This window comes from Artibeus jamaicensis, unplaced genomic scaffold (assembly GCF_021234435.1).
Source record: "Artibeus jamaicensis isolate MK-2021 breed Jamaican fruit bat unplaced genomic scaffold, CSHL_Jam_final contig_332, whole genome shotgun sequence".
NCBI lineage: Eukaryota > Metazoa > Chordata > Mammalia > Chiroptera > Phyllostomidae > Artibeus > Artibeus jamaicensis.
Window position 1 is genome coordinate 17,963,024 of NW_026521788.1, and position 72,089 is coordinate 18,035,112.

The 72,089-nt window shown below is 35.5% G+C and overlaps 1 pseudogene; it reads left to right on the forward strand.

Annotated features, from left to right (window-relative positions):
* Nucleotides 1–21,092: 21,092 nt before the first annotated feature.
* On the forward strand, nt 21,093–21,335 carry LOC119059139 (uncharacterized; annotated as a pseudogene).
* Nucleotides 21,336–72,089: the final 50,754 nt, after the last annotated feature.

The following is a 72,089-nucleotide window of genomic DNA, read 5'->3' on the forward strand; positions in this document are numbered from 1 at the left end:
ACCCCTGACATCACATGAATTTTAGAGGTTGAGTTTGAAATATTTTGCCATAAAATCTTGTTTTCCTCATTTGCAGGTCTGAGAAGAAAATATTAGATGACTTTCTGTGACACTTGCCATTAATTAAATGGGTTAAGCTTAAAAAATCTACTGCTTGGGCACCTGTTCATTTTTTTCCAAGTTAATTTTTTTTCTAAAATCAGTTTATCACCAGCTAAAAGATTGTTCCCTATAAAAAATTCTCACAACAAATACCAAAAATCCCCCTCAGATGTAGCTAAGAAAGTGAGATTGTTATACTCTCTTCCATTAAAGTTTCCCAATTTTATTAACATAAAAGTGACTTAAGCAAGTCAAATATAAATTCCTATTTCTTTTAAATCAGAATATTTCTACGGCACCCTGGTGTGGCAAGTCTGGTTTACACTTCTACCACAGAAGCAGCAGCATCTAAATTTAGGAACTGAGTTTTTTTCTCATAGTGCTTCATTGGGTAAAAATTATTTGTAGTAACAAGTTAGGCAGTGACCTAAATTTCCATCAGTAGAGAATTTGTTAAATAAATTATTGGGCAGCTAATAGCAATGAAATAATTTATAGCCAACAAGAAAATAGGTTATTCTATGTAAAATATGAAATAAATCTTCAAGATATATTAAGTAACAAAAGCAATGTAAAGTGTGCAAAAATTCTTGCTATTACTGAAATGTTCTTGCATAGTTCTTAATGTCCTTGTATTTAAGTACTGTTTCCTTCTAGTTTTTATTAATGAAGCCTTATTAAACAACTGAGACTTGATGGATTCTAATGAAGGCAGGGATGCTATTACTGTCCATATTAATGTTTTGTACCTGATTTGAACTAAACAGCAATGTACATTTCCTAAATTAATGATTTCAATCTAGTAAGAAATGATTGTTCTGAGGTCAGTCAATAAAGTAGTCACCGATTCATTAAAATGATGCTCGTCCTCAGGACGGATGAGTTTGGTGGAGGCAGAAGAGAACTGAGTGAAAGTGAATGGCCTGCTGCCCAGCAGCAGGGCTCTGTTAAGTTGTTCATGCTTCATAACATAAAAAAACAAACTTAAAGGTAACTGGGGAAATTTTATAAGATTTATCTTGGGACCCCTGACCAAACTGAAGTTACTCCATACTGAGTTGATGAGCTTTTTTTTTAATTCACCTTAAGCTCATGATCATTTTAGTTTAGCTTGCAGATTCAGTTCTTCACCAAGTCTTTAATTTATCCCTCAGAAAAAAATGGCAGTTGATTACTCTGATTGAGATTTCGGACTGCCTGCACTGAAGAAGTCCATTCATCTGGTGGCAAAACCTGTTTTACAATTAGCTGCATGTTCACTAGAACTTCTGACACGCTCAGGTAACCACTAATTGTTTGCTCCCTGACTGGTTCCCTTCAGGCCCTGAGAATACCAGTTCTCCACCTATTAGTCGCCTATGTACCCTGACAGTTCCACCACTGGCAAAGGATGCATGGAAATGTAAGCATGACTATCTACATTTAAAAATATCTATAAAGCTATATTAAGTCCTTCTGCAAAAGCAGTGGCAGACATCCAAATCATAAAGAATAAAATCAATTACGGAAAAATCAAGTATTCTTTCTCTGCTGCTGTGTGACATCAACAATTCCAGAGCAGATGGTCTAGCACCTGGCAACCAGCAGAACATCAAGATGCCAGGAAAAGTGTAAACTTTCCAGCTTGACTCATTTTAATGACTGTCCAGAGTTCTTTTAAAGAGATCTCTCCGAAGTGAGGATAACACCTGCACTGTGTGACAAAATAGTTAACTGACTTCAAACTTTTGTAATGAACACTAAATCGAGAAGCATGGGGAAAAGCTCATGATAAGAACAAAATCAAGACTATTTTACTTTTTACATTAGCTTATTGAATTATTTTGCTGTTCTAAACTGCATCTGAAAGCTTTTTGAAATAATTTACCTCTTGAGTGGATGTGGAAGTACTGGTTTTCAACACAGAGGTAGGGGAGCTACTCTAATTGTTGCAAATACATCCTGGAGTTTAAATGTTTAATAAAATCAGTATCTATCATCCTCAGGCATCTATAGAACAAAGGAACCAGGGGTACGGATAGGTTCTAACAGCATGTAACTCTAAGTGCGTTATGGAGCTACAAAATGTCAGTTCCATGGCATCTCTGGCAGTGGATTTACTTAATGCTTATTATTGGTTTAGGCAAAGTTTAAAATAAATCCTTTGTCTCGAGCCCATAATCATTAATGATCTGGGAGGGATTGGTCCAAGTGTATATTGAGAAGCACATAGCACAACCCACTGGAATTAAACAATTTTCTAGTTCCAGCAATAAAATGAGTGATTTGTCTATGAATAAATGAGTTAGCAGCATTGACTTATTTATCAATCAAAAGCTTGGCATGTTCCCTAAATTTTTAAAAACCCTTTTGTGAATATAGATTTTAAAGCAAAACTAAAAATATTTGGAAATCATGTTAAAATACCTTAGACTATATTTCAGATTCCTATTTTGTACAGTACTGGTAAGGGAGAAAATTGGATGACAATTTGACTGTATGTATCAAAAAGCTTTAAATTATGCATCAATTTCACCAAAAAAATTCTACTTTGAAAAATAAATACTAAGAACATAAATAGAAAAAGATATGGATAAAAACACACCAATTAGGGTAGTGTTTACAACAAAAAAATGGGAAATGATACAGATGCACACACCAGTGAATTGGTTAAAGAAATTGTTATCATCCTATATCAATGATAATACTAATAATCACAATTGCCATTATTGAGTGTCTACTGCATGTACCAGCCATGGTTCTAAGCATGTTACATGAATTCACTCCTTTAATTCTCATAGCTTTACATTAAATCTACCATTTTATCCTCAGAATTATCCTCAGAATTATTATTCTTTTTTTACAAATGAGGAAAATTAAAGTTGCAGAGGTTAATAAACTTGCCTAATGACATACCAATAACAGGAGGTGACAATAGGTTATGAGCCCAGGCTGCTGCTGTTAGCCATTCCCCTCATAACCATTAAAAATACTGAGTCTCTCTAAATTATTGGCATGAAACAATAGTTGGAAATTTTTTCAGTCTAAAACAAAAGCAGTTTTGAGAATTTTTTTGAGTAGTTTTATATACAGCACAGGTAATTATTTATAATTTCTCTAATTATTATATAAAAGTTTAATTTCAAATAAGCATGCTTGTTCTGAACCCAATAGTAGTTGCTATATAATAATCTATTATCAATAATTTTATATACTTATACTCCACCTACACACACACATTCATAAGCAGAAGAATGTGACATAATGTCATAGATATTTTGAGTGATGGTTATAAATACTAGTGAAGATTCCATGTTTTTGATAATGATTTGCAGTCTTGTTTTACTAGAAGATAAAACAACGCACATTGCCCAGCTGAAAATGATCACTTTCCATCTTCCATATTCTCAGTAGCTATTTGGATAATGTACATTCACCATAGAAGCAGGTGCACTGAGATATTAGAAAATTACAGTACACATTTGAGGTTAACTATGGAGACTCTTTCAAGTTGAAACCTATCTTATTTAATCCCTGACAATCCTGAGAATTTTATGAGCAGAATGTTGATTTATAAGTACACAGAAAATAGATCAATCTGTCAGAGATAGGTTCTATCTAAATTAGAGTTTACAAGTTTATAGAAAAAAATCAGAAATTCAATTAATTACCCAATTTAACTAAGAAAAAATTTAAAGATAAATGGTATGTATGTGTAAATGTATATGGTAATATATGTGCAAATATAGTAATAAATTGGTGTGTATATATTCATTATTTATATTTATTCATAAACTATATATAAAATCACTTTTCCATATATTTGCCTACCATTTACATATATCTTCTTTTGCTACAAAATGGCTACATGTGACATTAAGTTATAATTAGTTGGCTTCTTAGTGAATTTTAGAGTAAAAAGTTCAGTTTTTTGTGTAGAAAGAGGTTCTGGGCTAGACTACGAAGAAATTAGAGTTAGCATGCACTTTTGAACACATGCTTTTAAATATTTTGCTCTTCCTATAGTGATAAAATATAAGTAAAACAAGCAAGAAAGAAGAAATATTATAACACTCCTTATAAACATCATGGTAATTTTATAAACTATCTTCAATGATTTTCTCATGAAAAATAAATCAGAGAGCAATCAAGGGCAAAGACAAGGATCGCCATGCCCAGAAGTCTGGATGTACTTGATCTGTCTCTCTTAAGCAAGTACTCAGGAAAGCAGGAGTTGCAGAGAATAGCACAGCAAAGAGCTCATTGCTATATTGAGACTGAATAAAGGAAGCTCAGAATCATTTGAAACCATTTGCCTGCCACCAATGATAGTAGCCTCCATTGCATTCAAGCAAAATATTCATTTTATTTTCTAAGATTAGAACATCCTGGATCTCATTTCATTAAATCCAAGCAGTGAGCACCTCTGTCGGGCTGTGTCTGTCAGCTGTTGGGTGCTGCCCACAGTAGAAGTCAATATTAAAGCCCCGGTTTCTCACAGCCTACGATTCTGTTTTTCTATTGTTACATAGCCAACTGCACCGAAACTTGGTGCTATAAAACAATAGCTATTTTATTATGCTCATAAATCCTGAGAGGTCAGGAATTTGGACACATCCCAGCAGGGATGACTTGTGTCCCTGGTTGTATTTTCCAAAAATAACTTGCCTATATCTCCCATTACGCACATTCTTCTCTTCCGCAAGTTGACCTTGCTATGTTCCCATCAACATGTGGTGTCTAATTCTCCTCACACGCATCTGGGCTGGCCTGAGGGACTCTAAGGGCATCCTGTGTTGCTGTGTACCTTTTGAAGCTAGATCAATAAAGGCCATTTCTGTCTGGTTTTCACAGAGCATTTGTTGTCTAAACATCGTCTCTTGGAAGTCTCCCTCTCAGGACCTGTTTGTTATGCTGTGAGAAGCCCAAACCATGTGGTGAGGCCAAATGTCACATCTCTGTTTGATAGTCACAGTTCAATCCCTTCTTTACCTTCTGTCTTACAGTCTGGTTAAAGACAAATTTAGTTATTGGGGAAAAACTGGGCACTGCACCATTTATTACTATGGAGGAGGTTATATAATATAATTCAGACAAGGGGGAAGTGCTCATTTTATGAAATGAAGTCAGGATTACTGGTTACTAACTATTTTTTTCAGCAGTGAGGTCAACATTGTGTTAAAAGGTGGAATTTTTTACCTAGATCAATAAGGAAGATGGTAGAAAAGAAAATTAATTCTCAGAAAATGAGGTCTGTTTTTAAATTGTAGTTACTATAAGATAAACCCAACCACACACCGAAGAGGAGACGTTGGCTTTCCCACCATGCCTGGTCTTGTCTCTCACTCCTGGCAAAGCTCATCATCCTGCTTCCTGGAGAGCCAGCTCACTGGGTGGAGGCACCAGCCTTCATGGCATCAAAGCTGAAGGTAGATGCAGATTCAAGAGGCTAAAACACTTGTAGGAAATTCCAAGGGCCTGGAGGAAACTGATGTGTGATTAAATTCCAACAGGAGGAGTTAGCAGAACCTAGAAAAAGTGGAGGTGGAGAATGGCGGCAGAAAATGGAACAGAGGGGAGGCCATAATAGGAAAGGGGCATGGGAAGTGAGTGAGTGAGCAGGGATGGAGTTTGGAAAGAAAATTGTTCCTAGGAAAGTGGATGATTCAGGGCAAAGGGCTACTTCCCTCAATCCCCACTAGTCCTTACTTCCAAGCATTGGGGATATCAGTTTCACAAACAAACAATAAGTACAACTGCTTTACATCCTTCAGGTTTTTTTAATCAGAGAAAGTTAAGTAAACTTCTAAAGAAGATATGGAACAAACTCCTCCCGATAGACATGGAGACTTCACTAGCATTTCATCACTGACTAGTATAGACTATCTAGCCCCAGATGGCAATCGACCTGTAGAAGGAGCTCGGTGGGTTACAGTTGTGACTGCTCTAGTACCAGCATATAACTGCAGCCAAATATATTACTTATGTTAAAAATTTTCCATGGCATCTTGACAACATCAAGGGCTAAGAATGTCATCATAGCTTTTTATCAACTTTGCAGACAAAAAAGGTATAGGCATTGGAAACTGGGTAGAGGTACACTGATAAAATGTTTCTAATTAAGCCTTTTTTATATCCTATTACTAATTAAATGATGGGAGCTATTCTAAGTTGACTCTGCATCTCTGATTTTATCTACATGTTGATTTAATGGGTTGATCTGATATGCACTTTTATGTTCAAATTCCATATTGTTTTATCAGAGTGAGCACAGTGATTTCAAATTCACATTTCCAAATCAGCTGTTTGTGCAGAGAGGGAAAAATCACGTGATTGTGCGGTGGTAAGGACAAGGAAAGGGTAAACAGATCACATAGGTAAAGGAGGCAGGTCGGATGGTAGACGGGATCAGAGGTTCTATCTAAAACCTCATACAAAAAACAAATAGCCAGGCAAGAAGTTGGGTAGAAGCCTGAGAGCAAGACAAACACCCAAAGACAGAAAGAAATAGTATAACGATCTAATCCAATATAAAGAGACAAGTGGAACAGTCGTAGCAATTCCAAAACATAATAACTTGTTTGTGTGGCCCCTGGGGAACAGACCTGAGTGGGCCTGCGTGGGTACCTGAGGGCACCTGGAATAGCAAGTGAATGCAGCTGCCAAGTATCAGAAGTATCCACTTTTCAGTTCTTTCGTTGCTATTTCCATCTACTCTGTAACAACAACCAAAAAAATTTTAAAAACCCAAGGCTCACAATGGGTATTTAAACACAAATTGTGATAAATAAGATTTGGTCTCTAATGCACACTTAAACCACAAATGAATATAACCGGTAATGTATGTGATTTAGTGAATGGCAAATAGTTTCTGAATCTCAGACCCTGAATTTCTCCAAGGTCTTGGACAAGTGGGACAGCACTAATTTGCAAGTGCCCTGTAATATATCAAAATATAAACCATTATGTTTTAGAAAAAGTATTCAAGGTTTTATTCAGTCATAAATAAGTGTATGGGATTTCACTAAGAAGTACCAAAAACTGTTTTTTTATTTACTTTCTATGCCCTGATAATTTCTGAAAGGTTATATAAGAACTGCATTTTCATGGTTCTCTTAATAACATGAATGAGGGAAAGATGAGCTGAATTTTAAAACTGTAAGAAATAGTAATATGTCTCTTGTGATCCCAGTATCTTCTCTGGCATAATAAAGCCATTATTAATCATATTAAATATTATTTTCTGTAGAATATACATATTCATTATTCTTATTATTTTTATAAATAATCCTCATCTTTGCTCTTTCTCATTTTGCACATTCATTTTATCTGAATTTTAATTACAATGTTCAAAATCCAATATTTAATTCTTATAAGTTCTCTGTCTTGAAGTGATTAGTACATTATGTTTTCTGTAGTGACTGAAAGTGTAAACTCTTCTGTCTGGATTAGACTCTATGTTACATAAATTACCAACTACAAGACCTCAGGCAATTGATTGTCTCTGAGTCATAATTACTTAATCTGTAAAATTAGAATAATAATCACAAAACTCTCAGGATTACTTGTAAATAATAATTAATAATCCATGTAAAACTCTTAGCATAATTCATGGCAAATTTCACTCATTCATTAAATGTATTTTTGATTATTAATAATTGATTTTTGCAAAAGTGGAAAAGATTGTAGTAGAAGAAAGATGGAGGTACAAAGTTGGGAATTGTTAAAACTTGGAAGGAAAGAGCTGAATGTTCGGATAAAAAGAGAATGGTAACATTAACACAGATAGAAGAGAGTGAAGGGAAATATCTGCCATCCTAAATATCTGTCCCATGGGACAGCATGAAGCCCTTCGATAAGTTAAACAAAGATATGACAAGATCAGATTTAATTTGAGATGCCTGAATATTAGCTCTTCACTCTATAGAAAATGACTTAGGGTACAATAATAATATTAGAATCTAAGTAGAAGATGATGAAAAGTATGAGGGAAAACTCCCCCCTCCAAAACCCAGAATTATCTTCTGTTGGGTAGGTCCCTTATAGCCCAGGCTTCCTCCACTAAGTGAGTGTTCTGGGAACCCCTCTGTGTCAGTGTACCAGTTGCTGTTGTTGTGAGAGGGTGTAGTCAGCTTCAGTGTATAATTTTTTGAAGACTGTTTGAACATGTTTACCCATTTCACAATGGGCAGTCTGTAAATGCACCTGTTCACATTGCACTGAGTATTTGGTAGTTTTAACCCAAAATGGCAGGACCCCTGAGCTCCATTTATATTTTTGCTTCGCTGCATGAAAAAAATTCCTCAAGAAGAAACATTTTGCCCATGTGGAAGAGGTACAACAGAGATGGCAGAAGCAATAAAAGGCATCAAGATCAACAAGTTCAAAACAATTTTGAGAAGTGGAAAAGAACTCAATAAATAGGTGGAGAGTTCTCTGAAAATGACTGAAGTTTAAACATTTAAGAATAAACACACAATTTTTATAAATAAATTCCATTTGGGGGGGCTCCCTCTTGTATAACAAAGCAATGGCAATGGGGATAGGCAAGCGAAAAGTTAAGAATAGAAACAGAACTCAAGACTTACAAGATGAGGGTGATGAGGGAACATGCGCAGTTGAGGATCATTTTGAAGCCTCCAGGTTAGGCGATTGGTTAGGTAGGGGTGGCAGCAGAAAGAATGGTGACATGAAATAATAGCAATCGCTGGAGTCAGAAAGACTACAATTTAGAAGACTATGTTTCCTTGGGCAAGTTTTTTAACTTTTCAGAAAGCCCACAGGTGCATTATGGAGTGGGTGGCATCAATGAGAAAAGCTCTGGAGGCGAAACAACACACTGCCACAAGCATGTTATCTGATGAAATTTTTAATCTACCTTCCCATGAACTGAGAGGAGGAATGCATGGTATCACTTACAAAATTAAGAAGGAGAAATAACACTTTTTGGGAAAAAAATGCCAGCAGTTTGATTCCGGGTATTTTAAATTTAAATAACATCTAAAATCTATACAGACAGGATGCTTATATTTGAAAATTTATGAAAATACTAAGAAAGGGATTGACTCTGCAATTATATTCTAAAATTATTTGGGACTCATAGAAGCTAGGAGTAGATAGAATCATGTGTTTGCATTCATTCAAAAACAGTTTGAAAAGCATTGTGATATCAAGGACCTTAGAACTAAATAATTAAACTAATGTATAAATTACCCAAACAAGACAATGTGAAATTTATTTTAAAGAGGTTCCAAGTCTCCCAGGTCTTCCTAAAGAAAGAAAGAAGTGGTGGATAGGCAAACAATTGGGGATGCAAAAAAAGAAGGAGTGGGACTCAGAAGCTCTCAACTGATTATTATCCAGGGAAGATACATTTGGCCCATATATTTTACTTGTGTCTGGTAGTTGTATCTCTATTGCTCAGACACATGTAGCCAACTATCCTTATCTGGTGATATTAAACATTAAAATGAAAAGTAATCCTTTTATTCTGAATGTTGGCTCACTAAGCAGTCTGCCTATGAAATTTTTATCTCCCATCAATTTATCTAAGCAGTGGTTAGATGACTCCAGCACCCCCCCCCTTTGAATTTGTCCCCCCTTTGAATTTGTAATTCTCAGTGTAAATTAACATATTCATTTTCTAGCCTTTGTACTTCAGTTCCTGTGAGAGAAGTTAATGTCTGCCCTTCAGCAAAGATAATTACTCTCTAGAGTCACAACAAATGAGATTCTCAGCCTGAAAACTGCATGGCTTGAGGTTGAACTATGGTGAATTCACCAGGGAATTGCTACCCTGTTGGGTTTTCTTTTCTTTGGTAGTCAGTCAGTCTTACCTAAGTGTCACTAGAAGTTGGTCTATATCATTTCCAATTAATCTCGTGTGGGAATCTTATGATATATTTTTTTAAGATCTTATTTATTTATCTTTAGAGGGGAAAGGAAGGAGATAGAGAGAGAAATATCAATGTATGGTTGCCTCTCATGAGTCCCCTGCTGGGAACTGGCCTGCAACCCAGGCATGTGCCCTGACTGGGAATTGAACTGTGATACTCTGGTTCGCAGGCCCACGCTCAATCCACTGAGCTAAACCAGCCAGGGCTTGTTTAAGGTTGTTAAAAGCTCAATGTTAAAATCATATGCATATGACTGTGTAGCTTAGTTAAAACATTGATGTTTATACATTAATTATATCTGTGGTAGCACTGTTTAGTTCATACTGGAAACTATTATTTATTGTTCTTAATATCACAAGAGAATTAACAAATATTTGACAAACCAAGTGTGAACGCAAACCAGTTGATCAAATACAACCTTAGTAAAGTTGTGCAGTGTAAGGGCAATCATACACATGAATTCAGAAAGACACACTGTGAAGACATCATCTAGCACTTAAGCATATAATAATCATGCCGTACTACTAATAGTTGTACCGTTGCTTACCCTTTTATATCCTTGGGTAAAATTTGGAAATTCAACAGAAAAATGGAAGAGAAGTGCCAAAGCCATTAACAATTTAATGAATACATTTGAAATTCAATATATTCAAAAATAATGTTTCTCCAAAAAAAAACTGGTGGAGGACCACTGAAAGATCTTGGAGTGAGGAGATCTCTATTTAATCTCCCCATATAAGGAGAAGAGCTTGAAGATGCTGCTATTTAATAATCATAAGGGAGCAGAAGTAAATAGAGAGTTTTAAGAAGAAGGGTCTGTTCCAAAGAGGCCAAATAAGATGGGAATTTAAATACAATTTCTGGTAGAGGTGTATTTATTGCCATTTTGTTATTTATATTTTTAATCTCTTTTTCCTTCTTCATAAAAAAGAACCTTTAACATTTCATGTAAGGCTGGCTTGGTAGTGATGGACTCTCAGTTTTTTCTTTTCCAGGAAGCTCTTTATATGTCCTTCAATGTTAAATGATAGCTTTGATAAATACATACCCATCAACAATTGAATCTAAAAACCAAAATAAATGAAGAAGCAGAACAGAAAAAGACTCATTGATATAGAGAACATATTGACAGTTGCCAGGTGAAAGGGGGTTTGGTGGGATGGGGGAGAAAGGTGAAGGGATTAACAAGTACCAATTGGATGTCACAGAACAGTCACAGGGATGAAGGTATAGCACAGGGAACAGACACAGTAATATTCTAGTAACCGTGTTTGGTGTCAGATGGGTATGAGATTTACCAGGATGACCAGTTAGTAAGTTATGTAATGTCTAATCACAGATATAATTTAAGGTTTTTTTAAAGATTTTATTTATTTATCTTTAGGGGGGAAAGGAAGGAGATAGGGAGAGAAATATCAATGTATGGTTGCCTCTCATGAGTCCCCTGCTGGGAACTGGCCTGCAACCCAGGGATGTGCCCTGACTAGGAATCGAACCACAATCTTTTGGTTCCCAGGCCTGTGCTCAGTCCACTGAGCTAAACCAGCCAGGGCTTGTTTCAGGTTGTTAAAAGCTCGATGTTAAAATAATATGCATATGACTGTGTAGCTTAGTTAAAGAGCTAGCAAAATGTTTCTGCTTCTTGATTTATTTTGATTTTTAGATTCAATTGTTGATGGGTATGTATTTATCAAGGCTAAACCTGAAATTAATATAATATTATATCTCAACTGTAATTGAAAATTTAATTTTTTAAAAAAGCAGCACATTTGGAAGGTTGTATGTCATTGCTGGTGTTAACAGTGATGATGTTGCTGTAAACGTATTTCAGAAATCGGGCATCATTAACAAACATTGAAAGAAAGCATGGTCCTTCCCTGCAAGTAATTCAAGCTACCTAGAAAATTCCTCTTCTCTTTATAATGATTAATGAAAGCTGGTGGGTGGTTAGCTGTATCTAAGAAAAGATCATGACTTTAAAAGTAGGAGAAACTTGTGCATTTATTTATAGACAGTACAAATAAAAGTGGATGAAACAACTTAGAGAAAAATAGTAGAATATATTTGAAAGTCCTTACTTTATGTAGGCAAAAATTGTGTCTACTGATACAGGAAGAGGATTAAAATAAAACATTTGGCCAAGTTTCTTATCTTTTGCTAAGAGTAAGTAAGTACAGATTGTCAAAGTTCACTACTCTCCCAACATATTCAGAGCTAGCAAAATGTTTCAGTGTTCACTAAGAAGCAATATTTTTTAAACATTTTTTATTGATTATGCCATTACATTTGTTCAATTCCCCCCTCTTTTCTCCTCCACCCTGCACACCCCTCTCCCACCATTCCCCCCCTTTAGTTCATGAACATGTGTCTCAAGTTCTTTAGATTCTATATTTCCCCTACTATTCTTACCCTCCCCCCTATCTATTTTCTATCTACTGTCTGTGCTACTTATTTTCTGTACCTTCTCCCCTCGTCTCCTTCTCCCACTCCCCTGTTGCTAATCCTCCACATGATCTTCATTTCTATGGTTCACTCCTGATCTAGCTGTCTTCTTAATTTGCTTTTGTTTTAGGTGTGGTTGTTGATAACTGTGAGTTTGCTGTTCTTTCACTGTTCATCTTTTTTTTTATCTTCTTTTTCTTAGATAAGTCCCTTTAACATTTCATATAATAAGGGCTTGGTGATGATGAACTCCTTGAATTTGACCTTATCTGAGAAGCACTTTATCTGTCCTTCCATTCTAAATGAAAGCCTTGCTGGATAGAGCAATCTTGGTTGTAGGTCTTTGGATTTCATGACTTGGAATACCTCTTTCCAGCCCCTTATTGCCTGTAAGGTCTCTTTTGAGAAATCAGCTGACAGTCTGATGGGAACTCCTTTGTAGGTGACAGTCCCCTTAGCTCTTGCTGCTTCTAGTATTCTCTCCTTCATTTTAATCTTGGCTAATGTAATGATGATGTGCCTTGGTGTGTTCCTTCTTGGGTCCAACTTCTTTGGGACTCTCTGAGCTTCCTGGATTTCCTGGAAGTCTATTTCCTTTGCCAGAATGGGGAAGTTCTCTTTTATTATTTGTTCAAATAGGGTTTCCACTCGTGACGGTTGCTCTTCCCCTTCTGATACCCCTATAATTTGAATGTTGGAACGTTTAAAGATGTCCTGGAGGTTCCTAAGCCTCTCCTCATTTTTTTGAATTCTTACTCCTTCATTCTTTTCTGTTTGGTCATTTTTTCCTTCCTTCTGGTCTACTCCCTTGATGTGAGTCCCAATTTCCTTTCCATTACTGTTGGTTTCCTGTGCATTACCATTCATTTCAATTAGTTTAGCTTTCATATGTTTCTCTAATTTGTGACTATAATCAACCAGTTCTGTGAGCATCCTGATCACCAGTGTTTTAAACTGTGCATCTGAAAGTTTGGCTATTTCTTCATCACTTAGATTTATCAGCTCTGGGGCTCTAAGTTGTTCTTGAGCCATTTTTGGTCTGTTCGTGCCCATTAAGTATGAAAAGCGGAGCCTTAGTTGTTTACCAGGACGGGGCAACTTAGGTCACTGGTTTGTGACACTGTATATGGGGGCGGGCTCAGAGAGGGAGCAATATTTTATTATATGAATATACTGAAAGCCAGGTGAAGATTGTTATAAAATGTAAGAAAACTATTAGCAGTTCTGTAAAGAATGAAAATATTATTTTTAAAACCAAAATTGATCTTAAATCAGTGTTTGACTCTTTCACAATGACAAGAAATGTTTCCATGTGGGAAAGCCCATTTGATGGCACTCATATCCTAGAAATTAGTAATAATTTTAAGCTCATTACATTTTGTCTCTCTCACCACATCTCCATAATTTTATTATTATTTGATTGCCTATTCTGAGCCTACCTTAATAAGTAGCATCTGATAACAGCTCAAGTGGGTTAGAGTTTTTATATCTCTGTGTGGTTCTGTGTATGCAGATTTGCTTAGACATATTCAGCTTTTCTCTATAGTCAACACACAAGTAGTTTGTGTTTATCTTTAGAACAGGATAGCTGATAGAGCGAGTGACTATTGAAGACTTGGGGGACACAGTGGCCTACACTGGTGGCTACACATATATTTCAAAGTTTTACTTACTCAGTTCTCATGTAGATTTAGGATAAGACCACCAACATCACCTTTAATTAACCAGGAAATATTTAGATAATAATGATTTAGATAGTGTATTAGTCGTAGTGTCCAGGAACAGAACCAATGAATTATATAAATATAAAAAACATTTTATTATAAGGAATTGCCTCATTTATTGATTATGAGGGCTTGCAAGTCCCAAGATATGGAGGGTAAGTTGGCAAGTTGAATACCCAGGAGAGCCAATGGTAGAGTTCCACTACAAATGTTGGAAAGCTCAAAACCCAGAAAGAACAAATATTTCCATTCAAGACCTAAGACAGGAATATATATTCACACAGACGTGTATGTGTGTATCCATGTTCAAGCAGTCAAGCAGGAGGGATTTCTTCTTGCTCATGAGAGGGTCATCCTTTTTGTTGTAGTGAGGCCTTCAGTTGATTGGAAGAAGCCCAACATATTAGAGAGGCCAATCTGCTTGACTCAGTCTACCAGTTCAAGTGTGAATCTCATTTTTAAACATTCTCACAGACACACCCAGAATAACATTTGACCAAATGTCTGGGGACCCAATGACCCTGTCAAGTTGACACATAATAGACTTTTCATTATTTCCGAAGTAGCATTTATCACTTTAGAAATGAATAATACTGTGAATGATTTTTATCTCTAATTGATATCAGATTCACAAACCATGAGCTGTTTCTGACTTTAAAAAAAAATTTAACTGTTGTTCAAATACAGTTTTCTGTCTTTTACTCCCATTTCAGGTGACCCGCCCAGCCCTCCCCAGCTCCCTCCCATTTCCTCCCCCCCCCGTTTTTGTCCATGTGTCTTTTATACTTGTTCTTGTAAACCCTTTCCCTTCTGACTTTTGATGATTAAATAATGCCCTGCTTAAAACTCATCATAATATCATCATAATTTCAAATTATTGTCATAAAAATAAAAACAGTATTTTTTTAAATCAGCATTACTCATAAAGTATTTCCATGTAGCAAAACAGATAGATTTGTTTTATACTATTTATTCCAGAAGGAAGAATCTACAGATAGAACTCATTAAAGAGTTCATTTTAATTCAGTGTAAGGAACTACCATTTAAAGGCTAGATATGAGTAATAACAACACACTTATCAATAATCGAAGAACCCAGGTCATAGAGCTTAAATGTACTCTGGAGACCACACACGGTGTCCTTTCCTGTAGTAGATTCCAGGGTCAGGTAGGATGCTGTTTTAGAGCACATCACTGCCTAGTCCTCTAACAACTGTAGAAATAAATTTTTCACAGATTTCTAGTATCGGGTTTCAAATTTGCAAAAAAAAACCCCTATATCATAGAGAGGAAATTATTTCAAGTCAAATTTAAGTAAATTATTTAAGATGACAAAACTGGGATGTGCAATGCAAGTACAATAACAACAGCAATGCCAGGTTCCACAAGTGTCCTCGTGAGCCAGTATCTGTCCGAAGCATTTCCTGTCCTCCTCCTCAGCTAAGCTTTGCAGCATTTCTTTCAAGTGTGGATTATTAACCACATTTAAAAATGGGAAAATCAAGGCTTACAGAAATTATCTAAATTGTCTAAAGGCACAGATTGATAAAGATAAAACTTCTTATCAGTGATGCAGTATTATATGAATTTAGAGAACACCTTATTTATTCTAGGAGAAAATTACTTTATAATCAGTGAATTTTAGAGTTATAACATCAGGCTTTATTTTGTAAAAATCCTTACAGAATATCTATCAATACCCTTTAAAGTTTCATTAACTTCTCTGAAATTTTTTCAACAACATTATTTATATATGTATTTGTACTTCTCCGAGGAGAGATTACATATATTTAGTGGATTTGTCCCAAAGGCCTATCTATGACCTATACAAAATTAAAGACTACTGAATTTTGTTATAATATGTTCATTTGACAGAGGAAATAATGAAGATATAAAGTGGTTAAGTGATTTAATAATATTTAAAAACAGAACTGGACCTAGGAGAAATGGCTGATACTAAGATTAGATTAGGAAAAAATACAAGATGAGCCTGTAGTATTTTGTACTACCATATAGTAAGAAGTAAAAAGTAATTTAAAAAAATATGTCTTGTCAAGGGACATAGGAACCAATATGAAAGAATTTCCAATGGCCCAAAGTAAAACAATCTAGAATAAATAACACAGTGTTGATTTGTAGTCCAAAGTATAAAATAAATACTTATGAGTCCATACTGATATAAATAAATAATTAAATCAATTAACCATGAGGGACAACAGACAAATCTTCCATAGAGAAGAATTTTAAATAATACTAGAGAAACGTCTTCTTCCTAAGGTGGAATATGATTCATTTCTTATTGAATATAGGTTAGACTTAATTATTCACTTTGAAAGAACAGAATATAAAAAAGGGAAAATAGCAAATTTAGAATCAAGAAAATTGGCAACAGTACCTTAACCAAATAATCAAGGTTAATATCACCAGTATTATATCATCGTGACATCATGTACACTATAAAACAGTGTGATGACAAAGGTATATCATTTTTGTGGTAATTTCCCCCCACATCTATAACTGAGTATAATAAAAAGATATTACACAAACAAAAATTGAAAAACATTCTACAAAATACCTAGTCATTACACTTCAAACTTACAAGCTTATGAAAATAAGTCTGAGAAACTGTAATAGGTCCAAGGAGACTGGGAGGTACATGTAATGTGGTATCCTATATTTGACAATGGAAGAGAAAACACACATTAGTGGAAAAAAGTAGAGAAATCTGTATAAAGCCATTAATATAATTAATAATAATGTACCACTTAATTTCTTAATTTTGACAATTATGCTGTAATTATGTAAGAGAATCATATGTGGGGATATTGAACAAAGGCTATATGAGAACTCTCTTCACTACCTTTGTCACTTTTCTCTTAATCTGACAATTTTCCAAAGAGAAAACAAGAAATAAGCAGACAGAAGTTGAACCTATATCTATTCTCTTCTACTCCTATATTCTGCCTGCCAAACCAAATTAAAAAGAATAATTATATTTAAAGTGCACGAAGATTTTCAGCTTGCCTCTGATTTCATAAAGCAATCTAAGAAGTGGTGTTTTTATTGGCAGACATAGTCAGGGGTATAATAAAATATACAACCTAAATCCCTTGACATTTTAAAGCAATATTTAAAGTATTTTACAAACACTACTGAATAAGAGTAAAAGAATACTCACAGACAATCTCTTTGATAAATTCTATTTCAGTGCCTCTTTTTCCCCCTTATATCACAAAGCTTATTTATGTCATGAAAAAATACATTGATTATATCACCTAAATAATAATTCCATGTTAAAAATAAATGAAGTTTAATTCTTAAGAATTTCATTTAGTAGATGTTGGAATGGAAATACCCAGAGAGTATGATCTGGTGGTAATTAAGGGCACAAACAGGAGAATTATCTGACTTTCTGTTAGAGCCCAAAGCCAGTCATGGCTATTCTGATTAAGTGGGCAATAATATATTTTGGAGGCACAGAGACTCAGTAAAATGAGATATGGTTCCATTAAACAATGAAAGATAAATAAATTGAATGGTATACATTATAGGAAAACTGCTGAGATAGTATAAAAGAATCCAAAACGTAATTAATACTAGGTATTCATTGATCCAAACTCTATGAACATTACTTGACACTATGAAGTTATATATCATATTAGTTTTAGTTATTTAAAACTTTTCAGATAACAGCTGAAACCATTTCAGACACAGCATTCTAGGGCTTACTCCTTGCAGCAGTAAATCAGCGTTTCTACCCAACATTTTTTATGCAATGAAAGAACAGGGAAAGCCTATTATCTTTATGGGTAAAAGTATTTTTCTCTGTCCCTGAATTTAGGATAAGCATTAAGAAGCTAAGCTATATAAACCTTTAAGGTTTATATATTAGCTTTTGCTATAAGATTTACAGCTGCTTTTTCAACCTGCATTCAGCCATAGTCTCAGGCCACTTCTCAAATGGAGAAAGAAGCCATTACATAAAGATGTTAATTAGAAATGTACAGAAACCATGTAATTTTTCAAAGTAATTAAAGTAGGTATAATAATTGCCTTTGCATATTACTAAAAATTAAAATATTGAACAGTTTTCATGAAAGGAAAAACATTACTTTTTATATTAGAGCTTTTATATTAGAGCATTTACAAAATGGATGGATCTAGACTAGAGTGTATTGTGCTAAGTAAAATAAGTCAAGCAGAGACTTAACTTTGATTTCCAATATTGGTTTGGAATACTTGATATTTGGCATTTTTATTGTTTCTTTTTCTATTTCATTCTTTCGTTCTGTCCCTGCCATCTTATATAACTAGTTCAATCTTACCTTTTCCCTAACATTCTAAACTTCATAATTTGTATTTTACCATAAACATTTATGGCTCTTACTTTTGTTTGTATAGCTGGTTTAGATATCTAACAATTAATGGACATCCTAAATTATGAAAAGTTATCTTTGTGACCTGTCTTCAGATCTCTAGGCAAAATAGTACATCAGTGATTTAGGACAGATATTTGTTTCGATTTCTCAGATAAACTTCATTTTCATGTCTTTAACTATTTAACACATATTGTGAACTACCAAGAATGATCATCTTTAATGACCAAAAGAATTTCTAATGTAACATAATTATAAGTTTAAGAACCATTCTGGACAGTATCAACAGCATTTGAAATGAGCTATTTTCCATTGTTTGCACTCTTAAAATTGCAGTTTTTTAAAAAATTTATTTTTTTAAGTATAGTTGGTATAAAATCTTGTATATACTGGTTATATTGGTTTCAGGTATACAATATAGCGACTCAACATTTTTACACCTTACAATACAATTATTCTACTAATCTAGTAGAAATCATCTGTCATTGTGTAAACTTATCACAAATTATTGAGCATATTGCCCTTCCCCTTTTCACCTACCCTCCACCTTCTCCCTTCTGCTAACCATCCCTTTGGTCTCTCTTTTTATGAGCCTATTTATTTGTTTTGTTTTGCTTTGTTTTCTTTTGTTTTTAGATTCCACATATGACCTAACTATTGTACTTCTGGGTATTTATCCAAAGAAAACAAGAGCACTAAATTGAAAAAAATATATGAACCTCTATGTTCATTGCAGCATTATTTACAATAGTTAAGATATAGAAGCAATTTAGTTGTCCACCAATAGAGAAATGTATGAAGTAGGGGAAGAGAGAGAAAGAGAGAGATAGAGAAAGAGAGAGACTAGAATATTACGCAGAAACAAAAAAGAATAAAATCTTGCCATTTCCAACATGGATCTAGAGTAGAGTGTATTATGCTAAGTGAAATAGGTCAAGCAGAGAAAGTCAAATACCCTATGGAATTGCAATTCTGAATCAGAAGTTTTTTAGAGAAAAGTTATCTATAATTTAACTTTGATTTTTTTAGTCATGAGAAAAGTTTATGTAGTGCAAGTCATCTATAGTCCACATTACTATATACAAAATTATCCATAGTTCAAGTTACTATAATAGCTAACTGAATTAGGGCATGGGAATTAGCTTCATAATCACCAAAGACGAAGCTTAAAATCTTTGTTTCTAGTATGTCATTTGAGAATATAAATATCTATAAAGGACTAACAAGTCAATATTTTATGAGCCTATGTGTTCCATTTCTTGTTTGTTTTTTTAAATAAATATTCAGGATTAAGAATTCCTGTTTCTCCCTGATATCCATTTAAGTAGTTATCATTTCCGAGTGTTTTAAATGTCAACAATGACTTTAAAAGATAATTGATGTTCTCAACGAGGATGCCATATAAGACCACTTATATTTCTTCTGTATGTAAAATAGATAAAATATTTCCGTCCATGTTTATTGATGACTTTTTCTGAGTGAATTTTACATGTAAAGCAGCAATTCTGTGCTCCATTTGTGAATATAATGAAGAAAGCCCAAACCATGTGCTTGCAAACTTCACAATATAATGAAGAGAATTCATGAAATAGGCAAAAATATAAGTATAAGTGGTGAAAACTAAGCAATATATTTTTCAAAACTACATACAGACTTAAAGAAAGTGGAAATTGCATGTGGTTGTGTTGGGAAATAGAATAGAAAGGGATTAAATGAAAATTAAATAATTTAATGTTGGATCTTGTAAGGTGAATATGGGTTTCACAAATAATGGTTAGAATAAGAATATTTTAGGAAAACAGAAAAACAAGGGTAAAAAATGTGAAAGCAGTATTTAAGTTGTGTCAGATGGGGAATTTAAGACAGGTTAAGAAGTTATTATAGTCGTATATGTTGGAAATAAGTCTTGAAAAAGATAAATGAAAATACAAGTGGATAGGAGAATACATATATTACAAAAAGAAAATATTTCTAACTTCAAGGGAAAATATAGGAGAAAAATACATTTTGTTCAAAATTTGTTAGCAGAATAGAACTGCAAATCACATTATTTACAATATATACTATGACTTCTGAATTCATAACCTTAATCTAGACATCATTCTTGGTCTTGGAAATGATTAGTCATGTTTAACTGAATATTTCACAGATACTTAAAACTAAATATGATCAAGTGTAACTCCATTACCCTCTTTCTATACTCTCTCCTATTTCTGTTTGCAGTTCCCCCCGCCCTGAGGGTAGGGGGTGGCTAAAAGCTCTACCATCTATCCAGTTTTTAAAGTTAAAACTCTGGACATCACCTTTTATTCATGCACATATTTCCACCATTGACAGCCAGTAATCCTCCAATTTTTAGAGAGATTTAGAACAGCCTGCTAAATCTTTCCCAGCCCTGTGCCTACTAGTCCTTTTGTTCTACACTGACTTAGTTTGGGTCTCATCAGGCCACGTCTGTACAATAGCAGCAGCCTTCTGACAGGTCTCCCTCCAGCTTCACATTTCTTCAGTGAATTTTCTCCACTGCCTCCTAAAATTTGAAAATACGTATTGTGTCAAGAATCTTGCTTATTAAAGACTATACTTTCAGGAATCATTTCTATGGCTCATTACTAGAGACCTGAATGAGCCATTTCTAGGGCTCTTTACTCGTTTCTCTGAACCTGTAGAGCACCGGAAACCAGGAGGAGGAGGTGCAGTGTTCTCTCCTGAGCACGAAGCCGCTTTCGGTGTTGCTTTTGCAACTGCCAATAGCCATTGATGATCGTTCTTCTCTTCTTTTGGAAGATAAGAGGGAGAAAATGCATTCCGAGTGGTAAAAAAAAAAAAAGAAAAATTGTGCTTATTAATGATCCACTGAATAGATACTCGTTGCCTTCAAGGTTAAAAATAAACTTTGAGCCCTGGCTGGTGTAGCTCAGTGGATTGAATGCGAACCAAAAGATTGTGGTTGGATTCCCAGTCAGGGTGTTACCAAACAAGAGGTCCGAGGGAGGGACAATACAATATTCGGCCCACCTAGGGATGCCCAAAACTGCTACACAACAGGGGCCCCTCCCAAGGACAAAATACTAATATCTACTGGGCTCTTCTGTCCGCCGCCAATTGGAAAGACATCTCTCAATGCCAGAGATTTGTGAAAAGGAAACAAAATGTTTATTTAATGCTATTCAGGCCTAATGCCTCCACTAAAATATCAAAGTCCTTTAGGGTATACACCTACACCCACACAGCTCCCTTCTCCCACTGTCCCAACTCTGGGTACCGTAAATCAGGAAAAGAGCACACATCCCTTTTTCAGGCCACTGGCACCATCAGCTGTGTCAGGCAGGATCTCTAGTTAATCCAAAGTACTGTGGCACCTTCTCATGGTCCACTGACAAGAGTTCTTTGTACCCAGTTCCAGTCAAAGTCTCTCTTGCTTTCCAGGCCAGAGGGCCAAAGGGGGCACCCCAAAGAAGCGTGGGCCTCTTCTACCAAAGCTGCAGGGGTTCACACTCCACCAAGAGCATGTGGCTTTCTTCTTCACCTGGCTGCAGGGATCTCCATTCTGGCAAAGCTGTGTGGTTTTTCCCTTCCACCTGGGCAGTTATCCCCTCATGTCCTGGAGCCCATCTTTTCCAAGCTCTCACACAGGCGCTCTCCCTCAGGAGGGCAGCCCCTCCTTACATCCTGGGTACCAGCCACTCCCTTCTCCCTGGCTCAAAACTTGGCCATAGCTATTTAACATATCTATGAAACCAGTTAAAGGTTATAGATATGTTAAATAATCATTCCAGAGGTTAGCTGCAAAACTATTACTATGCAAAACAGCTCTCAATGGCCCTGCTCTATTGGTCCCCTGGGGAGGGGTGAGGGCATCCCACGTGTCTCTCCAATATTCCTATACACTTTGAATTCTGGACACCATTCCAAATTCTTTTTTGGGGGCCCCCCCTTGGCTGCACCCTGTATCAAGTGCACATGCCTGAGTTGCAGGCCAGTTCCTAGATGGGTCCAGTTCCCAGCAGGGGACACACAAGAAGCAAGCATACATTGATATTTCTCTCCCTCTCTCCTTCCCTTACCTTCTAAAGATAAATAAATAAATATATAAAAAAAGAAACTTTGAGCTTGTCACTTAAAATTCTTCTTGACCTGACCTTGTTTCTTACTACTTGCCTCTGTACTCACTGTACTTTTTCCATCCAAAACAAACCGTGGGTCACAAAACACCAAACAGTTGGTAAAACTGAACCAGGAGACAGCAGATCAGCAGTGGCCAAGGACCAGGCTGATAGGAGGAGTTTGGTAAGAAAAGTACAGGAGGAAAATTTTGAGGTGACAGCTATGTTCATTCATAATTTGGTCAGTGGTTACATGACTATACATTTGTAAAACTCACCAAATTTTATACCTAATTTTGCTAATTTTTATTGTATTTATTTATATTTCTTGAAAACTGAAAATAAAATGTCAATGGAATATATAACTAGAACTTGAAAATGAGTATAAAAACTAATGTTTATTAAAATAATGTTTTGTTATATGTAAATTATCAGGCATATCTCTATCAGAAGACATAAATGACCCTACAAATATTCAAAATTAACTCTGGGTCAGTATCCCCTATGAAATCTACTGGAATAAATCATTTAGTACCTTGCAGTGTAGATGGATTTGAGGAAAATAAGCCTCTTTTGAATGTCAGTAAGAAGGCAGACAGAGAAGTGATAATGGTCTAAACTATATGAAAAGGTTTGGAGATGGAGAAAAGAGCTTATTCAGAACATAAAGCTTGTAACCATACCATCTTTGTTAGCAAGTGAACATCACAAAATCATTTCTTTATAAAGCAGTGATAATATATTTTCTAAGTGCATTTAGCATTATAATATTGTCACTAAGCATACATGAAAAATGCAGGCAGATATATTAATGCAGAGCAGGTTCTATAATTGCTTCTGATCTCACTAATGATATGTTATTTAATTCATTATTTTCATAAAGTCCTATCAAATGTATATATGTGTATGTATATACATATGTATATATGTTAACTAAATGCATGTTTATATATAACAAAATTATTATACAAACTATTACATAAATAATTTATTGCATAAATAATTGTTATATATGTATATGAATCACCAAAAATCAACAGTCATGTACACCAACACAGATAACTTGCATATTTTTATTAAAAGTATTTACTTTTTAGATGAAAAAATGTCTGTTTTTATTGTCAGCTTCATATATTTGCAGCATATATTGTGGCAGAAAAGAGTCTCTTATCTCAATAAATTATTATTTACTAACAAATCTGTGTTAGTAGAATACATTTACCAAAATATAGAAAAGTTTTGGAAACTTTAAATGACAATAGGAATTAAAACCAGATATTTACATTTTATGTTACTTAAAAATTGCGGTTGTTTACTAAAATGTAAAGTTTGTATAAAAGTGTAGCAAATGGTGTTTGGAAACTATTTGCAAATAACATCATTAATTCCAATAAATGTCTAATCTCTGAATTTACTCTAGATATATAACAAATAGATTGGAGAAACTATTGAAGTGTTAAAGAGCAACCCAGAGGTCCAAATGGCATCACTTGTGCTAGATCCTAGATTTAATACCTAACATAATTGCTGTTTCTTCCTCTTCCAGAAATATAATCTATATCAACCACTTTGAATTTTTCTGGTCAACAGCAATGAGTTAATCCTTCACACCTGCCCTCTCCATCCCCCATAAGAAGAGGAGGTAATCTGCATGACACAAAACCTTGCCATTTCCCTTCCCCTTGAAAGGAGATACCCTGGTCTAAAACTAATCTTTTTTTTTTCACTTTTGTTAGTAGCTCTCTTTCTCACCCTTCTTCCTATAAAAACCTTCCATTTTGTACAACCCTTCAGAGTTTCCTTCTAGTTACTGGATGAGATACTGCCAGACTCATGAATCGCTTAGTAATGCCAATTGGCTCTTCAAATTTACTCGGTTGAATTTTGTTTTTAATAAGAGGTTGTATTTGAGTTGACATTCCCATTTGGTTGTTTGCAAAGATAGCTCCAACAATGCATGTGATCCTGCAAGTGCTTCAGCAATGTGTACAATGTTACTCTAATTCTTATCCCATTGGTGAGTGGAGTCTATTTCCCTAACTTTGAATGTGGGCTGTCTGTTAGCTTGCTTTAGAAAGCACAATGCAAAATAAAAACAAAGACACTGAAATAGAGAATAGGGGGACAGTGACCAGAGGGGGGAGGGGAGGGAGTTTCAGAGGAAGAAGGAGGATTTAGAGGAACTAGTATAAAGGACACATGGACAGCAACTAAGGGGGGTGAAAATGGGAGGGAGGTGGGGAGCACTGGGGGTGGGCGGGCTAGGATGGGAGTAAAAAACAGAAAACTGTACTTGAACAATAATTAAATAAATTTTAAAAAATTTTAAAAAAAGGAAGCACAATGCAGGGAAAGTTGAGCTGTGGAGCTTAGAGGCTATAATTGAAGAGGTCTTGATACACGGTGGAGCCGGGGGGGGGGGGGGAGTGCAAATAAAGATCTGGAATGGTGTCCAGAATTCAAAGTGTATAGGAATATTGGAGAGACATATGAGATGTCCTCACCCCCACCCAAGGGACCAATAGAGCAGGGCCATTGAGAGCTGTTTTGCATAGCAATAGTTTTGCAGCTAACCTCTGGAATGATTATTTAACATATCTATAACCTTTAACTGGTTTCATAGATATGTTAAATAGCTATGGCCAAGTTTTGAGCCAGGGAGAAGGGAGTGGCTGGTACCCAGGATGTAAGGAGGGGCTGCCCTCCTGAGGGAGAGCGCCTGTGTGAGAGCTTGGAAAAGATGGGCTCCAGGACATGAGGGGATAACTGCCCAGGTGGAAGGGAAGAACCACGCAGCTTTGCCAGAATGGAGATCCCTGCAGGCAGGTGAAGAAGAAAGCCACATGCTCTTGGTGGAGTGTGAACCCCTGCAGCTTTGGTAGAAGAGGCCCACGCTTCTTTGGGGTGCCCCCTTCTGGCCTGGAAAGCAAGAGAGACTTTGACTGGAACTGGGTACAAAGAACTCTTGCCAGTGGACCATGAGAAGGTGCCACAGTACTTTGGATTAAATAGAGATCCTGCCTGCACGGTGACACAGCTGATGGTGCCAGCGGCCTGAAAAAGGGATGTGTGCTCTTTTCCTGATTTACGGTACCCAGAGTTGGGACAGTGGGAGAAGGGAGCTGTGTGGGTGTAGGTGTATACCCTAAAGGACTTTGATATTTTAGTGGAGGCATTAGGCCTGAATAGCATTAAATAAACATTTTGTTTCCTTTTCACAAATCTCTGGCATTGAGAGATGTCTTTCCAATTGGCAGCGGACAGAAGAGCCCAGTAGATATTAGTATTTTGTCCTTGGGAGGGGCCCCTGTTGTGTAGCAGTTTTGGGCATCCCTAGGTGGGCCAAATATTGTATTGTCCCTCCCTCGGACCTCTTGTTCGGTAACAGTCTTGCAGCTTCTATTGTGTCTCTCTTGGAATCATGAGCCCACCATGCTATAAAGAAGCTGTGTCTAAACTCTCAAAGAATGAAGGATCATATGGAGAAAAATCAATACCACATGAAGGACTCTAGGAGAATTCGTCAGGGAAACCTGCCAGAGCATCTTCGGAATTATGAAAATATATATATTTTTTGCTCTAAGATTTTAGATGGCTTATTATATCAAAATAGATGATGAGAACACTCTAAATCAAAAGTAGGATACTGCTGTTACAGAAAACGACTCAGCCACTTTCGGGTGTATGGAGCAGAAGTTTATTTTCATGCACGGGTGACTCCCAGAGGAGTCAATCTCCAAATTCTGGGCCCCAATCAGTGGGGAGTAATGGCTTATATAGGGTGAGGGGGGCAGTCTGTCACTCGGACCCTTACTTCTGGTGAGAAAGCAGGAAGCAGCTTACAGAAGCAAGAAAGCGGAACTGCTGGTAGGAGTTAATATGAATTTCTTTGTTCTTACTCCTCAGTTACTTAGTTACTTGCTCTCCCTGATCCTGTTGACTCACTGGCTAGCTGCCCTCCTAGGCAGGCTATTAACCATTACATTTCATTACATTTATCTTATTGATTCACCAGCTAGCTCCCCTCCTGGGCAGGGTGCTACACTGCCATTACAGAAACCTAAAACATATGGCATTGACTTTGGCATTAGGCAGGATGGAGGAGGCAGGGTGGCAAAAAGGTTGTCTGGAGGCAGAAAGGGCAACAGGAAAGTTGCTGTTGGAGGTAATAGAAAAGGAGACCCATGCCATGCAGAGGCAGAAAAGTGGTAAAAATATCATCAGTTAACTGTTCACTGAGATTACAAAATGCATATTATAAACTTCTGTATTTGATTGAAGGGAATTTCAGGCAGATCGTTAATGTGTTGACTGTTCTGGGTTTTGTTTTTTCTTAAAACTGCATATTACAAGGTATACTAAACAAAGAAAATGTTTAGTTTACAGTTGGAATTTTAAAAGAAATATGAAAGTTTTGAATCCAAGACAAAATTGTGAGAAATAAGAAATCACTTTACCTCATTTGTTTTGGGGTATTGAACAGAGAAAGAAAATTTCCACAGCATTAACAATAGAAGACAATTGATTTGTCAAATAAAATAATTTAACTTAAGATTTTTAAAAAGTTGAGTGAAATGTTGCTGTGTTATTTGCATTAACTAGAACCATATGAAGTTGCATAAAATCAATCATTTTTCCCCCACAAAAAAGGGCAATTTTACGTGGTACAACCTCAAAGTTTTCCTTACTTTCCTTACTTTCTTCATCAATTTAGTTCACCTTAGCGTGATTCTCTTCTTTCTTTTCATTCACTTAACAAATATTTGGTCAGGACCTTTGATGAAAAGTACTGCGATAATAGAAAAATGCATTAGGTTCAATGTTCCCCTTAAGATATTTATAGTACAGTAAAACATAAAATTTTATGGAAGTATCTATTAAATCTGTAACATTTCATAATATACAAAGAAATTCTTAATTTTTTCAGTGTAATTTTTATGCTGTTACTCTGAGGTAAATGGAAAAAACAAAGCACAAAATGCTTCACAGAACTTTTGATCTTATGTATATTTTTCTAATATAACTTAGAAAAGCATAATTTACTGAGTTCTGTTTCCCCATCTGAAATGTACATTCCCTCCACATGAAAATTGGAATATTTGCTTTTTAAGCTTTCTAAGGATTAAAGAAAATACTGTAATTAAAAACTTAATTTCGAACATAGCTAATGTTAAGTCCTCAAATGTCAGACCAAAATGTCAGCCGTTATTATCATTAGTATTAGTACATTAGTATTGTTTTACTTTTATCACCATTTCACTGACAAGGAAAGCGGAGCCCAGTGAATTTAATTGAAAGTCAGTCATATGGTGGTGAATTCAGGTTTAAAAATCAAATCTTTTCACTACCAGCCCAGTCTTTCCATCTGTCATGAGAAACATCCTGGTCTCTTGACAACTTTAGTTAGATATTACCTTTAGGTACATCATTTCTACAAGATAGTCTTTAAATTTGCCTTGTGTGTCAGGTTCTCTAATATTTGCCTCTTTAATTTTAAAGTACATTTAACTTGAGAAAAACCTGAATACTTTGCCTCTTACGGACTTTTAAACAAAAATTACATTATTAATAGAAAAATTATTTGTTCAGGTTTTATGGGTTATTTTGGATGCTTTTTGAGAAGGAGAGATGAATAGTGACTTTAGACATAGCAGTTTTTTCCATATTCATGTTAAGCGAGACTAGTGGTGGTACAGTGTCTGCTTCTGTCAGGCACAAGATGCTCCTGAAGTCGGATCTGACAGAAGGACATCACATTGACATGACTGTGTGCTTGAACTTAGCGAAGTCGAAAACATAATTTGGTCTCATCACAGAGTACAGCTCTGATTTGATTGAATACCCTAGAAAATATTTTAAAATAAATGCTTCATATAAATTTCCTGAGATAAATCTGGTATTTTAGCCCGTTGAAACTAAAGGCACCACGGACAGCATTTATGGCCTTCTTTCCTAGTTTTATTATAAAGCCCTAAATCCAACTAGAAGTATGTGGTAATAATATGTTAAAATTCTATATATTGTGTTGGTTTGGTGTGATTCTGTTACCAAAGGATAAAAACAGGGAAAGGGATAACTGGTTCTTTTACAGTATTTTCCTCGCAGCTGTTTGCTGTCTTTGCAATTTCATCTCTATCCAATTCATTCCAATACTTTAATCTTCCTGTATATTCAAGTTGATTACTTTTAAATTTTCCTCTACCTTAAAATCGAGGAGATTCACCAGCATTATTACATTTACCAGCCCTGTATTTCAAACCATTTTAGTGGTTTCCTAATCTCAACTGATTTAAATGTAATCTTCTGTTACCAACTTTCAAAACCACCATGTGTATTCTACTCTTACCTAATCAGTTTTATTTTTAACTCCTCCAAAATGTACCATATGCTTGCTTTCACCAGTGTCTATGACATAAATGGTTTACCATTTTCATTGTAGGCCTATATAGAGATGCCTTCACTTACATTACTTTGCCCTTAAATCCCTTCTACCAGTAGGCCTATTCTGAACAGTGCCCTCAAGATCCATGTTATGTATGCATTTGATAATTGAAAAAAATTCTTGGTAGTTGATTGACTGAATTAGCAATTAATGATCTGTATGAGAATGAAATCCTAATAAGAATATTGAATTAAGCATGGTACCAGGAGTTTTACATTTAACTTTGGGCTTCTTAATTTGAAATGACTTAATTTGTGGATGACTAATGTTTCCACTCCTAAAATATTACAAATGATATTTAATTGGCTTAAGCCTAAGAATATCCAATTAAATATGTTATTGGGAATATTTATTTGCCCACTTGTATGTGGGTATCCTCAGGATCCCAGCAAGCTTGGGTAGAAACAACGCAAAAAAATGAGTCTTATTATCTCACATCATCATTGTTACTGTGTTATTACATCTATTTCCTTCTTTATCACTTTCCCTCAGACATTTATGCCTCAGTCTTTTCATTCCTTTAAAAACACTGCACTTGCCTTAATCTCTTTCATGTAACTTTTTTTCTGATCTCAGTTATTAATACTTTTATATTAGACATGTTTACTTTGACTTCATATCTTCAACTACCCTAACATCTATTCAAATCAGAGAACATGATACTTGGACTTATATCAAAGAAATAATTATATCTTTTACCTTTGATTTTTATTTAAAATAAAAAAAACTTATTTTAATTTTATTCTTATTTTATTAAATATCTTTCTCTACATTTGTTTTTTCTTTCTGCATATAAATATATTCAAATTTTTTACATCCATAAAATATGCCATTTTAAAATTAAATTCCTTGTAATCTATCATATATTTCTCAAAAACCTTGTGAGTGCCAAGTCTACACTGTAAGTACTTCCTAGTCATTGTTAGTTTTAGCATGAATTTTGACCTCATCAGCCTACTAAAAATATTCTTGTTAAATTTCTGCTGTAGTTATTCAATGAGCATTTTTTTTTATTTCTATGTTCTTTATTTAGTGGGTGGAAAAAATTGAATTCTTCTTTTGCTATGCATCATATAAGAGTTAACATCCTGAAAGACTCTATATTTGAAATTCTTATCATCCTATATTCTTCCTGGGAATTGATTGATGTCTAAGGAACAACCATACTCTATATTTATAATAGCCAAATAAATTTCATCTCACTTGCAATTGATTTGGTAGATTTTATTTCACTTACCTTAAAAATCAATATATGATCCAAATCTTTAATAGCTGTTCAAGTTCTAATAGTCTGTCAAGTTCTAAGTATCTAGTATCTACTTTAGTGGTTTATATGTTTGACTATATCTTGTTTGAAACTTTTTAATAGTCTTTTCATCATCTTTACTTGTCTAGTTCCGTCTCCCTTTATCTGCCCTTCTTTGCCACTAGTGAAATGCTTCCCACCCCCAAATATGCTCTCTCTTCAAAGTTCTTCACTTTTTCCCCTTTGCCTTTAGGTGAAAATCTAAATTATTATGTTTGCATTGAAAGCCCTTCAAATTCTCAACCTGGTGACTCACCAGCTTGATCTTTCTGGTTTGGCTTCCCACCTTAACCTTTATGCTTGGCAGATCCCAACTATACTTTGTTGTTTTATGCTTCTGTGCTTTTGCTGAAATGCTATTCTTCTTGGCACAGCTGTGCCTGACACTCCATAACCATTCCTTCCCCTACATTCTCCTATTCTTTGTTTTTAGCCCTTAGTGCTAAAAAATATAATGTTTTAAGATTATATTATATTTTTTGTTCATGTGCTTTATTTTATATAAAATATATTTTTGAGTTTAAGTCATATCTGTTTTAATTCATCATTATGGAATAATGCTATTAATGATATTGCATACAGTGACAGATTTAATTTAAAAATACTGAAAATATAATCATTATGAAAAAGAGTGATCTCTATATTCTTTAATTCTAAAAATGAATCCCCACAAAATGCTCAAAATATTTGAGAAATAAGCATGTTGGAAATGAGCCTGAGTTCAGAAACAAGAAACCTGAGTTAGTCGAGTCTTACCCTACTAATTTACCATCCAGTTTCTAAAAAATTAGTTATTCCCTCTCAACCTTGGTTTCCTCCTCTGAAAGATGATGGATTTGTACTAAATGTTTAAGAATTATTAGTATTTTTATTTAAAATGAGAGCACATCTATATGTAGTTATAACTTTAACCCAAAATGTTCATTTATAAAGAACCTTAAAGAACCATTTATAAAGAACATATCCTCAATAGTTCTCAATTTTTATATTTTTATAATAATTTTTTCATTCAGGGAGAATTATGCATTTTTAAATACAAAATAATGACATAACTGGCTGTACATCTGATTCTACCCACAATGATTTTTTTATAAAAATAAAGGCATGAGATGACAGACACTGTGTGGTACATGTTCTGTTTTAGAATAAAGAAAACATTCAGGATTAACTTTATTCTCTATGGCTGTGCAAAGGTCAAAAATATTCACAATTATCTTTAATATTTTAACCTGATAACATCCTTTTTCATATGCCATACAATTGCCTATCCATGAAGTTACATGATCCATCCAAGTTAGCCTGGTAAAAGGACACAGATTCTATTCATCATCTGGGTTCCATTTGATTGCCTTTTTGAACCTTGTATGTTCTTCACATTTCAACAAATGTGAGTCATGAGTCTAATGACAAAGTAAAAATGATGAAAGGATAACAAGGGGCTTACAGGCTAAGTGTATTAGATTTAGGTAATAATTATTTTGTCACTCATATTTTTGTTATATTTTTCTACTCAATCTAATATCAGACTGAAATGCCTGAATTTTTAAAAATAACTATAACACCTGCTGAAATCATATAAATATATTTTGCTCAAAATACTTAAAACTATATTCATCAGGTATAACAGTCTTCCACCTGGCTTTGCTCTCTGTCACTGAACATTACTAGTGTGCCTACTTTAATGAATAATTAAGGTAATATTTTTCTCAACTAAAAATAGCAAATAACATGATAGCGTAAATAGAAAAAAATTGTCCAAGAATAAAAGAGACAGAAATTTTAACTATCAAGAATAGAAATTTATTAAGGATTCTTCTCTAAGTGTAGACCAAACTAAACCCAGATGTTAGAAGAAATAAGCCTGAGAAACAGGGGGCTTGGTCAGTCATGTCTTTTACTGCTAACTCACTGTGCAAGTTCTAGAAAATCACTTACACTTTCTGAACATTGGCTTCCTCCTCCAAGAAGTTATAGTTCAAGATTGTAGTCAATAGTCAGAAAAATTGGAAAAGAAAATAAATGTATAGGGTGGGCCAAAAGTTGGTTTACAGTGTGAGTACACAAAACAGTTTGTTCTTGTATTATTATTTATTAATTATTGTGTTATTTTCTATATAAACAACTGTAAACCTACTTTTGCCTCACCCAATACAAGAAAACACTAAGCTTACATGTATTTATATTATTTATATAACAATTTTACCTTTCAGCAATTAGGAGAAATATGTCCATGGGGTAGGAACAGGGAAAAGTAGCCATGATCTCCTCATACTCAAATAGGAGCCTTTCATATTTAGTCTTTTCAGATAATTTCAGGGTGCATTCATGGCAGAAATGATATATAAGAAATTTTTAACAATGGAGAAGGTGATAATAATATCCCAGATACATGGAACACACTATGGGGAGTGCCCAATGAAGAATAAGAATTTATAGAACCACTTGTTGACCAAATGAGTGAACATATAAATTTTATGATTATGATGTTGTTTTTTAAAGTTTAAAATAATTTCTCTCATGAAACTAATATTCTTAAAACTAGGCATAGTTATAAAGGGAGTAAAACAATCCTTCTAGGAAGAGGTCTGAGGCACACAAGGGTCACAGCAAAAGTCAGAATCGAAGTGGGATCCAGAAGGGGAAGAGAGAGTCCGTTCTTGTGTTTATACTCAGGTTTCCACAGGGAAAGATCATCACACGTGTATGTCCTGTGCCTAGCTAGCATGTCTGCTGTTTGCTACTGATGTAAACATTGTTGCTCTAGAACACAATCTTGCTTAAACATCCCCAATATTGCATAGATTATAAGGATTTATTGTAAAATGGGGTGTTTTTTTCTCTTGAACTTTCACCAAAGGTTGTAGATAAACAGAACAAAGCAATTACAAATATCCCGCCCATGACTTTGGGAAAATGTAAAAAATTAAGTTGATCGAAATGATAGTGCAAGTTATTCAGAATGAACTTCTTTATTATTAAGAAAATCCAAGGTGGTTAACAGTAAAATCATACCAATTTTTATGGGAAAACAGATAACAAACACCTTTAATTGCAGCAGTGTGCCAAAGAGCACTTCCAATTCTGATCAAGGCCCTCATCCATTCCATCCTTAACACTTTTTAAAAAAACATTTTATTTAGTTATTTTTTAGAGAGGGCAAGGGAGGAGAAAGAGAGGGAGAGAAGCATCAATGCATGGTTGCCTCTTGTGCACCCGCTACTGGAGACCTAGCCCCAAACCCAAGTATATGTCCTAGACGGACTCAAACCCACGACCTTTTGATTTCCAGGCTGGACTCAGCCACTGAGAGCCACACCAGCCATGAACATCTTTAATCCTTTTTTGCTTTAATGTCCTCATTTGTAATATTAGAGAATTAAGTAAGAAACTAAGCATCTTTCCTTCTCTAAATTGTATATAAGATTTTTATAAATCTCTAAATTTGCACTTCTTTTGTCAGTTAAAAAATGAAACACTAGCATCCTCAGGAAAAATAAAAGACATTTAAAAATAATTACTTCTGGATTTAACCTGATCTTCTTAATCATTCCATTCCTCACCCAATTTTAACCAGTTTTCTTTCTTTTTTTCTAAGGGATATATATTCCTCTTGCAGTAAAGTTTTCTTAAAGGCAGGTGCAAATTAATCCACTACTTAAGCAAATTTCAGAATTTCTCATTGTGGATTTCAAATCACTGTTAATTTGCATGGGGAGTAATCTGCATTTCGTTTTGCTATTGGCAATATAGAAGGTGCATACTCTATATTGTGAACTTGAATAAAATCTCCCGGAGCCAAATTGAATCTTCAAATTATACGTTGTCTTTCTTATCTTCCCTTTAGAGAGAAAGCATGGCTAGGAAAAGTGCTTTGCCTAAAGTCACAGAGTTTGTTAGTAATCACTTCTAGATTAGGACTCAGGTCTTAATCTGATCTCACTATTTAATGTGCTTGTAATTACTCAATTTTAGTCTACTCAATTTTACTTTGCCAGCTGTAAGCATACAGTAAGAATACATACACATAAAATTCATGGCAAAAATAAAACCAATAAATTTTGAACATCTGTTCTCAAGCTAGTGTGGAAAAGAAATTGCTACTTAGAAGTGTTGTGTTGCTACTTAATGTATGTTTCACTTTGCCTCTTAGTGAAAATATTCTTACCCTTTTACTGCTAGTTCCTGGACTTAATATTACTAATTCCCCAGCTATAAACTGGCTTTTGCTATTGGACTGAAATAATAGATTATAGAATTTGGTTTAGAGTGTATCAAATGTTCTGGGTAGCCAATTTAGATTCTTTAAAAATATTATTTATTTATTTATTTTTGGAGATGGAGGAAAAGGGAGAAAAAGAGAAGGAGAGAAATGTCAATGTGTGGTTGCCTTTTGCAAACCCCCAAATGGGAACTTGGCCTACAACCCAGGCATGTGCCCTGACTGGGAATGAAACCATCACCCTTTGGTTCTCAGGCTGGCACTCAATCCACTGAGCCACACCAGCCAGGGCCAATCTGAATTCTTATCATTCACTTGATGTATCTATTCCTAGTCTGCTGCAACTTTATATCCCCCAGATGCTTGAGCATAGAAGATGGACACTGTCCCAATGGGAGATGCCTGAGAAGCTGTGCCCTTTTCCCACTTACTGACCTTTAGCTAATTATATAAGTACTTACTTGCCTTGTCTCTGGGTAAGACAACATTTGTTTTGCATCTCCAGATTCTCACTTGGGATCAAACTTTGGCTAATATTTTTTCGCACCATACTTTATTTACTTTTTCTTCAAAATTAGCATGTTTTACTCATTCTCGTTTTTAAGAGAACTGTCCTATAAATGATCTACTCAGAAATTCTCATCTCAGACTCTAGTTTTAAGTAGCCTGAGTCTTAGATGGTGATATGTGACATCAGTCCGGTGCTGGAGGAACATAAACTCTTCCATGCATTCAAAATGACTAGAAACAACAAGAACTAAATTGAATAGACTGAATCAATTCATTCACTCTGTCCTGGCAGAAGAAGGTATATGTCTACTTTTAGATGTAAATTTTACATGGTTATTTTCAATTTTCTCCTTTATATGACAACTGGTATTTAATATAAAAATATAAGAAATCCAAAAGGCAAGACATTTTAAAATAACATTTAAAAATACCCAATGAGACTGAGAGATAACATAAGCATTGGAGTTATCAGACAGGAACTGTGCAATAACAATTACCAATACGTTAAGTGATTGACAGAAATAGTTGGGCAGTTGTGCAGGAAAGGATGAGGCATGTTTGAGAACAATGGAAATTATTAATTAGGGTCACATAAAATTCTAGGAAAAACACTCTTAGAGATAAAAATACATCATCAACATGCACAGCAGATGAAAACTGAACTTGAAGATGGTTAAAGAGAAATTGCCTGCTACCTGGCTGGTGTAGCTCAGTGGGTTGAGCACGGGCCTGCGAACCAGACAATCGCGGTTCGATTCCCAGTCAGAGCACATGCCTGGGTTGCAGACAAGTTCCCTGCAGGCTAATTCCCAGCAGGGGACACATGAAAGGCAACCATACATTGATGTTTCTCTCCCTCTCTCCTTCCCCTCCCCTCTAAAGATAAATAAATAAAATTAAAAAAAAAAAGAAATTGCCTACACATAAACACAAAGAGAAAAAGAGTAAAAGAAAAAATGAAAGACTAGAACATCCAAGAGTTATGGGACACTATTGAACAGCATGAAATTTGTGCAATTTGAGTTCTAGAATGACAAAAATAAAGAAGGAAAGAAGGAAGGAAGGAAGGAAGGAAGGAAGGAAGGAAGGAAGGAAGGAAGGAAGGAAGGAAGGAAGGAAGGAAGGAAGGAAAAGCAGAAGGGAAAGGACACAGAAGATCTAATAAGAACTCTAGGTAAAATTAAAAAACAGCAATAACAAAAAATCCCAGCAAACTCTTTTTATTGAGTGTTGGTTTTGAAATGTCCCATTTTTAGCATTTTTTCTGTCTTTCTAGAAACGTAACTCTGCACTGTGTCTCTGGTGGTCCTAAGTGGGAGAAATTTTCCAACCCTTCCCAAATGGTAGCAGATCTTCTAAGTCCAAGAGGTTTTTTACCTTGTTGCTTAATATAGACAAATGGGTTCCCTTCTACCTCTTTCCTAGTAGTGATAGCTGTTTGCTTGGCCCCTGAGAGCCAGAGTGTGTCCCATCCTCCCAGCAGTTAAAGCTTTCTTTCATATGAAAAGAGTGTTTCCAGACATGGGTAGTATTTTTTTCTGGTTTCTAGGAATAATCAATAACCTCTCACATTCTGTGCCACCAAACTACTCGTCTCAGTCTGTTTTTCTTGCAGCCTCTACTGTGAGCACCTAGTGGGACCCCGAGATAAAGAATTTGCAAATGACAGGACTGCCCTTATGTCTGAGGTTCATGGTTTCTTTCCAAACTGATGTGCTGGTTCAGTATCAGCCTTTAATAATTTATTGACATTATAGTAGAATTCTTCTCTGCTTATGTGGCCAGATTGCTTTCATGGTCTGCCAAATGTGAAACAGTTTTTTGGTTTCGTTTGCTGTTGGAGAAACTTGTCACTGTTGAGAATTCAGTTAGCCTAATCGACTTCAATCTTTGGCTCTCTGATGGAATTAAGAAAATTCATGGTTTTTGGATATATTCCCAGCATTACTTGCAGAATACATGTGATATTTTCTTACTGCTTTCTACATCTTAAATGAAAGTAAAATTGACAACACTCACTTTAAACAATAAAATAGATTTATTTCCTAGGACACTGCAAGCTCAAGTACTTGATCTCCTTTCATGCCACTTCGGGAAGGGAGTTTCTCTTACACATCACTACTCAGGTTCCCTCTTTTCCATGTGGCCTGTAGAGTAATGACTGAGGAACATATAAATTAGGTCTATCTTGCATTCATTGATACTTTTCTTCCACTGGACTATAAGAAATTAAAATTGTATGACTGTGTGTTTAAATGTGTGGGTGTGTAAAAGAAAAGGACAAATACATGTTGAAGAAATACGAAGCTTCTGTTTATGGTGAGAACAGTAAATTGGACTATTGTCCTTTTAACACCAGGCAGCAGTATGTAAAAGTGGAAGGAGAACTATGAAGATATTCTGAAGATTTGAATTTTTTAATTCTTACCCTGCAATATGGGAAATTCACTCAATTTTTATACCACAACATCTACTTATATATATTTTCAAGATTTATATGATAATCACATAGGCTAATATTTTAGTCTCAATTATTGTCTTCTTCCTTGTGCTTAGAGCACTGCTAATAAAGTAGGAAGTGATATAAAACTGCCAGACCTGGTTGGAAATCACTAGGAAATTTATTTTAAATAAGTAATGAAAGCACTGTTTTTGAAATTAATTTTATGCGTAGGTGTGAATGACTTTATCAATTGTTAAAGATTTTAAAGCTATTTATTGGAATAAAATTCACTATGTCTGTAGAAAAACTCATTATTGACCTCATTTGCAGTTAGGTTCAAATAAGAAATGTAAAGTAAAATAAAAAGTTATTTATAATATGCAACTAAAAGTTTATAATCTGCAAAATAATTCAATTTTCTGCTCAGCTTGTATTCCATTCTGCATAACAGGATTTTAATACATACTCTCTACAAAGTACCTAAATGGCAGAAAAATAAAGCTATCAGTTAACCTATCACTGAATTATTATCAAAAACATCAAAAAATGTCAGATAATTAAGACACGGTTTAAACTGACATGCTACAACTCTATTTAATTGATTAATACTCTATTAAATTCTTTAATGAAGTGAGGTGTTTTATGTTGTGGGAGGCAGGAAAAACATTCTCTTCCCTGGGAAATAAAACTCAAATTTGGAAGGTATAAGAAACACTGAAATGCTAGGTTTCTGCAAATTTCACAGTGACTATTAACCAATAAGAATTCGAGGGATTTTAGGAAAAAGGGTAGTCAAAACCCATCTGGCTCAGAGAAAGCCAAGAATCACCTCAGCTTCCAGCCACAGGTGTCTGTCCTGAGACCTCAACACCCAATGCTTTGATGAGAGGATAACTTAACACTGTCTAACAGAAAGTGGAAAAACAAAGCCTTCACGAGTCCAGGATTTTCCCTCTAAATTCCCTCAAGTTCTCAGTCCACAAGACAATGGTATTGACTTTTTTGGAAACAAATTATCCTCATAGAAGGCATTTATAGGGAGACTCAGGTCTTTTAATTCTTCTCTCAAATTTGTGTAGATTCTAAAGTGGTATTTTAGAGCCTAAACGTGCTATAGAATATTCTGTAGCCATACACTATTTAATTCAAAAGGACAGGATAAAGGGAAGGGGAAAACAGTGGTTTCTGAATATAAATTGTGTAAGAGACTAACCTGACTTTAGCTTTATTTAGATACTCATCATGTCTATATTTTAGTAACACCACACATGTACTTGTATGTCCAGGTCAACGTGAGAGAAGACTGAATCTATATAGTATTCCCTCCTATGCTAATACACTGACCATGAGGGTATTAACTTGCCCTCAATGTTACTGAACTTTAGACAGATTTATTTCTGACCATAAGGTCCTAATCTTCCTTCTCTCAAAGAATTTACTTTCAAAAGTTTGCAATTGTTACTACTTCCCTTGTCTTTTCAGAAGTAAATCTTTTCCAGTCTCTTGCCAGTTTTAAAGCCAAGGAGGTCTTTCTCAGTGACCTAGGAGCCGTACTTTAGAAATATCATCAAGAAAGATAGGGTTCCTGTCTCCCAGACTCTGTGGGATAGCAGGAGCCTGATTTCTCTAAAAACTAATTAGCAAACACAGAAGAACTAATCACACTGAATAACCTCCCTCCTGTCCTTTAGTAGTTTTTATGACTTCTCCCAGCCCTTAGAAACTCTCCTGTGTTTTGTTTCAGCAAACTTGAGTTCGATCTCTTTCCCTTATTGTGATAATCTTGACCCCTACTTCTACAGTCTTGAATGAAGTCTTCTTCACCTGTTTAACTTGCACAGTACTTTTCTTTTACAACTCCAAAGTGGAAAAAAGCACTATGCATGTTAAATTTCACTTCCCAATGAAAAATATAACCCCCAAAATGAAAAGTGCTATGTATTACAGTTTTAATATAGTGATTACATTTAATGATATGATTCCAAAGTTAAAACATGCCTAACTATATTATCACAATTTTTTTACACATGCACATATATATAAATATACATAGTTGTTATTAATGTTAGAAAATATATAATATATATTTAAATTTACTTTAGGAATTCCATTATATACACATATACATATGTGTGTATATATATGTGTGTATATATACACAAACATAGACACATACATACATACATATATAGGAATAAGGACAATTTTCAAGTTTTCCAAGTATTTTCTTACTTCATAAGACAGTAATATAACTATCCAAGCAAATGACTATTTTTTAAAAAACATGAGCACAATAGGGATGCACACATGCATATATTTATACATATGTGTATATATATATGTGTGTGTGTATATATTAATGTGAAATTAATCTTATTTTATGGTCTCTGTTGTTGAAATTATAAGATAAATAAGTTATAGACTTTGAGCTCTTAATGTGTTTTTGTGAAGCACAGGGAGGAATTGTAAGGGAGTTGGGAAGGAAACTACAAAAACCAAAAGAATAAAAGGAATAGGGGGCAGATAGAAACATGTTTTGCAAAGAAGTCATGAAGGAGGAAAGTCTTGAAGCAAGTGGCTCTGTTATAAATAGCTTTGGTTTGGAGGCTGGAGCTTAATATTTTAATGAAGGGCTAATTTGGGCACCTTGAAGCTGTTAGTTCCAGAGATACTCTGGCATAAGGTCCTGTAAGAAGGGTCAAGTTTACTTTGAATTATTTTATTATTTATTTACTATTTTACTTAGAGCACTTGTCCCAGAGCCACCAATGAGTGGAGATAGTGACAGGAAACAATATTTGAGATGACGCATCTAAGACAATTTATACATGGTTGGTTGGGAAGAGCAACTGTAAGAAGTACTTATTAACTTTCTTCCTTAGAGTTTGTCTGTAATTGTGGGTCATAATTAAAAAACTGACTCCACAAAGTAATGCTTTTGGCTTAGGGTTTATGAACACCATTTTTTTATCTGAATAAAAAACTGCTTTAATTTTTTGTTTTTTTTACTCAAATTTATTAGAAAATGAAGGTAATGTGAATAAAATATGCATTTTACTATCATTTCTTTTTTTGAAATGTTGAAAAGAAACTTCTGGCAGTTTTTGAGTGTTTCTTTTTTAATTTTTAAAAAATTTTAAAGCATTTTTTAATTTAATTATTGTTCAAATACAGTCTTCTGTCTTTTACTCCCATCCCAGCCAACCCCCACAGTGCTCCCCACCTCCCTCCTATTTCCATCCCCCTTAGTTTTTGTCCATGTGTCCTTTATACTTGTTGCTGTGAATCCTTCCCCTTTTCCCCTGAAATTCCCTCCCCTCCCCGCCCCTCTGATCCCTGTCAGCCTCTTGTGTATTTCAGTGTCTTTGTTTATATTTTGCTTGTTTGATTGTTTTGTTGTTTAGGTTCCTGTTAAAGGTGAGATCTTGTGGCATTTGTCTTTTACCCCCTGGCTTATTTCACCCAGCATAATGCTTTCTATTTCCACCCATGCTGTTGCAAAGGGTAGGCGCTCCTTCTTTCTTTCTGTTGCATAGAATTCCATTGTGTAAATGTACCATAGTTTTTGGATCCATTCATTTACTGATGGGCACTTAGGCTATTTTCAGCACTTGGATATTGTAAATTGTGCTGCTAGGAACATTGGGGTGCATAGGTTCTTTTGAATTGGTGTTTCAGGATTCTTAGTGTATAATCCCAACTGTGGAATCGCTGGGTCAAAAGGCAGTTCCATCTTTGGTTTTCTGAGGCTATTCCATACTCTTTTCCACAGTGGCTGCACCAGTCTGCATTCCCACTAATAGTGCACTAAGGTTCCCTTTTCCCAACAGCTTCACCAGCACTTGTTTGTGGATTTGGTTATGATGGTCATTCTGACCAGTGTGAAGTGGCATCTCATTGTGGTTTTAATTTGCATCTCTCTGATGGCTAGTGATGCTGAGCATGCTGTCATATGTCTGTGGGCCCTCTCGGTGTCCTCCTTAGATAACTGTCTGCTCTGGTCCTTTGCACATTTTTTAATTAGGTTGTTTGTTTTCCTGGCCTTGAGTTGTATGAGTTTTTTATGTATTTTGGAGATCAAACCTTTGTCCGATATATTGTTGGCAAATACATTTTCCCATGCAGTTGGTTCCCTTCTCATTTTGGTGACATTTTCTTTAGCTGTGCAAAAACTTTTTAATTTGATGTAGTCCCATTTTTTTTTAGTCTTTATTTCCCTTGAACAGGGGTGTCAAACTCATTTTCACTGGGGACCACGTCAGCCTTGTAGTTGCCTTCAAAGGGCCAAATGTAACTTTAGGACTATATAAATGTAACTACTCCTTAAGTAGAGGGAAGGAGCTGGGCACTGCCAGCAGGTGAAAACAAGGTGAAGGGCCAGATTCAGCCCATGGGCCTTGTGTTTGCCACCTGTGCCCTAGAGGATATGTCAGTGAAAATACTGCTGTGTGGGATGTCAGAAATTTCACTGCCCATATGTTCCTCTGTGTTTTATGGTGTCATGGGTTATGTTTAAATCTTTTATCCATGTTGAGTTTATTCTGGTATTTAGTATAAGTTGGTGGTCTAGTTTCAATTTTTTGGATGTATCATTCCGGTTCTCCTAATACCAGTTGTTGAGGAAGCTATTTTTAACTCCATTTTATGTTCCTGTCCCCTTTGTCAAATATTAATTGACCATAGAGACATGGGTTTATTTCTTGGCTTTATATTCTGTTCCATTGATCTATGTACCTGTTCTTATGCCAGTACCAGACTATTCTGATTATAATAACTTGTAATACAGTTTGATATCAGATATGGTTATCCCTCCTACTTTGTTCTTCTTTCTCAAGATTGCTATGGCTGTTCAGGGTCATTTATGTTTTCATATAAATTTTTGAAATGTTTGTTCTAAATCTGTGAAATATTTCACTGGTATGTTCATAGGGATTGCATTGAATCCCTATGGGCAGCATGAGAATTTTAATGGTTCTTTAAAAAAAAATGAAATACAGCAGTCAGACCAGGCTTCCTTGAAGGAACAAATCATGTAGAGACCACATTTGTTGCAACAAATGATTTGTTGTCTAGCGCCTATCGCATGTTTTTTGGGAAGAACAGACTAATTTTCAACCACAGGGGAGCTGGGTATACTGTGTATTACTCCCTGACAAATATATAAACTCTGTTTTCAGTTTCTCTTTGAAGAATTGCACTTAGGAATTCCTAATTATACAGTATATCAGCTAAGAGATATGAAATGACAACTTAAAGTCTTTTTTCAAATACTGACTGCCATTTTTAAGTGATATTTCTTATAGAAGAACAGAAATTCATAGCACTTGACACTTTTTAAAACTGAAGAAAGTCTCCAAAGACTTTAACATCTGAGAGGTTTTACTGAGTATTAGAAGTAGCAACATTAGTGAACAGTTACTATGCTGGGAGAAATGGGCTATCTTAAGAATGTGATAACAAATGTGTTCTAAGAAATTAGGGACAACAAATTTTTCTCATGGAAATAGGTACGTGGTAAGTGGAGCAGACAGAGAATAGATTGCAAAGAACTCATGATAGTGAGCAGAGAGAACAGGAAAGGGAAAATTTTAAGTTTGTAAGTTTCTGATTACAGAGTTCAGTGTTTTGGTCTTTTAGCACTGATTATTTAACATATCAACATAATATAGTATCCTCTCTTTGGTTTTTTGTGTGAAGAGATTAATAGTATTAATTCAGTATTTCTAGAACTTTTTAATCTCTACATTCTAAATATTATGAGTGTGTTAAATAACAAAAGCATAATGTGTGATCTATTTAAAAGGCATAATAAAATATGTTAAAGTCTCCTGAAGTACACTTATTGGTGTTAGGTACCCTTTTCCCTAAGTGAGGATGGATGAGAACATTATCACATTAAGAGTGAGATTGTACTGTGTTACATTATTATGAGAATTCTAGCCCCACTAATATCATTTGGTTACTTCATTTCTTTGAATTTCATCCTTTCTATTTATAAAAAATATGAACACCAATGCCAACACATGAGTATAAATTAACATGATGTGTATTTCTAGAGCAGAACAGAGGACTGATCATTTGAAGCTGTGGCTGCCCATTTTAGCCTCCACGAGAAACTCTTCATAGCTTTATCCAAGTTTATCTCCAACAAAAAGCAATGCTACATACCCATGTTCTTCCATTCCAATGCAAGAAATTCATGTTGTTTTAATTGTGCTCTTAACAGTATGTAGTAACTTGACTTATTTCCTTAAGGGAAGGGATGATTTGTTAATGTGCATTTTCATTAAACTTTCTTAAAATCAAGCATGTGAATTTTGCTTCTTCATCCCTTATGTTTCATCCCAACTTTCTGGTGTTCTGTTTGCCTAAATTAATATGTTTAGCATTGAGTTGTGGAGTAAAACATTGACCTTATAGTACTCTCAGTTCTGTCATGATGTTGGCATTGTTAGATAGAAACAATTGAGCTTTATTTTTTATTCTTTCAGGAAAAAAAGTTGTATGCATGAGTTACAGCAGACACCACTAGTTAGCTGCATTTATTTCCCAAATCTGTATTCTCTACTATGTTTTGGCTAGGCGTAGACGGTGTTGTCCAAAAATGGTAGGTGGAGGTCTGTTTCTAGAAAACCTTTGTTTTGGGACAGGCGCTAGTCCACCTTCACATTCATTCTTCCTGCTGGAGGTGGTTGTACTGACTGGAGAAGTGCATCGTCAGCTCTGACAACTCAGAGCCCTTGAATCAATCCAACAGCTGACTTGCTCTACATTTCTTGTTACGTGAGAAAAAAATAATCCATTCACTTAAGCTTGTGTAAATGGCATTCCATTACAGCAGCTAAAAACTTTCCTCTTAGAGATATTTTTTATGTCATTTTTCCTTTCTGGACTTGAATCTTCTTGCAAACAAAAATAAATGTGATGGTTAACATTTATTTAAGATTGACCCACATAGCACATAAAACATTATCTCTGGGGTGTATCCGTGAGGGTGTTCTTGATGAGATTAACATTTGAGTCATTGGAGTCAAAAGAGGATTGTCCTCCAGAATGTGGGTGGTAGCATCCAGTCTATGCAAACGCTACATTAAAAAAAAAATAAGGGCAATGAAATGAGGAATTGACCCCTTTTACTTTTCGTCTCCTGCTTGAGTCGAGACACTGGTTTTCTCTTGCCCTTAAACTGGGGTTTCCACCATCCGCGTCCCTGGTTTCCAGGCTTTCAGATGTGGGCTGACATTACACTATTGGCTCCCCTCACTCCCAGCTTGTGAGTAGCAGGTTCTGAGACATCTCAGCTTTCATAATCACATGAGCCCATTTCCCATTATATATCAATATCGATATGGATAGGGATATAAATATATCTGTATTTCTGGAGAACCCTGATATGGTAGTGATCAGATAACAGAATGAAAATAAGCATTCTCATCGCAGATATCTTCATTTTGTCTCTCTCTTGTGTTTGCCCCAGTCAGGTTTTGAGGACTAAGGAAGAATGGAGAAAATGAAGCTAATCTAAAAATACATTTCTGTTTCAATCTTATCAATTTCGTCTCTCTCCAATCCATAGTAAATTGTTGCTTTTGAATCAGGTCTGCTAAAATTTGAATGAAAATAGTTATTTTAATAATTCTGACATGTTTCCCTTGGGGCTACATCTCATAGATTCATCTTCATGTGTGAGCTAGCAGAGAGAAATATCTTACAAATGAAGGAAATAATTTTGCCACCAATATTTAGGAAATTTATTTGATACATATATGAAATTAATAAAAATGGAGTATTGAATTTATCTTTTATTTCCATGTAGTTATTTTCAAATGATATATCCTTTCTTGGTACTCACTCAAATAGAGTTTTAAAAAATAAGTGTTAAAATTATCTTGCTTGTGCAGATTACAGGAAATGTAGCACAGAATTTTCTGTGTGATAACCCTGCTATACTAATTACATATCTTGTGTGCAACTCTGCTATCTTTATTATCAAAGGACTGTGATTATTAATTTACTAATTTACAGAAGTAAAAAATTAAACCCAAATAAAGAAACAAGAGATTTTACTGGATTTGTGGCATTGAGCTCATTGAAGTAAAGAACAGCAACAAAAAAAACTTCTTAATTGAATTCTCTTGGCTTACTGCCAGAAAAAGCTGTGAAATGTGAGAAGAAAAAAGGAAGGAAGTATGAAGGAGAAATGTCTCTATGAAAGGCAGATGTGTAAGGCAAATGTGAAACATTGGGGCCCTGTTCCAAACAGATTAAATGTGGACCCAAATGACTAACACCCTGCCCTGCAATATACGACACATTAAAGATCAAGGCAAAATCACTCAAGATACTAAAAACAACATCGTAACTTGATTATTTGTTAATCTGGACCCGATGTATTTGGATTAAATTCTGAAGCATAAATCTTAGATGAATTCTATCCACATCTCTCACATCCAGTCTCCTAACCAAGTTTGCATGTACCTAACCAGGTTTTGCATGCTTCCTGAGGGAAGCATGTACCATAAATACCCTCTCCTGAGGCAAGTGTTAGGCCTAAAACACCCTTATAACAGACCCATTTTTTAAAAGATTTTATTTATGTATTTATGTATTTATGTATGTATGTATGTATGTATGTATGTATGTATTTATGTATTTATTTATTTAAGAGAGAGGGTAAGGGAGGGGGAAAGACAGGAAGGGAAACATCAATGTGTGGTTGCCTCATGTGTGCCCCCTACTGGAGAACCTTGCCTGCAACCCAGGCATGTGCCCTGACTAAGAATCAAACCAGCGACCCTTTGGTTCACAGGCTGGCACTCAATCCATTGAGCCATACTACCAGAACCAGACTCATTTTTTAAAACTATGCTTCTGGCCCTGGCTGGTGTAGCTCAGTGGATTGAGCATGGGACTGTTAACCAAAGGATCACGGTTCAATTCCCAGTCAGGGCAGGTGCCTGGGTTGCAGGCCAGTTACCAGCAGGGGACCCAGGAGAGGCAACCATACATTGATATTTCTTTCCCTCTCTCCTTCTTTCCTTCCCTTCCCCTCTAAAGATAAGTAGACAAAATCTTTTTTAAAAACTATGCTTCTGAACTATATTTCTCTATTGAACTATATTTCATCATAGAATAGTTTAAAACATCACTCTATCTCACCTGAGGGGTGAGATACATACATCACTCCATGTATCCCCTTGGAACTAAAGTAGGCATCTAAATTTTTCTGTGGTTACTACAAAATGGTTTGATTCAAAACCTCTGTCCTAAGGCACTCCTTACACTGGGTCATCCTTTTGATGAGAGTCAAATGTGAGAAATACGGGGAAATTCAGCAGACAGTGAGTGGGGTGATGTAGGATAATGACAAAATGAGGTGGTAGGAAGCAGAACCCAAGATAAAATAGCAGCTGTGGTACAGGGGAGTAAGGAGCTGTAAGTAGAACAGAAAGTGACTGAGTCACCATCGTGGTGATTCACGAGACTGAGGTTTTATCTAGAATGGCACTTCAATTTTATGTGGTGTAATTGCACACTCCTTGGCAGTTTGTCATCTTTCCTTTCCCATGCACCTTTACAGTGTTTCCCCAAATATATTAGCCTGGCCTGAACATTTTTCTGCAACCTGAAAAATTCTAAGTAATGTAGTACACCAGCACAAATCATTATGAAACTTTACCAGTTGACGAACTATACTGAGGTCAAACTCCAGCCAAAATTTGAGCTTCACCAAGAGAGAAAACAGAGTTGACTGGGTTTTTTTTTGTGTTTTTTTGTGTTTGTTTGTTAGAGAGTAATACTTGTTTATTTATCTTTTACTAAATTCTCTGTTTAAAACTCTGAGCAACACTACAATATGTTTACTTTTTTTAAGACAGAAAATGTAATCAAGCCTTGATTAGTAACACTGGTTCCTCTCTCTTGGTTGACATACTACTGTTGCATGAGAATTCAAATACCTAGTTTAATTACAGAAAACAGTGTAAAATTTTCAGGTCTGTCATCTCTCTCCACTCTACACTTACCTCTATGCTACTCTGCAGGTCTTCCTCTCTGACTTCATCTCCCACGAGAGGCTTCCTTGCAAACCCATTGCACTGTACCATCTGGAACACTAGTGCACCACCGAAAACAAAGCAAAATGACACAAAATTAGGCAACATGGACATATTCTCTACTTGCCCTAAGAGAAATCTTCCTCTCACTAAGTGTACCTTAGAAACATATTGAGTGATTGGAAAGGGCTCATTCGTCTATTTTGTATCTTCTGAAAGATGGGGAATGATGTGGGAAGGGAGGGGGAATGGCAACTTCAATTGTTTTCTGATTATTCTTTCTTCTTCAAAAGTATTTTTGTCACACTCATGAAGACACTTTTTTGGGGGTAGGGTGACCAACTGTGTTGCTGTTTGCCTGGAACTGTTCTTGTTTTAATACTGTGAATCCTGTACCCTGGGAAATCCTTCTGTCACAGGCAAACCTGGACAATGAATCACCCTAGAGGTCTGAGTAATATCACCCAACATCCTTCCTGTAAATGTATGTCCTACTGTCATGTGACTACAGAGTCAAATATGGCTCCTATTTCTACTGCTTAACTGCATGCTTGAAAGTTCTCCTAGTTGACAAATGCTCTCCTTTCTAGGTTTGAGACAAATTCAATTCTGTTTTCCTCCTGTCTGTCTGGAAATTTGTCAAGCCTTTCAAGATTTCCCTGACCCCATTTATATTTAAATGTTGGTTTCTCCCATAAGCCTTGTTCTTTATTCCCTTCAGTCTATATGTTCTCCCTGGATGGACTCAATCACATTGGATTTAATTATCCATTATATACAAATTATATTTAAATACATCTCATATTTGATTTCTCCCATTTATCTATTACCTGTTGGACTAGTCACTAGAAGGTCACACTCACATCAGTATGTCCCAAACTGAAGCCTAATCTCTCTCCTGCTCTTCTATTGCTTATTTTGGTGGAAAATACAAGCATACACTCAAAAGCTTAAGAAATTAAAACTGTCAATCATTGCATTTATTTTGCCTACAGCTACCACATTCACATTCCCACTCAAAACATTCCCACTCAAAACTGGACAGGGTCCAGTTTGAAATATTGCACCTCACTGATATTTCTCATCTCCATTGACATAGCTTATCAATGAAACTAAGATATACGTAAATGCAAAAGAGGATGCTAATGAGAAAAACCATTGAAACATGAGTGTGTCAACCAAGACCCTTTATGGTCTTTGTGTCAGTTGAGATTTACAATGAAACAGCCAACGGGAGTGTGTGTGCACGCATGGGCCCATGTGCAGGCATGTGTGTGGGCATAGCAGGTAGATGATAGATAGGTGGGTAGGTAAATAGATAGATAGATAGGTAGATAGATAGATGATGGATAGACTGGTAGATATTTATTGTAAATAGTCAGCTCACATAACTTTTGGGTTGGCAAACCCAAAACTCTCAGTGCAGATTTGCAGGTGGAGACTGAGGGAGGAGTTGGTGCTGTAGTCTCCAAAAAGACTGTCTGGAGGAAGAATGCATTCCTCCATGAGCAACCCAGTTTTCTTTCTTAAGACTATTAACTGATTAATAGTCCAGATCTACTGATTTGAATATTAATCACATCTTTTAAAAAATACATTCACAGCCACATCCAAACTAGTGTTTGACTATATCTGAGTACCACAGCTTGACCAATTTGGCATATAAAATTAGCTATCATGTTGTTGTCTAAAACACTTTTATGTTCAATATCTTTCTTCTTCTTTGTATATTAGCAGTTCCAAAATGAGTCACTTTATTACATATATTCTTCTAGTCACCCAACACTATTCTCCCTTGCCTAGAACAGCTTCTCTATTATTCCCTAAAGGGTGGTTGTTCCTCTTCAAGATCCTGTGGACTAGTAAGCAACTATCCATCATATAAATATACTATTTGTTAATCATATACTCAGGGAACACTGCATTTCTGGAAGACAGGAGTGAGATCTTACTCAACTTCACCCCTTTTAGCCTTATGACAGTGACTATCAAATGAGTAGATATTGACAAATAAATTTTATATACGACTACCATTGTGAGGTATTGTGCTCAAATTTACTGGTGAAATGAAAATTTAAATGTAAACCTTGTCCTAAGAAATACAAAACAATTGAGTAGATGTAAGTAGAAATCAATGATTTTATGTATTACAACATGCATGACAGAGTATTAGAAGAAAATCAAAATGTCTCCATACCACATAGAAAGATTAGTTTTTTAGTCTATTCTTTTTCATTCTTCTGGTGACAAGATCTGTTTTATTTTAGCATTTATTTGGAGGAAGGGAGAAATCAAAACTTGTCTAAGATTCAGTTTTTCTATTTGCTAATGAAAATAGTAATTTAAGTGTGGTAAAACTATAGCACAGAAAAAGTGAAAAAGAAATGTAAACATTGACCTACTAATAAATAGCAAGCTTTCTTTTTTTTTTTTGTCCCATTCAGATGGTATAAATTATATTCACTGCCTGACATCAGGGAAAGACATTAGTGAGATTAGAAGTGGTTTTGTGGGCTAGGAAGTGACTTTCAGGCCTGAAGTTCATTTCTGTCTCAGGATGGAATTGTTTCTCAACCTTCCTGGACGGGTGGCACTCAGTACTCCATCACCAGTGAAGGGTCCCTTTGTGTTATTAACAGCTGTCATTCGATCCCTGATGTGCATGCACTCTCAAGTAGAGCTATAGTAAGTAGATGTTAGCTTATTTACATTGTATTGTTACATTTGTCTTATTTATTAAAAAAGCTCTTCTAGCTATGAATTTTCAGTGAAAGAATTGAACTTGGTAAGCTTAAAATCAAATTATCTATCTTCTATATAATTTCATTTTTATTCCTTTAACTGGGAAAAATTAATATTCCTTTTATATTCAGATATTTTCAAATTGTGTATCTAAGTAAAAATGACTGGGAATGTCTATTTCATCATCTCAGTTTTAATTGAGATTCCATTGCTAAGTATGTCTTGTAGAAAATTAAAGAATACTCATATATCATGTTAATTAAGATGTTAGAAGTATTTAAAAAATAAAGATGTATTGAACATGTATTATTTTTCTTAGTGACATACCATTCACTTACAGGGAAGCTTTGGCTTTCTATTTTTTCACTTTCTTCATTAAAAAATGGTCTTAAAACTTCTTTACTGGGGGGGAAACAAATTATACACGGATTATTGGTTATTTTTAGAGTAATGTTTATGGAAGCATTATATATGAAAATCAGTAGAAGAAGATGATTACAGTTTGAAATATAATAGAGACATTTAAATTGCAAGCAGCACATTGTATTTCACTAAAAGCATTCAAAATTGATGGTACAAGTACAGCAAAATCTTAATTAACTAATACCTGACTTGCCTTGAATTTTAATTACCCATAGTCTCCTCAAATTTGATTTTTAGAATATAATGATAAATGAAAGGGAAGAACAAACAATATAAACTCAAAGAACACATTTGATCATGCCGTTTTCCATTTGGACATCTTCAGTTAATGTCCTTGACTTTCCATTTCTTCTTCCCAATACACTTGCACTTTTCTAACTTCCATGTGCAACTAGAGTTGTCTTTGTAAATTGAAAATATCTGCTACCCTGCTTTGGTCTAAAGGTTTGAAGACTGCTCTATCTTCTTAGACTCAAGACAAAATTTCTTAAATTCATCTACAGCCCCCCATGGCCAACACCCCCCCCCTTCATCCCCATCATTATACTATAGCACAGGCCACCTGGCCTTCTTCTCTAACTGACCTTTTATCCTCCCTGCACTGTGTTTATACTCACTCTTGTCAAAGAAATGATTTCTCGGGAAATATCTTTCTACTCTTCTAGCCTAAACGATACAGATACATTGTAAACCAATAGGAACAAGTCTAATTCATGAGTAAATTTTACCTTAATCTGTATTTTTGAGGGAAATCTTTTTTTGGCATCCCTCACTCAACTAAACACTGTGTTATCTGCTCTCTTAGCACACCTCTTTCTTCATGATAATTATCACAGTTGCAACTGAACAAACTTTTTAAAGATTGACCGTGTTTGTAAACAACCAATACATCAAAGGTTCTAGCAAAAAAAACACAGAATCTTCCTTGAGACACATGAAAATAGAAAAACAACTTAAGTAAATATGAGACACAGCAAAATCACTTATAAGAACAAAATTTACAGATATACAGGTCTACCTCAAAAGGAGAAGATATGAAAAACACATTTCAATTTATTCTTTTTTTATTTAAGTGCCACACAGTTGGCATTTCTGTCTTTCTTTTAATTATTTTATTGTTGTTCAAGTATAGTTATCTGCTTATATCCTCCACCCTTCTCCCCGTACCCCAGCCATCCCCACCTCCCTCCCCTGCTTAAACCCCCTCCCTGTTTTTGTCCATGTGTCCTTTATAGTTGTTCTTGAAAACCCTTCTCCTTTTTCCCCCATTACCCCCACGCCTCCCCTCTGGTTACTGTCAGATTGTTCTTAATCTCAATGTCTCTGGTAATATTTTGCTTGCATGTTTGTTTTGTTGACTAGGTTCCACTTAAAGGTGAGATTGTATGGTATTTTTCCCTCACCACCTGGCTTATTTCACTCAGCATAATGCTTTCTAGTTCCATCCATGCTGTCCCAAAGGGTAGGAGCTCCTTCCTTGTTTCTGCTGCATAGAATTCCATTGTGTAAATGTACCATAGTTTTTGGATCCATTCATTTACTGATGGGTACCTAGGTTGCTTCCAGCACTTGCTATTGTAAATTGGGCTGCTATGAACATTGGGATGCATAGGTTTTTTTGGATTGGTGTTTCAGGATTCTTAGGATATAATTCCAGCAGTGGAATTGCAAGGTCAAAAGGCAGTTCCATTTTTAGTTTTCTGAGGAAATTCCATAGTGTTTTCCACAGTGGCTGTATTAATCTGCATTCCCACCAACAGTGCACTAGAGTTCCCTTTTCTCCACATCCTCTCCAACACTTGTTTGTTGCTTTGTTTATGATGGCCATTCTCACTGGTGTAAAATGGTATCTCATTGTGGTCTTAATTTGCATCTCTCTAATGGATAAGGAAGCTAAGCATCTTTTCATATGTCTCTGGGCCCTCTGTATGTCCTCCTCAAGAAAATGAAAAGTGTCTGTTCATTTGTTTACTGGGTTGTTTGTCTTCCTGGAGTGGATTAGTGTGAGTTCTTTATATATTTTGGAGATCAAACCCTTGTCTGAGGTATCATTGACAAATATGTTTTCCTGTATAGCTGGTTCTCTTTTCATTTTACTGCTGTTTTATTTAGCCATGCAGAAGTTTTTTAATTGGATGAGAGCCCATTTGTTTATTCTTTCATTTATGCCTTTTGTTCTAGGGGACATACAGGTGAAAATATAGCTGAGTGGAATATCTGAGATTTTCCTGCCTATCTATGTTCTCCTCTAGGACTTTTATGGTGTCACAGATTATATTTAAGTTTCTTATCCACCTTTAACTTATTTTGGTGTATGGTGTAAGTAGGTGGCTGAGTTTCATTTTTTGGCATGTAGAAGAGCACTCACGTGCTCTTATCAGATAGTGAAAAATAGTGTCCAGTATTGTTTGAAAGAATCCTGGAATGTGGTCTGAGTCCAATTGGTGTAAAAAGCTTCTGATTTGTACAATCTCCACTTCCACATATGAACACCAAAATCACTAAACTTTTCTCAAATTAATGAGGGCAATTGATTCTGTGCTGTCATTTGAATATTGTGTTAAATCTTGTCATTCTATTTAAAGGGAAATGGATTAAAAATTAATGTGAGTTAAAACTAATAACAGTACAGTTGGGAACTGGCATGGAATTATTAGGCATGTTGAAAATAGTGATATCCTGACCTTAATCAAATACTCACAGATGTGAAACTGATCATATGTTTAACCAACCCCCCCAAAAAAAAATTCTAAAAAGTAATATCTCAAAGGAGATGTGATGGAAAAAATAAAGAAATATGTAAAAGTTTGTGAAAAAGTCACCACACACACACAAGTAAAATCTAATTTCTCCAAACACAAAGAGTGATACCCATGTAGATAGGACAAAGTTTTAAAATAACTTTATACAGATTTCTCTACATAAGAAAAAATTAGTTTTCCTTTTGATCTTGACATTTTTTTAAAAATTAAGTAAAATTCTATTGAATCTCTCCTCAAAATATTCCTAATTATTATTTCCAGTTCTTATATAATAATAATCAGAATGTCTACAAATATTAATATGTATCATTTTGTTTTATAAAATATTGCTTCAAGCAAGGAGAAAGGAGCAAAATTTGAAAAGACAGAATAATTTAGAAAGCAAAATGTGCATTTGAATATTTTATCTAATGATGTACACATTGCAATCTTGAAGTCACCTACATACCCACACACAAATATACACACTTCCCCATGCATTTACAGTTACATTTATACTTATAAGATATGTGGTTTTTGTTCAATTTTTATAATTTCAATATTTACATACAATAACACTTTGATATGAAGTAAAAAGATTACCTCTTTTCCCTCTGTAATAATCATGATTAATATGTAGTAGTTTTGTTCCCCTACAACATGTTATCCTGAAAATGATCTCATGGAGCTAGAAAGGGAATATATCTTGGGCATCCTATTGTATTTGTTAAATTGGGGTCTACAGAGGATGACTTCATGAAGGAAGTTGAATAATTTTTCATTCTGAGAAAGAATTTATTTTGAACATTTGTTGATCCATGCCATTCTCTCTCTACTGACTGAAGAGCCAGATGACAAAATGTTCTGGAATATAGAGTATTAATTTCACCTTCAGCAAAATTGAACAAATTTTGTAAAGTGTGATGACTTTAGTCAATCTTTTACCTACCACTTATAAGAAATACAATCATTTCCAGGGGAGAGTACAGTTAAGGAAGAGTATCTCTTCACCATTATGCCTTTCACTTGATGAAATAAAGATGGAAACAACTCAAAGCAAAACAAAACAAATCTCTAGTTTTGCACTCAGGAATACCTGGTGATAGGTTGATAGTGTTTCTTTACTTTTCTTGGCCTCGGTTTGTTTAGATTTCATTACAGGAACATGAAGAACGGCCCAACCCTACTTTAGGGAATTGACATTAGCATCAAGTGAGTTAACATATGGGGACATTTTGAAGAATACCAAGTGTCATACAAATGTACTTAAGATCTCTAAGTGAAAGATGATAGTCATCTTCTATTCAGTGCAGAATAGGCTACTCAAAGGGAATTGCTTTCTGTTTTAAGAGTCACATAGACTGGAGCATATTCTGAGGTTATAAAACCAGAGGTAGAGAGAATTTGCTAACCAAGTCACAAGATAAAGGAGATAAAATGTGCCGAGTGAAAGGGGGTAGAAACGTTTATGATAGTTGACTATAGAGATAGAGATAGAACTGAATGAGTGGTAAGTACAGGAAAGATATTTTTGCAAATGAAAATATTGTCCTCAAATGGAGTTATTCAAATGTTGAATCAACTGTTTTTACAAGTCATATGTTTACTGGTATAATTGAAGATTAAGCAGAAGTTAAATTGCTGCATAATAGGAAAGCAGTAAAGGGAATTGAAACCTCAGGTAGGTAATCAGGTTGTATGGCTGTTATGGTTCCTGCCATTCTGATTTTGAAAAGTTGTGGTGAAAGACCATTATTAACAATACATTGTTAACTAATTTGGTTATTTGTTGTTGCATAAACAAACTACCACCAAACTTAGCAGCCTAGTACAATAATTTCTTCTCACAATTCTGTGAATTTTCTGGATCTTCAGCTTATTGTAGTATCATTCAAGGTGCTAGTTAGGCTGAAAGGTGCAAAAGAGCTTCACTCACATAGGTTTCAAGGTGGTAAGAGGAGACTTAGTTTAATTTCATGGTGTTTTTCCACATGACTGCTTGGGCTTCCTGATACAGTATGGTCACTGAGTTTCAACAAGGCATTTTACAACAGGCCAAAGTGCAGCTACAGTTCTCTTAAAACTGAGACACCAGTGTTACATAGTATTACTTCTGGAACATTCTGTGTGGCCAACCCAGATTCTATGCATCTGAAAATGCACAAGAGCTTAAATGCTTGGAGCGAGGATCATTGAGGACCATCTCTGAGAGTGGCGGCCTCAGTTGATAGTATTAGTTGTAAGGGCAAAAACAATGTACTAACAAACAATTTTAAACAGAAGTTTTAGAAGATGAAAAAGTAGCTCCAGACTTATTGGAACCAAGAGATTAAAAGGTAAGTTAAAAGATGAATATCAGAGTTTAAATATTTGGATTTGTAGACTTTAGTCAAATATAGGTTGGGAATGAAAGCAGTTTGGTCCAATGTAACAACTAATGAGCATTTAATAGGTGACAAATATGGAGCTTGTTTCTGAGATAGCAAGATGTGTCTTATAAAATCTCTTCACTTGAAATGCTTTCTAATTGGTTGACAGACTCAAAAGTAGGTAGCAATAACAATATTAAAAGAAATATTTATAAAACACTATTGAGAATACTTCTGAAGTGGCCACAGAGAGGAGATATGATCTCTTCTTCCAAAGATTAGTATAAAAGAGGGATAAAGAAACTAATTTTTATTATATGCTTTCTTTGTGCCAAGTAGTGTGCTAGGTAGCATTTCTCAATTAGACACTTTTCTTTTTCTTTTTTAAAAGATTTTATTTATTTATTTTTAGAGAGAGGAAAGGAGGGAGAAAGGAAAACTTCAAGCATTACCTTGAAGCAGGTATTATAATGTCCATTTTATAAAAAGAAATAACTGAGGATCAGAGAGATTAAATAACTCACCCAGCATTAACTTACCAAAGGACTCTGATTCTAGAATCCATATTGTTTATTACCCTGCACAACTAAACAGTAATAAAAGCAGACCCAAAGAAGTATTGACTTGAGGCACACTGAATTTGATATACCTTCAGAATGATTAGTACCCTCACATAAACCTGGCAGGGCTGATATCATATAAAAAGCCATAATGGCATCTATACATCATCTGCAGAATTTCTCAGATCACCTCCCATGTGCTTCTGTAACAGTTCCTGTGGAAAGCTAAGCAGGCCAGCCCCTGCCTGGGCTATTCACTAAATAAGAAGTTAGAAATGCTATTCTATGGCTCAAGATTGAGATATGGTCTAGAAGTGCATATTAGAAATCGTAAGTATTTAGGAGTAGTTAAAAATGCATGTAGAAGAAACAATAGTGACAACACTATATAATAATAAGAAGAAGAACGCGATTCTAATGTAGGCTAACACTGCAATGGCATTGCACATGCCATTCTGCTGCTGGGATATTATTCTATACCCCTCTCACATTTTGTTTAAGTAAATTCTATACTTCATTTGTATCTTAGCTTAAATTGTGGGGGCAACTTTGCCCGCAAAATCCATCCCATCTGCCACAGATGAAAGTAAAATTACCAAGACATGATCTGCTTGGCGAGGAAAGGTGGCCAATCCCTCAAAGGAGAAGGGCCAAGAGCCCCTTCCTCAAGGGGCATTTATTGGGTTCATTTGCACAAAAATACAGGTAAGGATCAAACAATAGATAGCATTCAAAGAACCATGAGGGCTTATTCTCAGTCAGGGTCAGATAGCTAAAGAGCCATAATACTTTGAGGAACAAACTTCTTGCTTGGACACTTATCATTTAAATGAGAGCATTCTAAACAAAGCAGGTTTCACAGGATTTTTTACATATTCTTTCTTAGGCCTGATCACCCAGGGAACCTGCCCTTTCCAGCACAGGGCTGTACTGCCTTCCCCATCATAGGCTTTTAGGCTTAAGTGGATTAGAGCCAGGAAGCACTTCTCCCTGAGGACATGGGGACTCGGGAATAGCCATGGGTGGGGTGGGGGTTGAAGGCCCATCACTCCCTCTTTGTCGCAGCACCCCCTAGTCCTTCCATGATGGCCTCCCAAGTGATTGTGTCTGGCTTAGGTTGCCCCTCTCTCTGAGGAGTCTTACCCATCTCTGACTAGCTGACCATGCTTTGGGGGCAGGGAAGTAAACCGAGGCAGCATTTGCTACCAGAGACAAGCTTTGTCTCCCGTGGCTCACATTCCAGAGGTCACTCACTCATCCTTGGCCATGGGAGGTAGTTACAACTCCTGAAACCAGGCAGAGTGGTCCCTAACATAAATATCTAAAATTACTGGTAGTTATAAAATAGTTCTGTGCATGTGTGCATGACTAAGAATAATTTAGTGAAAACATGGACATGAAATATATGGATACATTTGTGGAGAAAGGCTTCTAACTGTAAGGAACTATAGAATTTTCTTTAGCCTTGTTTAAGGACATCTCTTTCTCTTTTTTACATTTTATTTTTTATTGAGCTTATGGGGGTGATATTGGTTATTAAAATTATATAGTTTTTAGGCATATAATTCTATAACACATCATTTGTATGTTGTGTGGTCAGTACCCCAAGTCAATTCTCCTTCTATCACCATTTATCTCCCCTTTACCCTCTTCTACCTCTCCCAACTCCTTTTCCCTCAGGTAATCACCACACCGTTCTCTGTGTCTATGGGAGTTTTTTTTTCTTTGTTTAATCTCTTCACCTTTTTCACCCAACCCCTGAGCCCTTTCCCCTCTGACAGCTGTCAGTCTGTTGTCTGTACCACCATATGATTTCACTTATATTTGGAATCTAATGAACAAAATAAACTAACAAATAAAATAGAAATGGACTTACAGTTAATGAAACATTTCTTTCTCAATTCATTCTTTAAAAGTTGTTGTTGCTCAGCATTTTGTTCATACCGTACATTTAATTGACCAAAAGGACTCAATTGACATTTCATTCATTGAGAAATGTCTATCAGGGTGTCCAACCTGTGGCCGGTATGGCTGTGAATGAGGGCCAACACAAAATCATGAATTTACTTAACACTTTATGAGACTTTTTTGTGATTCCATGTCACAGTGTATTTAATGTGTGGCCCCAAGACAACTCTTCTTCTTCCAGTGTGGCCCAGAGATGCCTAAAGCTTGGACAACCCTGCTAGACTCTAGCTATCCACCGCATACTGGGTCCTGTATATAAGCTGGCCATATAAAACGGCCTGCATAAAATGACAGGAAAATACTTTCCTGCCTTAATAGAGCTTTTGCATTAAAAAAGTGATACACAAATAGATCAAATATTTGTACAAAGAAATTTTGGTTGGTTTTAGAAAGGATAATAATATGATGCTTTGAGAGAATATAAGAGAAGTGTAACTAGGCTGAAGAAATTAAGGAACAATTGGATCTTTCAGGGAATACTAGACACTGGTTGTGTACTGACAGTAATTCCAGAAGAACCAAAACATCACAATGGCCCACCATGCAGAGTAGGGACTTATGAGGTCCGGTGATCAATGGAGTTTCAGATCAGGTTCATCTGACAGGGGGTCTAGTAGATCCCTCAGTCCATCTTGTTGTGGTTATTTCTCTAGTTCCAGCTTGAATAACTGGAGTAAATATACTCAGAGAAGCTGACAGAATCTTTATAGTGATTTCCTGACAAGTGGAATGAGAATTATTATGGTGGAAAGGGTCAAGTAAAAGCTAATAGAATTGCCTCAACATAGGAGAATAGTAAATTAAAAGCAATGTCAAATTCTTGGAGGGGCTGCAGAAACTAATGCCCCCATTAAGGACTTGAAGGATATAGAGGCAGTGATTCCAGCCACATATCCATTCAAACTCCCGTTTGACCTGAGTACCTGTGCAGAAGACAGAGGGATCTTGGATGACAATGTATTATAGTAAGTTTAACCAGATGAGGACTCCAGTTGCAGTTGCTGTACCAGGTGTGGTTTCATTGCTTGAACAAGTAACGCATCTCCTGGTATGTAGCTATTTATCTGGCAAAAGCTTTTTTTTCTCAATACCTGTTAATAAAAAGCACATCAAACAGTTTGCTTCAAGCTAGCAAGGCCATCAGTACATCTTTACTGCCTTAGTTGAGGAGTATATCAACTCTTTGGATCTATGTCATAATTGAGTTCCCAGGGAACTCAGTTGCCTGTTGTTCGATATTACACTGGCCCATTACATTGATGACATTATCTGATGGACCCAATAGCAAGAAGTAGCAAATATTCTAGGCTTATTGGTAAGACATTTGCTGTCAAGAGTGAGAAATAAATTCAAATTCATGGGTCTCTACTCACTGAAATGTCTAGTAGGGGTGTCATACTAATTTCCACAGGGGGCCACCTCAGCCTTGCAGTTGCCTTCAAAGGGCCAAAATAATTTTAGGACTGTATAAATGTAACTACTCCTTAACTGTTCAGGAATTAAAATTACATTTGGCCCTTTCAAGACAATAGCGAGGTTGATGTGGCCCCACTGAAAATGAGTTTGACACCCCTGGTTTTGGGGGTACAGATGTATGGAAATGTTGAGATATCTCTTTTAAAATGAAGGCTAAGTTATTGCATCTGGTCTGTTCTATAATCGGAAACAGAGAAATAACACCTAGTGAGCTTCTTTTAATTTTGGAGGGAACATATTTTTCATTTGGGTAGGTTATTCCTGTCCATTTATCAAGTATCCAAAATAGCTGCTAATTTTGAATGAGGTGCCAAACAGGAGAAGGCTCTGAAACGAGTCCAGGCTGCTGTACCAGCTGCTCTGCCACTTGGGCCATATGAACCTGCAGACTCAATGGTGTTTGGAGCTTCGATGGCAGATGGGGATGCTGTTTGGGGTCTTTGGTAGGCTCATAGGGGTGATCATAGTGCAGGCCCTTAGGAATGTTGACCAAGCCAGGCCATCTTTTTGTAAAATAACCCTCCTTTTGAAACACAGCTTTTGGCCCTCTACTGGGCCTTCTAATAAGAGCTTAACCATGGGCCACCAAGTTATCGTGTAAGCTGAGCAGTCCAGAAGGTTGTTTGAATCACAAAGAAGGGAGTTGCTGTGTTTGCTGGACTGATCGATTCTGACTACCAGGGGGAAATTGGACCGTTGCTCTTCAGTACAGGTAAAGAATTCTGTATTTGGAATGTAAGAGATCTCTGAGGTCCTGTCTTACCATGCCCTGTGGTGAAGTCAGTGAAAAAGGTTTACAACAACCCGATTTAGGAAGAACTACTAACGGTTCATAACCTTCAGGTATGAAGGTTTGCATCACTCCATTAGGTAAAGAACCACAACCAGTTTAGGGGGTTTCTGGAAAAAAAAAAGAATGGCTAATGAAAGAAAATGGTTATGAATACCAGCTATATGAATACACTATATATGAAGCTGAGAGATTCATATATAGAGATATACACACACATACACACACATACTCTCTCTCATATATATCTCTGTTTTTCCCTCTCATAGCCCTTTATCATATACAATATAATTTACATTGGCATTGTATCATCATATTTAAAAATTTTTAATGTTACATCATACTATTTAAGTTACCAGATATGAAGAAGAGTAGATATCAACCAAAGACTTTGCATCCTTTTCTGGGGAAAGGGTTAATATGTTTCAAGTCAAACATGTGATAATTGTATTAAGTGGAAGGATGACCTTGTTATTGTCTTTATTTAGAGATTAAATATAATTTTAGAAGATGTGTTTGGTTGCCATTTTGATGAGTAGTAGACTTGTGATTGTTAATTTTATGTGTCAACATGGAAGGTGTTTTGGATGTGACTAACATTTTAGTCAATAAACTTTGAGTAAAGCAGATTACTCTTCATCTGCGGGTGAGCCTCATCAAATCAACTGAACACCTGGCTAGGACAAAATTACTTTCTTGAGCAAAACAGAACTCTCCAGAAGACTGCTTTCAGACTTCAACTGGACTATTAACAACCTGGGTTTTCAGAATGCTGGTCCTCGGACTGGAATGGGCTCTCTTGAGTTTCAAGCTTGTCAGCATATACTGCAGATTTTGAAGTTGCTATCTTCTGTAATTGTGTTAGACAATTCCTTATAATACTTGTATGTGTCTTTCTGTAATGCACATCTTGATTGAACCCTGAATAATACAGAAATATAGGCTTTTATTTTTTTAGTTTATTTACCAATAGGAAAGACAAAGAAGAGACTCTGAAGGAATTGCCAGCCTTGAACTATAACTACATGTTGGGTTATAATTTTTGCTAACTCTATGACAAACCTGTTTGCAGTATCACTGCCTTACTCACCAAAGACCAATAATACTTTTTTTTTTCATTCTGAAATGCAAGCAATCTAGCTCACCTCTTCAAATTTGCAAGGTGATTTTTAAAAACTGTGAATAAAAGTGGAAATTTAAATGATAAAAAAAAACTTCACTGAAACTTTATTTTGATGAATTGTTCCAGAAAATGCAAGGAGCAAGAATTTGATTGCTCATTCCTAGAGAATAGGTTTCTACATATTAAAGTGGTTCTTGCCAAATGTTGGCGTAATGAAGACAGAGAAAGCCCATTTCTCTGCAGGCCTGGAGCTTCTGAATAAAGACAAGCAGCGTGCACCATCATGCAACTTCATCATTATGCTGGCAAGACTCCTGTATTAGCAGTAGTTAAGAGGACACCTGGCTAACTGGGATTTACAGGATATATGATTTCCACCACATTACAGCTGGAACATTAAAGAGCATAACGGAATTTCTGGAGAAAGATACTCTGCAGTTGCCAAGAGTCTTAGTGTTTCACAAGAATGCCAAAACCAATAACCTTCTCCTTCATGTTAAGAGTGTCCAGCAAAGCTAATGAAGTGTTTGAGGTGGTGGAAATGGACTGATTCTTCAAACTAGTAAAAGCAGTTATGGGATCAGGCCATCGTACAAATGTTTCAGAGAGATTTCCATGAATTTCCAAGCAAACAAACAAACAAAACATTCATGTACCAACAGTATGACCACAGTCTATAAACATCCCAGGCCAACAAAAATCCTTTCTCTCTATTCCTATGCTCAAATTAAATTGAACTAGTTTCAGTCTGAGCCTTGAAACTAGCTTTGTTTTTCTCTCTCTGCAAAGCACAATCATACTTTTGTTTCAACATTCTCTAATTCAGGGGCTATCATCAGCTTGGCTTCTGGATTATTTGCTTATTTACAAAGGATTTCATATGTACTGTGCAGATTATCTGGGTCCAGTTCCTTTTTTTAAAGCAAGTTTAAACTCTGTTATTAACTAAAAAGAAAAAAATCAGAAATTAATTATATGGTTGTGTATCTAGAACAAGTTTTATCCTATTTATATTAAATCTTAGGAGTTTTATGCGTCTAATGAAGATTTCTGACACAAAACCAGGGAAGAGTTGCAGTTTCTCAGGTCTTCTTTATTTTTCTCTCTGTAACTTTTTGTATGCTCTTCTACAAATTGAAGCCAAAGGACTTTTTAAAATGATCATGTTTTAGGGTTTGGGTTGATTGATCGTTACTATATGTAGACCATCAAAGTTATAAAGCAATGGTATTTGAATTTTTCTATAAAGGATAGCTTTTATCTACATTTTATACATCTTGATGCAGACACTGGTCCGCAGTGTCCGCATCATTATGGATGAAATGAGCCATTCACGTGGACTACGGAGTCCTGTGGAGGAAAAGGGACGGCACGGCTTTTCCCTCAAGGGGAGCAAAAGCCATGGCCCTGTCTGGGACTGGCCTTTATTGAGTTTCTGGCACATTACATCATGGTCCTCATTTACTATGCACAAGTTCGATTTAGGTGGTTACCTTTTACAGAAAACAAAGGAGAGGATGCCAGTAATCACATCACAGAAGAGGGATATTTGCAAATGAAAAGGCAAGAGTGGTTGAACTGGTTACTCTGGTCCTTGGAATGTTTAGCATGGTTTTGAGGAAGTTACTTTACAGTAAATGTTTGCCACAAATCCAGGTCAGGGAGTTTTTAGCAAAAAGCAAGACTCAAAGTGGCCTAGGCACATTGCAGGCCTGATTGCCCATGAGAGAACCTATCCATGGACTTGGGTCCTGTGCATCTCTGAGTGGGAACTGGGCCCACGCCATGCAGAATTGTCTCCTACACATCTATTTGATTCTTTATAATATTTCCTCTTCCATCATACCCAGAGTTCACTTATTGTCTCAGTTCAACTTAGCTTTTTGATTAAAACTAGAAGATCAAAAATTATTATTCCACTTATTATTAGAAAAATATTTTCAAGGGGAGCCCAGTACCTCATAAAATATATTGTGATACTGTGTACTTATTAAAATAGCACTTGTTTATATATATGTAATACATTAAATATAGTTGTATGTACTATACATATCCATGATTTTAAGAGAAATTACACAAAATCAATAGTCTTTTATTATGGCAAAGTTTATTTTTTAAAAATCATTGCAGGCTTGTTAGTTACTTCTGAACTGACCTTTTGACATTTTATCTTTCTCCTTCAATATTCTTTCTTGTTCATCAATCAATGTTTTCTTTTTGTTGACTGTTAGTGAACAAAAGTAATGATGCAGCTTCAAATAATGAATCATGAAAAAGCTTTTGCCATTTATATCATCACTAGGACAGTGTGGTGTCTGCAGACAGTGTTATTTCCAGCCTGCATTCCTGGACACTGAGGTCAATAAAATTGCTGCAGGTCATAAAGGTGGGACATGAGACATGCTTGTGTGCAATGAATCTTCTGATGGAAAATGAATCACTGTTTCACCATGACAAAGTCAAGGTGCCCAGCGTCTGTTGGTAGAAATCTGATTGTGCTGTATTTTGAACTTGCTCCTTATATATACTTCTCATGATTTCCTGTATTTAGGAACTAAGATTTAGTCTATTTACTTCCTTCACTATTGCTAACTAAACTTTTCCAGATTTCTCTATTTGCTTTGGTATGTATACATAACAGTTTTCTGATTTCAACTTCATGAAAGGGTTTCTTAGGCTCTGCCGAGGAAGAAATGCCAATCAGCCACAAAGTTAGGCAGTATAGAGTTTTATTGGGGTTTGCGCACCAGGCAAGGTTCTCTGGTCTACAGACTGGGACCGGGGAAGTCGCGCCCAAGCCGGGAATATGGCAGGGTTTTATTTTGGTTGGCTTTCTTCATGGAAGCTGGGGATTGGTCCCCTTTGACCAAAGCGACAATATATCATTGGTGGCTTTCCTGGGGCTCAGGTTGCTATGCGGATATCCCTTTTGGCAAAGGCTGCTGTTTCGGCTCCCTGGTTTGACATCAGCCGTCTTTTCTGAGTTGTAGTTCAGCCGCCATTTGTCCTACCCTGCCCATCCTGACACTTCACCCCTTTGAAAACTCTCAGAAGCAATCATAGCCCACCACATATTTTAATCATTTTTTAAACCCTGTACTGCTATGTATTATAACAACCAGTGGTTATGGCTGACCAAGACACTCTGCTTGACCAAATTATTCAGGCCCCTCTGAATTTCTTGTTCAACTACACCCTGACTTTTCAGCTTCCATGGTTGTCTCTGCATTATCTGATTTTACCAAAACCCCTGCTAAGTCTGTTAGCCAGCCTCCTCTGTCATTGATATCTGATCACCCTCGGTGTCTGGTCAGGTTCTTCATCCATCACCACCCCCGAGGTACTGGGTAATCACCCACCCTGGCCTGCTGCGAGCAAAACTCCTGTTAGGCAAAATCTCCCACTCCCTCCACTGACGTTTCCTTTAGCCCAATCATGACTTCCTCAAGAATCCGTCTCACTTCTCAGACTAAATAGTCTTACTGTGAATGCTTCCATGATGCAATCTGACTTTCCAAGAAAGTTAAATTATTATATTTATTTACATAATTATTTTACTGTCTACTTCATTAAATTGCAGTATTTATGAGAGCTGCATCTGGGTCTCCCCTGCTCATCATTACATTCCGAGTGCCTAGTCATGCCTCCTGGTACATCGTGGGCTCTCACTCGATAAATAAGTTGAAAAAAATTGAATACATAAATAAATTGCTGTTCTGATTCAGGTTAACACATATTGTTTCTGGATTTTTGTTTTTTGTTTTGGTTGTTTGTTTTTTAATATCAATAATTGCCTAGGAATTAGTCTTTTTTTTTCTGAATTAGTGAAGTTGGGCCGTTTCTGTCTTTTCTCAGATTACATTTCAGTAAAAGGTATTTCTCAAAATCAAATAATCTTCTGAGGGGAAAATATTGTTTGTACAGGCTAACAAAGAAATGAATGTGGTAGTTTAGCTGATAGAAATACTTTTTAGCTGATAGAAATACTTTTGATGTAGGAATTATTACTTAAAATGGCTAACAGCAAGTCTGGGCAAGCATCACACACCTTCTGCTGCGGGGGAATGAATGACGCAGCTTCCAGATCACTTGAACTTTCCAGGTCCTCTTAAAGGTCAGGGTGCAATTCCTTCTCAGCTAAGGCTTAGCTCGGCTTTACCTAAAACATATCTCTGATTTTGAATTTTGCTAGAATGCGTCTTTTTATTTTCTTTCATTATCCTTTCCCTGGTCATTAGATAAGTGCCTCCATTTGATTCTCTCAGTTATCTCACTGTATTACTAATTTAATTCCCAAGTAACTGTAATGTAATGCTACCTGCTTAATATAAAGAGGCTTGTACTTATTCCCACCCCCCACTCAGTTTGTAATTTATTTTGAGTATAATAAGAATGTAATTCCACTTTAGTTATTTCCTTCAATTTATCTAGTTGCTTAACTACTGGTGACAGAAAGATTCTTTTTTGGTTTGGTCACTCACTTTAATAAAATCTTAAATTTCAAATTAATTTCTGAATAGATATTTCCATCCGCAGCAAGCATAACAAATTCTAAATGAAAGAGATAGTTGGAAATATCAAGTTGCAAGTAATACATTATATAAACATAACCATGAATATAGTCAAATTCACAGTCCTTATCTGGTATTTTATTTTCTCTGTAGTTTCCAAAACACCATCGTTAGATCAAGTTTTATACCAAAATTAGTATAGTGAATTGATAGACTCCTGTATGGGCAAAAGTAGATTTATAATTGTAATACAAATACATGATATGATAATTAGTAAATATTAATATAAGAATTAACTCTATATTCACATATTCAAAAATGTAAGCCTACTTTCTTTTTAAAAATTTTTATTTCTTTATTTTTAGAGAGAGAGAAAGGGAAGAAGAAAGAGAGGGAGAAAAGGAAACATCAGTGTGTGGTTGCCTTTTGCACACCCCCTGCTGGGGACCTGGCCCCACAACCCAGGCATATGCCTGACTGGGAGTTGAACCTGGGACCCTAGGGTTCTCAAGCTCTCACTCAACCCACTGAGCTACACCAGCCAGAATATAAGCCTACTTTGGTTTACCCCTCTATATGTATGTAAATATAATTAATATACATTTTTTATTTCTTAGTTTAAACCAAAAGTACCATTAAAATAGGCAAACTGAAACAAAGGGTGTAAGAAAGCTAATTACCAAGAGATATAAGTTGAAAATTTTGATCAGACTTAGCTTTATTTTTGCTCCCCATTACTAGCATTAGTAAAATTCCATAATTTTTAAAATATATTTTAACTAAAATCAAACTGCAAAAATATTTCAGGAACTTTTTCTTAATAAATATTTCTTTCTCTGACAATATTCTTCCTATTATTTGTAGGGAAGACCTTTAACATTTTTCATAAATTTCAAAGACTGGTTTTAGTTCATAAAATTCAGACAGATACCATTAAAAATAATCAGTATATGGTTTTATAATTCATTTATAAAATAGTATTTTCATTCATTATTTACTTTTGGATTCTACAGATTAACATAGCTCATAAACATTTCCACTTCCTGTTGATTTGTTTATTTTGAATCAATTGACTACAGTGAGTATGTGGAAATGTGGGAATATACAACTGTTCTATAAAGAAGTACTTCATTATTTCTAAGGCATCAAAGGAAAATATCATAATTTTCATTATTAAAAATGTGCTTGTTTCCTACTGTTAATATTTTATAAGCTTTGATATAAGCATTTCAGAAATTTTAGTCGGATAAATCTGTATGAAAGGAAGTGTTAATGTTACCCAAAGTTACAGAAGATAAAATGAAGGTGTAGAAAAGTTAATTTAATTACTCAGTGTAACACAGGTAGTACATGGTAAAACAAAGATTCAGACCTAAGCATTTGGAATCTAGAGCTCATGGTCTTAACTGCTACCTCACCTTGACTTAGGACAAGTCCTGAGTGGAAATCCAGGGCAGTTAAAATGTATTTTCTCTGCCAAGAATATCAGTGTGATCCCAGACACATTAAGCAACCACTTCAGCCAAGTTTTATTTTCTATAAAATGTGATGTTGAACTGCAGCATGATTTATGACTTTTACAGCTTTTTTTAAAGTTCCATATGATTCTATTTATTTTAACTGGATTAAAAGCTTCTTATGAGTAGGCCATGCTATATAGACCTTGCTCCCTTTATCTTACAAGCAAGTCATTAAACACTTCATAAATATTTCTTTTCTCAAAACCAGGAGGATGACATATATAAGAAGTACACAAGAATCTGAATGATTTTTACTTATCCAATGATGAAATTAGATGATTGATCAGGTAGAATAAGGAAATAGATCTGACTTCCCCTTAACCCCCTCCTCTCCACTATCTTATCAACTATGATGGTGTAGAAACCCTTACTTTGCAATACATCTGTACACACTCACACTGAAAAGCCTTGTGCAGAGAGACATCAACATAGAAAACTAGATACAAGAAACAGAAGTGTACCAATTTAGAAAAGTTATGTGTAGTTAAGGGAATGATGTCAACAAAAGCATTTATTTTTTTGATGGCGCCACCTTAGGAGTCTTTTCAGTGACAGACCCACAGCAAGATGAGGGTGCTTTTACTAGAACTGGAGCTGGAACATACAGCTCATGTATGAATTAATAAATAAAATCAATCTCACCTCTGTACACACTGGAAAAGGTGCTCCTTTGGTAAAATGGCTTTAGAACATAGCACATGCAGAGTGACGGAAGGTGGTTGGCATTTTGTTCTCTCATGTCCTGTAGGCTGAGCGGTTTTGTGCAGGGCAAATACTGTGAAACCATATTTGAGAGTCTTAATCAAGATTAAAGAGCAGGCTGTTACCTTGTCTCTTACAGTGAATGTTGTCTTTTTTTAGGGTTTTTAAAGTATAATATAAAAAGTGAATGGAGTAGAAGAAAATAGATATCCGTCTGCAACTTCAGTTGATAGAGACCAATTTCTGTGACACATAGGTGGAATGGCAAAGGTCAGTTAGTTCTTGTCAATCAATTTTCTGAAAGAAGCCAAAATCAAACAGGGCCAGGAATTGAACCATTTTTTTCTCACTGGAGAACTATACAATGTTAAAGCAGAAAAATTTTTAGAAATGGTCCTATTCCTTCATTAAATAGATGAAGGAAATTGAACCTAAATATGTTTTGGGACTTTGGTAAGATCAACGTTGCCACAAAGACCTTTTTAATGATTGACTAGAGTATCAGTGTAGTATAGAGAACATGTGGAAGGTATAACTATAGAGACATAAGTTTATTTAGCATCTTCAATCTTTCCCTTTTTGTGGCAACAGAGTTTTTCTTTTTTTCTGCAAATAAGAGATAACACAAATGGGGCTTCTGGTTTCATTTATTGATAGGTTCACTCAATGCACATTTAATAAGTGCTTACCAGCCCATTCATCTTATTTCTAATGAATGTCACTTTAGGATACATGCATCACCACCTAATCTCTGGCCACGTTGATTTTACAAAGTCTTATGTAAACACACTAAAAATTATCTATTGAGTACAGTTCAGTGGGTTAATATATAGCCTTATTAATCTTGTCCCTATTCTTATTTCTCTTTCTTCTCATATAGCATAGTAATGTAGAACATCCTGTCTCTCATATATTTCATATGTCACATGGATTTTCTGTTACTCCTTCACAATCAAAACTGACCACAATTTGCTATCCTCAGACACAGTGTTGTTAGAACAGTTACCTTTCTGTACTATGCTTCAGGTTAGTTGCTAACTTAAAACATAGTTGAAAAGAGAATATAAATAGAAAAAGGAATCCATGACTTTCCTCTTGGTTCAAGTGATCAGGCGGCTGCTTTTTTTCTCAGAACTCTTTTCATTTCCTACCCTACTTTTCAGTTTCTAAAAATAAAGTTATTATTTTTGAGCTGTATTTGGGAAAACGAATCTTTAGCATATGGTCTCATCACAGATTATGACAGTATAATTTCTTAGAATCAACCAAGGCTCTGTAATTATTCCTTCCAAAAGTTTGATTATTTTTAGGAAACTAGAATGGAAAAAAAGAAATGGGATTTATATTGGCATTAAGCAAATATGCTGTACTGATCAGAAGCTTTAACTAAATTTTTAGTCCAGTGTTACTATCTGTTTGAGTAACATATTGTCCTGCTGCTTTTTTTTTTAAAGATTTTATTTATTTATCTTTAGAGGGGAAGGGGGGGGAAGGGAGCGGGAGAGAAACATCAATGTATGGTTGCCTTTTGTGTGTCCCCTGCTGGGGACTGGCCTGCAGGGAACCGGCCTGAAACCCAGGCATGTGCCCTGACTGGGAATCGAACCGCGATCGTGTGGTTTGCAGGCCCGCGCTCAATCCACTGAACTACACCAGCCAGGTGCTTTTTTTTTTTTTTAAACAGGGTCAAGAAGCTTAGCTGATTAAGTTGTAGACTGACACTCCTACAAACAGAAAGGCAGCTGTTTCCTCTTGCCTCTGGCATCTTCACGCACAGGTCTGTACTACCTGAGAATGTCTAGTAATTGATTGTCAAGGAACTACTTGCAAGCATACAGTATACCATTTTTGGAAGTTCTGTCATTTCAAACAAATTTATTCAGAACACAGAAATGCTCAATCATATTGTTGACAAATATTAATTGAAATCATGAGTTTAAAGAAAATCTGGACACACTCATGATGAAATCAAATAGGATTTATTATAGAAACAAGATAGTTCAGAGCCAGAGGGATCAGCAGGATTGTCAAAGAAATGTGAAGTATCCTTTGTTTCCTCAGAAGCCACAGTAGTGGATGATAACATTGGAATGAGTAAGGAGCATAATATAAATTCTAAGTATGACAATCTCTGGTAGGTTCCAGACTCTGTTCTTCTATACATATCCAGACACCACCTTATCTGGGCCTGATGTAGCTTATCAATCTTAGATATAGTATACTTGAGATATATAGTATATATAGAATATATTATACACATACATTTCATATATGTGTGTTCATATATAGGGTTTGGCAAAAGGTTTACAGTTACAACACAAATAAATGATATAATAATTAACAAATAAAAATACAAGAATGTGATGTTTTGTGCATTCATAACTGTAGACCTACTTTTGCCCTCCCCTGTGTAACTTGGGATTGAAAGGTATGGAATATAAATATAGTCAAATCCTGAATTCCTGAGATACAGGCCAGTTTCCCAGGTGTCTTTATGTAACTCATCAAATTTTTTATTCTGTATTTTCTAAGATTTTGACAGGAAACCCTGACTCTGCTCCATGCAATTTGGTAACAGTTATAATATGCCTTTGTTATTATCAGCAATAAACTAAACATTATTGGCTTCTAGAAAAAGTGTGGCTGCATCCACTGTTTACTACATTATGTCCACCTTAAACTGCAGCCAGATCTTCCCCATCGTTCCTCATACTAAGTGATTTGCTCATCTTCAGGCACACCTTAGATATTTCCCAGAGCTGCTATCTTTGTCTAACCTTCCTCTGGATTCAAAGAAGTTGCTTGTCATCTTCATGAACAACACCACATTTTTCTTCACAAGTGTCCTTTTTTCACCAAGTAGATATGATTTTTATTGTCCTTTGAAATGTTACAGACATTTTATTTCCCATTTGAGCTTCATTAATCTGTCTTGATATATAGTATATTATGTATTTATCTCTTCATGACTTTGTATATCCATTATTGATTTCATCCTACCCAGGATTTAACATCATGTCTTAGGTGCTTCTTATGTTTTATATATAAATTTTGTTGTTTCATATATATAGATAGTTGTTACACATACATATTCCAAATATATATATAATACAACATATTTATATGTATTTTATTCATTCATGGATAAATATGTATTTGAATGTTTGATAAACTTGGGACTAACTTTTTATATAATTTCATTATTTTTGATACAGTGAAATAAAACTTGATGAACACCAGAAGACAGACACTCAAAGGCTCTTTATTAGATGAAGTGTCCAAACACTTAATGTCCAATGCACATTGCCTATACCATTCTCATTTTCATGCCTCAAGATGGTAATCAGTAGTCTGATGACATCATAATTGCATGTGGTTGATGAAAGAGAAACAAGCATGTTCTTTAAGTCTATGTAGGCTCCACCAGGAAGCTCTTGCATCCAAGAAAGTCCCTCTTCCCCACTTTATTAGTTTTCCTTAAATAAAAAAATAGGAATTTGTAGAGAAATTCATCTATATCTTCCTTCTTACTAAAAACAATGGGACAATATATGTGTATGAGACA